The sequence below is a fragment of the Punica granatum genome, chromosome 4, assembly GCF_007655135.1.
Source record: "Punica granatum isolate Tunisia-2019 chromosome 4, ASM765513v2, whole genome shotgun sequence".
Classification (NCBI taxonomy): Eukaryota; Viridiplantae; Streptophyta; class Magnoliopsida; order Myrtales; family Lythraceae; genus Punica; species Punica granatum.
This window is the reverse complement of record NC_045130.1, coordinates 4031821-4103466: the sequence shown is the minus strand read 5'-3', so window position 1 is coordinate 4103466 and position 71646 is coordinate 4031821. Positions and strand designations below refer to the sequence as shown.

General features: G+C 40.3%; 5 protein-coding genes and 1 long non-coding RNA gene across 7 annotated transcripts in view; 1 reads left to right on the top strand and 5 right to left on the bottom strand.

Annotated features, from left to right (window-relative positions):
* LOC116205811 (cytochrome P450 78A7-like) overlaps window positions 1-707 on the top strand; it is a 2215-nt gene extending 1508 nt beyond the window's left edge. Inside the window, exon 3 of the mRNA XM_031538474.1 lies at window positions 1-707. This exon is cut by the window's left edge and continues 37 nt beyond it. Coding sequence (XP_031394334.1) covers window positions 1-587 — 587 coding nt within the window. The 3' untranslated portion in view covers window positions 588-707.
* A 1614-nt stretch (window positions 708-2321) lies between these two features.
* LOC116206444 (laccase-15-like) lies at window positions 2322-5679 on the bottom strand. Its single transcript, XM_031539320.1, has 5 exons — window positions 5493-5679; window positions 5251-5402; window positions 4569-4942; window positions 2874-3818; window positions 2322-2781 (listed from the first exon to the last, which is right to left on the bottom strand). Exons 1-5 carry the CDS (start codon window positions 5583-5585, stop codon window positions 2651-2653), a joined length of 1695 nt encoding a protein of 564 aa, XP_031395180.1. The 5' UTR covers window positions 5586-5679; the 3' UTR covers window positions 2322-2650.
* Window positions 5680-17668: 11989 nt separating this feature from the next.
* LOC116206410 (putative laccase-9) lies at window positions 17669-21706 on the bottom strand. 2 transcript variants are annotated; one of them, XM_031539281.1, is made up of 7 exons: window positions 21544-21706; window positions 21181-21332; window positions 19575-19819; window positions 19352-19477; window positions 18686-19271; window positions 18149-18501; window positions 17669-18026 (listed from the first exon to the last, which is right to left on the bottom strand). In XM_031539281.1, exons 1-7 carry the CDS (start codon window positions 21652-21654, stop codon window positions 17887-17889), a joined length of 1713 nt encoding a protein of 570 aa, XP_031395141.1. In that variant the 5' UTR covers window positions 21655-21706; the 3' UTR covers window positions 17669-17886. The 2 variants fall into 2 exon arrangements, with proteins under 2 accessions (XP_031395141.1, XP_031395142.1); XM_031539282.1 differs by lacking the exon at window positions 21544-21706 and adding an exon at window positions 21431-21448.
* Window positions 21707-29786: 8080 nt separating this feature from the next.
* On the bottom strand, window positions 29787-35477 carry LOC116204024 (laccase-14-like). Its single transcript, XM_031536053.1, has 7 exons — window positions 35276-35477; window positions 34326-34477; window positions 32279-32523; window positions 32049-32174; window positions 30835-31423; window positions 30359-30711; window positions 29787-30225 (listed from the first exon to the last, which is right to left on the bottom strand). The coding sequence occupies exons 1-7, from the start codon at window positions 35378-35380 to the stop codon at window positions 30086-30088; spliced, it is 1710 nt and encodes a 569-aa protein (XP_031391913.1). The 5' UTR covers window positions 35381-35477; the 3' UTR covers window positions 29787-30085.
* A 2031-nt stretch (window positions 35478-37508) lies between these two features.
* Window positions 37509-40196, bottom strand: LOC116206178. Its single transcript, XR_004156644.1, has 2 exons — window positions 40040-40196; window positions 37509-38162 (listed from the first exon to the last, which is right to left on the bottom strand). It is a non-coding gene; the product is annotated as an uncharacterized LOC116206178 (long non-coding RNA).
* A 28135-nt stretch (window positions 40197-68331) lies between these two features.
* LOC116203824 (laccase-14-like) overlaps window positions 68332-71646 on the bottom strand; it is a 4385-nt gene continuing 1070 nt past the window's right edge. The window contains exons 3-7 of the mRNA XM_031535769.1: window positions 71109-71353; window positions 70861-70986; window positions 69900-70488; window positions 69100-69452; window positions 68332-68767 (exon numbers count right to left, since the gene is read on the bottom strand). Coding sequence (XP_031391629.1) covers window positions 68628-68767; window positions 69100-69452; window positions 69900-70488; window positions 70861-70986; window positions 71109-71353 — 1453 coding nt within the window. The 3' untranslated portion in view covers window positions 68332-68627. The remainder of the gene's footprint in view (window positions 68768-69099; window positions 69453-69899; window positions 70489-70860; window positions 70987-71108; window positions 71354-71646) is intronic.

The following is a 71646-nucleotide window of genomic DNA, read 5'->3' as shown; positions in this document are numbered from 1 at the left end:
TAACTGAGTGGATCATGGCAGAGTTGGTTCTGAATCCTTACGTGCAGACTAAACTTAGACAAGAACTTGATTCCGTCGTAGGATCGATGCTTTTCAAGGACGCTGAGGTGGCAAAATTGCCCTATCTTCGAGCTGTGGTGAAGGAGACCCTGCGCATGCACCCGCCTGGGCCCCTCCTATCATGGGCCAGGCTATCCACCTCAGATGTCCAACTCAGCAATGGCATGGTGGTGCCCGCCAACACCACCGCCATGGTCAACATGTGGGCCATAACCCATGACCCTAACTTGTGGGAGGACCCCCTAGTGTTCAGGCCAGAGCGGTTCTTGACCAGCTCGGGTGGGGTAGACATTGATGTGAGGGGTGTTGACCTGAGGCTTGCGCCATTTGGTGCAGGCCGGAGGTCGTGCCCTGGCAAGAACTTGGGGCTTGTAACCGTCAGTCTGTGGGTGGCCAAGCTGGTGCACCACTTCAAGTGGGTGCAGGACGAGGCTCGGCCTGTCGACCTGAGCGAGGTGCTCAAGCTTTCCTGCGAGATGAAGACTCCTCTTGCTGCTATAGCTGTCCCGAGAATTTTAAGTGCATGATCTCATTTACAAGTTGTGAGAGAGTTTTCCAGATCCTATATATTTTTGAATTGCATATGTCTTTCTTAATTATTATATATATTGTGGCTTGTGGGACGTGATCCAAATGAACGTGTCTTATCTCGACAATGTTTGTGAATTTGAAGAATGTGACGTGTAATATGTAAGTCAATAAGATATATGGATAAACTTATTGAATAAAATATTAGTTGTGAACTTGTGATGCGTATGAGGTCTTGAAATATCTATACATAGTATACATCCGATTTCTAGTTGCTTTTTTTCCCTCCCTTAATTATCAAATAATTCAGAAAGATTTGCGTGGAGTCTAAAAGGGAATAATTAATTTCAAAAAAAGAAGAAGAAAAGGAACGAACAACCAACAGATGATAATCAATCTCCAATGCTTGTAATTTCGAGTACTGTATAGTGTGTAGTGTTATTATACTGAACTCCTTGATATTGACACTTTACTTACATGTACTCAGCAAAAAAAAGACACTTAATTAACTTATATGGCACGGCGAGCACATGGCACGGGTGGGCACTGTAGGAGGAGCTCTCGAGACTGTCATCGTACTAGATTATATCATCGTACTTGTCAATCCTTAATTCCTGGAAAAATTACACACCGATCCATGATCCATCCCATAGGGGTCGGCTCCTATACCTTTCTGACATAAGTGCAAGTATACTTGCAAATCAGTCATCCAACTGATTATTTCTTTTCGGGAAATGCAACAAAGCTGTATAATAATAACATCCTGAGATCCATGTCCTCGTAAATTCTGTCACGTTTTGATCAATATATTGTCGGTGCTCGAAATCTCCTTAAAGTTACAACAATAACAGAGCTTCTAATTGCTTCAACCGAGGAACCGACTCTATCGTATAATTGGTCAAATTATAAATAATAATTGCAAATTAAAGTTGACGACTCCTCTTGACCATTATTAAATTGCGCCTAATAGCAATAGCTAGCTAGCTAGGTTCCAACTGCATATGGTGGCATGTCTCTCCTTAATTTGGTGGTGGATGCAGGATTTTGGAATTCCGGTGTCGGCCCGGCTTGGGAAAAGGGTGTTCCAATGACTACATCCGCGGTCTCCCTTTGGGAAAAGGGTGTTCCGATTTGAAGAGGTGCGTTGATCAGGTTCTACGTGTTGTCCAAACCAAAAGTCCACATATTGAAAGAAATACATTATTAATCAAAACAGAGTGTAGTATAGTGATGTACATCCTCTCCTGAAAACAAGAGGTTCGATGTTCGATGTTCGATATCTTTACTTTAAGCTGACACTGGGTTATAGTATGATGCTTTCAGTTTACTTTTCAGGCCATAGAACTACAGAAGTTGATTGATTGATCAACTAAATCAAGATTTGGTCCGTTTGAAAATTCGTTTCTTTTTTTTTTTTCAATGTGCACTATGATGTCCAAAATTTCAATGGGTCTCGGCTAAAAAAGTTCGAGCCAGGTGACCCATTAAGGCCCAATATGAATTTTCTCCTTCTCAAGGCTCAAACTCGAGACCTTTGATCTACTTGAATCAACACACGTCGTAGAAATATGTTTTCATTCAACAAATAATATGTCAAAATTTAATTATGGAAGATCCGAGGACAAACTTGGTATTCCAATTTTGTTTTTCAAGCTTCTAATGGATCAATTTAAGAGAAAATAATGCAATTGATATATATAAGAAACATATAAGTACGTATCGAAATGAACTAATTTTTTAGCATAAAACCAGCTCAAACGGCTAATTTCTTTTATTTACTGCTAAGGTTGAGGGGCCATGCACGTACATGGATACTTCCAACATCAGCTACACTTTATTGATGAAACTAAAATTAATTTGAATTCAACAATTCTTGTCAGAAGAATTATTTGGTCCAAATCAATCAAATTAATCTGGAAAGCAAATTTAATATATGAGCAAAGCTGAGAAATGTTTGTCTTCACAGGTCGCCTCCGGCCGGTATGCAAATTGAACTGGTCATCTGTCATCAAATGGAGATTTATGAACGCATGCAGAGACCGATTCCCGGCCCTCCGCTGTCTTAACAGCGTGGCATATCCGGTGGTGGCGGCAGCAAATGTGTGTTCGGTGGCCCTCCATTCTTCACTATGAAGGCCGTGTCCATTCCCCATGATAGATGCCTCTCGATGTGGCAATGCATGAACCACACTCCTATAAATCAACCGCAGAAAAAAACATTAAATCAGCAATCTTGTATCTAACAATAATAAGATTATGCAAATATATATGCAATTGATGCGCACCTGGATTCTTAGCTCTGAATCTGATTGCACTCCACCCATTTTTGGGGACAGCAATGGTGTTCTGAAGCGGAGGGTCAATGAGGTTAAAGTTGGCAGGATCCTTCTTCGGGTCAAAGTTCCCGAGCCCCCACCCGACCACATAGAAGCTGTATCCGTGGAGGTGCATTGGGTGATCTGTCCCGGCGAGTATGTTTGTTCCCTGAAAGACAAGTTCCACTGTGGAGTTGTACTCCAGAAACTTAACCTCCGTCCCTTTCTTCGGAGTATCCAAGTACGCTGGCAGGTTATCGCCCGTGAAGTTGAAAATGTACTTAGGAAAATCTGGGAGGCGGGCCCCGAATACGCCATTGATCCCTTGGTAGTAAGCTTGGAGAATGTCAATTGATGGGCTCACGAAGCTTATGTTGTTGACGCTCGCAGCGAGTCGGCCACCATTTGAGCCTGCGCATGAATTCTGTGGGCATGGGAAGGAGTTCACTGAAATCGTGTACACAAAGCGATGGGTTATCTTCTTGGGGACATTGACAGGGTACTTTTTGGACGCTAAACTTCTAAGGCTGCCGGTGAAATTGACCGAGGCACTTGTGTCATTATAGTACGGAAGAGCAGGCAAGGGAGGGGGAGATGTCGGAGTGTAGTCTCCGGCATATTCGACCAGAGCTGTGGTGGTCGTGTTATCGTACGCTACACCGACAGCACTGGCATAAACCCTAGATGCCATGTAATAATGGTCGGGCTTCTGGTTGGCTTCTAACAGTACATCGATGGTCTGACCCGGAGATATTGTGATGACATCTCTCGTCAATGGTTTTGTGTAGGCACCGTCTGTCCCGACAACCGTGAGCTTATGTTTCGCGACGGAGAAGAACATGAGCTCCTGCATAGCTGCGTTGACTAATCGTAGCAAGTACGTCTTGCCTTTCTCCACCATTAACTTGAAAGTATCTATAATATATATATATAAAATACTAATTAATAAATTAAGAACAAAGACGTACAAAATTAAAGACAATTATTTAAATCGAAGAGGGTATAGTGTAGCGAAGCATGTTCTGACCTAGTAACCAAGTGGTTCCAGTTTCGATACTCGTAATAGGATTACCCGTGCTTCTTTATTAATTTAATGTGCTGTGCTTTTGATTAACTCAGACAATAATAATTTACATATGTTTCTCGGGGAGTTGTGATCTTAATAGATTGACAGTGACAAATTAACCACTAAGAACAAAGTCTTATCTAACATAGAAAATGGTTTTGACCGTCTTCAATGCAGATGACTATAGTTCCGGTCATTATGTAAAACAGGTATATAAGTCAAGATCGAGAAGATTTCGATTTTCTCCATCGAGGATAATATTAGACTTGATATATCTAGTGTAGACATACCTAGTTAAATTTTTTCTGCAAAATATGAAATTTTATGCTATTTGGGCTACAAATAACTGAATTCATGTATAGGTAGGTAGTTTATATAATTAATCTATTAATTATATCTTCCGAAGTACCAAATAAGGTGGAAACCATTTTCTTAAAAAATGCTATAAATTATTATTATTTTTTGTGTGTTCCATTATATCCAGAAATTCCATGATCATCGACTAATGCAGATTGAGTCCGATCATGCCACTAAATTAATATTTTCTTGAAAATGGGAAGCAAAAGATGTGATTAATAATAATATTACGGGGGGTTGACCTTGTTTTGAGCAAGGATAAAGATCACCAGGTTGGCCATTGATCAGAAAAGCATCGGAAATGTTGGGGTCGCCTCCCGACTGAAGCATGTCATGGTAAACCTCCATGATCGGTTTCTTCCACCATTCTCCTAATATTATTGGAGTTTCCATGTCCGGCTTTTTAAAAGGATAGCTCGATCCTTTCTTAGGATAAATCACTATCGCACCGTGAACGGTGGCTCGTGTCCAGTCACTGTGAGCGTGCCACCAAAGGGTCCCAACCTCCGTGGAGAATATAACCTTCTGGCTGAACTTAGCTCCTGGTTGTATCGGGCATTGGGTGATATATTCTGGTCCATCCGACCAGGGAAACCTCGGTTGTTTCACTCCGTGCCTGCGTAATTGTTCATTGTTACAGAAAATATAATGCAACAAACACCAGAAAAGTCCTATAAATGTACGTATGTTGATTCTAAACGTAATATGATATATGCGCATGAAATTTCCTTGCATGCAAGTAATAATAATAAGAAGTGCATTTCGAGATTGAAAGCTTGTGAACTAGTCATGATAGATGCACATGTGATCTATAATTTTACATCGTGACCCATCCAAATGAGACACACTAACACAACATAGGCATGGCTCAAACATTGATATTTTGTATTCCAACATCAATCAGGTCCTAAATGCGATACTTACCAGTGAATGGTGATGTTATACTTGGCCTTATTGTAAACATCGACGATGATAGTTTCGCCCTGACGCACGTGCAAAGTTGGTCCTGGGAACTGCCCATTTATGGTCATGATGCTCTTGGTGCTGCACAATCTTGTGTATGGCACTTCATCGACCTATAATTATAACAAACCATTTAGCCATGCATATATATACACATATATATCCGTAAGAACTGCTGCATGGCTGTTGAGTTAAGTGCTTACGACAAATGTGTATCGTCGAACTGCTGCATGGCAATGGAGGATGCTTAAGAAGAGTAGTAACGCTGAGGAATATTGGATGATGACAGCCTTCATGTTGAAGGTTTTTTTGAACTATTCTCTCTTGAAACCCTAACACCCAAAAACTTTCTCTGGTTTTCCTCTCGTTTTAGTTTGTATTTCAGAGTATGATTCCATGCATATATATAGAAGATGCCCGGCTGCATAGGTACATGTACGTACATAAACAGACGGTATGGATTTTGTAATATTCTATTATTGGGTAAGAGACCAAGCCAAGATGAATTGTTCATCTGTCAATGCATGCATATAAAGTCAGATATGATCAGAACAACACGCTTTCCATAGTTTGAAATAATCATATATGTTGATCCGGTAACTAACTAATGCAGGTCACTTCTATTACATTTTTTTTCCTTTAATTAACTAATTAACTCTCTTATGTTACACTATATTCTCTGTTAGGGCTGCAGTCATACGAAGTTGTTAGAAATTGGGATATGGTAGGACGAGGAGTATATGAAGAAATGGGAAAGGGGGAAAGGGTGAAAGGGACGTTATCTCTAGGACACACTGGACAAGATAATCAAACCCAGAATCTCACGACGCCGAGAAGGAAAAAGTGTTACTGCATTGAGCCACAAATTCCAATGGAAGGAAAGTGGAATTTTATTTGTTAGAGGTCAGCTCAAACTGTAAGAGAGCTTGACAGTGTCCGTGAGGCTCAATAGCTTGAATAATTAATCTTGTTGAAGAGACGGTATGAAGTTATAATTTCCATGAGTGCGCTAATTAGAGTGCTATTCATGCCGTAACATGTATACTCGTAAATCTTATTATGTTGGAAGCAAGCTGCCGATCGACAGCCAACAACTAATTTATTAGGTACGATTAATCTATGACAATTAATCGTGCTATACAGTTCGATTTATTAAGATTGCAATTAGAGACTTGGTCTTCTTTGGTATCTGAGGTGGTGGGAACAAATTAGGTCTGTTCATGCTCTGATTAGTAAAATTTCTTCACACCTTCCCGGTTTTGCCCACAGAGATTATAAGTAGAAATATCCAATAAATTAATAAACATTATAAGCAAAAAGAAAAAAATTGTTTCCAAACAACCTTAATATTCCTCCCAATGATTAACTGGATTTCATTGGCGAGAAGATAATTAGTGATTAAAGAAAAGTCTAAGTAATTCTATTTTGGGTTAGTTGATGAGAATCAGAGCTGACCAAATCCATCATTTTATTGACTTGGTACCTTGTTGCCAGATAAAAAGTATAATCACATGGCCATATAAGGATAAGTACCGACGAGTTAATACGGGTCTAGATAACTGTAATAAAGGATATCGTGCATATGATTAATTATAGCTGATTATTCTACACCAATGATATTCCTCATGAGTTTTCTAAATATAACAAAAAAGAGTAAAAATTGCAGTGTTGTAATTGTACTAAATGTTTTTTTTTAACCCGAAAAAAATGTATTTTTCATTTCAGTTACAAGGATGATCGGGATCTAATGGGGAGGGCGAGAGACATGTATTTTACGATAGATAATAAATGAGTCTACCCTATTGATGGAAATGATGTGGGACTATTATTCCGTCATTCTTCTCAACAAAGTCGTATTGTCGTGTTGTACAATTCTAATTATCTATATATCATTGGCTAGCATGACGTTGACCTCAAATTGATCCACACGCAACAACTATTGAATATCCCAAATGATTAAGATGAAGTCACATGAATGATCATCACGTTAGTTTATCAACATGAGTTTGAAATAAAAACAAAAATACATATAATATATTAATCCTCTATATAGAACCCAAAACTTAGGATATTATGAGTTTTTCTTCATGGCAGCACTTCTTCATTTTAAAAAATAACTGGGAATTGACAGATATGAGGAAAAAATTTCACAATATTTGCATGTGCACGATAATTGAATATTGCATTCTTCCATTTTATTGTATTTTGTTTCAGTGAAATTGCGAGATGTATCCTAACACTATTGATTAAGATTTATTAAAATTCTACTCAGACCTGAATTTGAATATGATCGCGAGGTACTTCTACGTACTATCCCATATTGCTATTGAAATCTAAGAAAGTATTAGTTTTCGGTAGCCTCCGCTACTTGGTCAAATCTTATATTTCTATTGATGGTGAAAATATTTGAAAAATTTCTTGAAATGAATATTCCCCATTTGTTAGCAATCCCATTGACATTACCGCATGCAAGTGTAAAGCAGTTACTAGTTTCTTCTGGTTTATTTTGTAATTAAACTTATCGGAATTATTAGATTACGCCCGGATTATCTTACGAACAAGCATCAATATTAGAAGAAAAATTATAACACATATACTTACGGTCAATCATATATATATATAAAAAGATCAAGTGGATAAGCGATATAGAAAAAAAGAAGACATCTTCCGTGGGGGGGTTTAATTAATTAACACAAAACAACAGAAATGGATGATGTTCCGATTTTGTCTGTATAAAACCAAAATGGCCAATCATCAATAGTTGGCCAAGAAAAGCGAATCAAACAACAGATAAATATATGTATATTGCGAACGTCAATTCCTATTCGTCTACATACACATATTTTCTGGCTAACGAAGGCTGAATATTCAACATCTTAATCTCTAGATTTGGTCATCTACTTCAGTTTATGGCGTGAAAGCCTGGAATTCTAAGTCCGAATAGTTTGCTTGTGCCTTGTGGGAACCTGTGTGACTTTTTAACAAAAAAAAAGAGAAGAAAGTAAAATAATCACTTGCATATTGCGCGTGAAAATAATATAATTTAATAAGATATTTTAAATAATTTTAAATAAATATTGGTTATATAAATACAAAAATTATGTACCTTTTATTTTTGTAATACTAGTATATTTCCAAACACCTTTAGAATTTATTTTTAGATTATAAAGCATTTCATCTATTAATTTTTTCAATTTAAAACTTATGGTAAATATGTGACTGAAAAAAAAACCTGTGGTAAACAATTAAAAATAAATCATCGATATCTATAAATAAAATAAAATGACAAAAAATACTCTTTAAAGTAGGCTTTCTATAGATAGTAAAAAAGAAGAAGAAGGGATTTTGAATATACAATGGTAAATAAACTCACCTATTTGAAATATGTAAGAACTATTTCTCTTGTAGTTAAAATTAAAATGTTAAACTCCGAAACCATGCAGGATAATACTCGTTATTAGGTCACATGCCCGAGTTATGGCCAAACTGATATGTCTCGTGAGCTTGTAGGATTTTCTCCTAAACCGTAAGGATTAGTTAGGCGAACTCATTATCCTAAAGAAAAAAGGAAGGTTAAAATTAATAAGAAATAGAAAGAGTAAAAAGAAAATTGAGGCATTCCAAAACATTATCTTTATTTGTATAACATATATAATATTTGGGATTTCTCATTCCATAGTCATTAATTATCGCATTTATAATATATACTGACTAATTTATTCTAAATGGTTACAATAGCAAGTTTCGGTATCTTGGTTTGGGATTACTTCGAACGATGACATTGGTTTTAGACGACATCAATATTGTTGAAGAATGTCTTACATTAAGCCTAGAATCTCAAAGACCATATGTGAGAAAAAGGTCGGGCAAAATATTATTTCCTATATTTTCGTAATTTCCTGTAACCTTTAGATCTATTCAAAAGATGAAATGCTATAGGGAAATGTATTAGGACATATTCTCTTTAAGTATTGTACACTCGGCCTAACTATCATCTCATTGATGATGAGGCAAGCTTCTCTCTGCAAGCAAACTAACCTGACCACGAGTTTCACACTCGGACTTTTTAGACACGTGTGAGCATCCCAATTGGCTACCTTGAAACTGAACTAGACTTGGCGTGGTATGAGTTCACACGAGCAAACGAAAGTGTAGCCCGCTCTGGTATCATCTAAAACTTCTACTGTGCCTCTACGCGATTGAGTCCATCTTCAACTCAAAAACTCGAGCTGATAGGTCGTGTAATCCAATTCCTTATAAATTTGTGGCCTACTATATAATTTTTCCGTGGGAGACACAACATCACTCAACAGAGTTGAACATTTAGGAGTCGTTTGGTTTGCCGGTTGTTAAATTAAGGGGAATGTGAAGATTACAAGGAAAATTTAAGTATGAAACCGTTTTACGTGAGTTAAAAGTCGAAAAGTAAGATTGTCGTATTTGGTAAATATATTGAATTACATGGAATGTGGGTGATAATATAATATATTATTTATTTTTATAAAGATAAAATATGGGACTCACTCACGGCCGTAATTCGAGAATATCAAGTATTTCAACCGTAAAAACTTTCCTAACTACACCCGTGAAATCCTAACTTGGGAAAATGATTTTCTAAACACTCCCGTAAAGACTTTACGTCCGAACGACGTAAAATAGGTCGTAATCTTCGAATTTTTCCCTGAAATCCGAAGAATACATCGATCCAAACTTGGCCTAAACATCAATTATGTTTTTTTTTCCGTTAAATAAAAGGTTAGATCGAGTTATTAGCCCGCTGTGCCTGTCCCAACTAAGGGAACCTGATCGCCACGAAATGTTCATTTCGCCATAACTCGCTGAGACTTAGCCCAACTTGGTCATCGCAGCCCCACCAGCACACTAGTAAATTAAGTTCAAGGCCCACTAGATTAAATATTATGGGTCGGCCATCGCCAGTCCATAATACACTCATATAGTGGCGAGCTCTACGTCCTCAGTGAGGTTTGAACTCGTGATGTTCAAGTGCATGCTTAGAGTTTAATCACTAGACCACCATGCTGGTGGTTAAAACATCAATTATGTTAAATCTATATGCCGAATTCATGTTCCACACGTAAATAGGGCTCTTTGTCCCCTTCGATAGGCAAGCAATTGGTTCGCGGGTCACAATAGCGGGTTGAAAGGGGCTTCCAATGTCTTTAGTCCTTGTCACTCGCCGCCGTATATGATCGGGGTTGTAATAATAGAATCTCTAACGATTCTTCTTTTTTTTTTTTTTTAAATTAACGATCTTAATTTAATAGTCAACACATCAACTTTTTTGAAAGTTCATAGGCGTTAGCTTCTCCGAGCTTCATATGTCCTTTCTCTGTGGTCCACTGCCGATATTAAATTCACTTTTGCCATTTGCTTCCTAAAGATTCTATGCGGTGATGATTTGTCACAATGATAAGGTGATATTTTCTATTAAAATACACGATACTTAATTCTAGTCAAATGCGCCTGACCTTAACGGTAAAGTACTATGTATTTGAATAAAATATTGCACATTTGGTAGAAAGTACCAATTTATTATGATGAAAAACTCTTATCGTATAAAAACCCATCGAGAGGGTCCCTGGTTTGGTTTTGCCAACGTCAAATTTAAATTAACAACCTTGGACTTCCAACTTATTCGATGCCCAGTCGGTTGCCTTCTTCCTGGAGAAAAAGGCAAAGCTACTTACATTATAGAGATATTTGACATGCGAACGATCGTTAACTATTGGCCAAAAGAAAGAAAGTGTATTAATTAGTATATCAATTAACCTGTTTTCTTCATAATTAATCAAACCTTAATCCAAAGCTCCGGGATTATTAAAATCTATCCCAGTCATCATGTATGCTCCTGTTAGTGGGGCCCATCGTCCTGGACGTGCCTTCTCGTGTTTCGACTGAAAATTATGAAAAAAAAAATGAATACGAGAATTATTTATTCACTTTGTATGAGTAATAATTAATAATAAATGAAAATATGCGGATCTATTATTGAGTTAGTTTTTCACTTTCAAGCATTTCAACTGATGTTATACAATCAAAATGACTAAGTAATACTCACCGAATATTTGTTCGAAAATTATATTCTATTATCAAATAGGATATAGCAAAGTGTTGCGCGTCTTCACTTGATAACCAGAAATTTCTAGATTTAATATTTATTGTGGAAATACTCGTATTTCTTTATTAGAATATTATGATTTATATTTTATTGTACTATATACATAGAACTATCTTATAAAAAAAAAATCAATTCCTATTCATCCACTGAGAAAAATTATTTCCTACTTCGAGGTGATGGTTTGGTAGCCGTCCATATAGAATCAACATCTCAGTTGGAAACCGTTATACGTATCAGGATTAGGCCAGATGATTAGGAATCAACTTCTAATGTTCTTCAATCATATTAATAACCGGCAACCCGCCTAGCCAATATCCTGGCTTGCAGAGATGCTCCAACTGGATATGATGGGGCTAGTAGATTGAGATGTACGTACGATATCAGTAAAAATTTTCGTATTCGTAAAACTATCTCAAGATAAAAGGGAGGCCTCGGAAAACTTCCAATTCTCTTTCCGTGTGAAATTTTACTGAGAAAAATGTGCCTTGCAATTTCGAGTTTATCGAGAGAAAGCTCAATCGAGATACACGTTGATTTCCGCACTCTGGAATTCTAAGGAGGAAAACTATTCATCACCGGGCCCCTGAATCTGATTTTTCAACAATGAGAGATCACAAGAAGAAAGAAAGAAGGCATATCAAAACTTATGGGGCACCCCACAGTCAATTGTTAGGCAATGTGCAGGCCCCGCCTCTAGAAATGTGCTTTAATGTAAAATCTCATGCACAATTAATTCTCAGAGGACGAGGCAAAGATCAACTCGCAAGCCGGTGCATATATATGAATGCATATTGAAAAAAAATAAAATAATGTGCTAACAAATAATTCCAAATTAACAAATATATTGGCCCCATAAACAAATAAAATTAATGATTACCGGAAAAATTTAATAAAAATAATCAAAGCATATCTGGGCCTTGTGCAAATCTTATCCCGTAGTGGGCCCGGCCTTCCACTCAGAGCCCAAACCAGGGCTGCGAATGAGAAGCCCATAGAACCATCCAGTCCATGTTAATTAAGATACTATGGCGTTATTATTGTTATTATTCATAAAAGATGACCTTCTTAATGTTCTATTATCTGTCAATGTATATATATCTTATTGGACCGATACATGAACTAATCTCTATTAAATTAGTCACAACACATATAATATATATATATTCTCGAAAACTTTTTTATTTGTGAAATTATTATCGTTTGCGGTATCAGGGACGGAGCTACATCAATGCTTAGTCCCCCTAGATTTTCAAATTGTTTAATGTTTGCCCCCAAAGATTATAAATTTTCAAGATCTTACCCCATAATATGAACGTTAAATTATTATTTGCTCATCCGTTGCCAGGCTTCTGACTTGCGTTATAAAATTTATTGCTGCTGCGTAGTCCCAAGTTTAGGGAAGTGTACTGAGAAAAATGTGCCTTGCAATTTCGAGTTTATCGAGAGAAAGCTCAATCGAGATACACGTTGATTTCTGCACTCTGGAATTCTAAGGAGGAAAACTATTCGTCACCGGGCCGCTGAATCTGATTTTTCAGCAATGAGAGATCACAAGAAGAAAGAAAGAAGGCATATCAAAACTTATGGGGCACCCCACAGTCAATTGTTAGGCAATGTGCAGGCCCCGCCTCTAGAAATGTGCTTTAATGTAAAATCTCATGCACAATTAATTCTCAGAGGACGAGGCAAAGATCAACTCGCAACCCGGTGCATATATATGAATGCATATTGAAAAAAAAATGTGCTAACAAATAATTCCAAATTGACATTTGGATTTTGGTATGTAGTTGCTGTCAAACATAATATGGGACTAAAATTTCTTCAGTGATCATTTCATGGAAGTTTCTCTACATTTAAATCGAATGTCATGCTTAAGATGCAAGTGTTCGGCTGGATGTCTCATTCGATGTGAGCCGCTTCTAATTAACTCCGAATTTCGCGAGTGAGAATAGGGAGAGGCCTCCTCAACTCGATAAAGATTTGGTAAAAGCATATGCATAATATTGAGTAATGAGAATTTCAAAAGTTTAAAATTGATATATTGTGAATATATTATCTGTATATATATGTAAATTTTTCAAATTAAACTAGCATCATTAACAGCTATGCTTACGTAAAAGATGCCTTGAGCACCCATGCGCGACCTTTTTCTTGTCACAAGGCACATATATAATACCTTTCAGTGGAAAAATTAATGGCACACCCTTTATATAGGTACCTAAAAGTTTCGGATTCAATTTTTACTTGTAGAAATTCTTATACTTTTTTTTATTTAAAGTTCCATTTTCTTTTATTAGATTCATGTACCTATATTGCCCCATAAACAAATAAAATTAATGATTATCGGAAAATTTTAATAAAAATAATCACAGCATATCTGGGCCTTGTGCAAATCTTATCCTGTAGTGGGCCCGGCCTTCCACTCAGAGCCCAAACCAGGGCTGCGAATGAGAAGCCCATAGAACCATCCAGCCCATGTTAATTAAGATACTATGGCATTATTATTGTTATTATTCATAAAAGATGACCTTCTTAATGTTCTATTATCTGTCAATGTATATATATCTTATTAGACTGATACATGAACTAATCTCTATTAAATTCGTCACAACACATAATATATATATATTCTCGAAAACTTTTTTATTTGTGAAATTATTATCGTTTGCGGTATCAGGGACGGAGCCACATCAATGCTTAATCCCCTGGATTTTCAAATTGTTTAATGTTTGCCCCCAAAGATTATAAATTTTCAAGATCTTACCCCATAATATGAATGTTAAATTATTATTTGCTCATCCGTTGCCAGGCTTCTGATTTGCGTTATGAAATTTATTGCTGCTGCGTAGTCCCAAGTTTAGGGGAAGTGTATTAAGAATACAATACCAGACGACGTTGAGGCTCCTTTGGTACTGTTGAATCGAAGCATTGCTGTACCAATACTATGATCGAAATCGGTGACCATGGCATCTTGACTTGAATACTTCCGAGTAGCCATGTAATACATTCCCTGAGGCTGGTCAATTGCAAAGAGAATGTCCATGGTCTGGCCCGGGATTAGCATTACGTAGGGGGTCACTATGGGCTTGATGTATGCCCCGTCCATTCCTACGACCGTAAGGTTGTGCCGAGCCACGGTAAAGAATATCTCTGCCACTAGTGCAGCGTTGACCGTACGAAGGAGATACGTCTTTCCATCATCGACCAACCAATATTAATAGCATGTTGTCTCTGCAATAGTAGATGGTCTTTAAGTACTTACTGAATATATATACTCCGCAATGTAAATATGTTACATTATCTAATCTAATGATAATGTATTTCTGAAATCTTCTAAGCAAATTTATTTCTCTTCTCATTTTTCTCATTAATTAGATATACGAACCTCCTTTATAATCTAAAAAATAGAGTTTACCATAAAATCGTATTGCCATATATGTGAAACATATATGAGTATTAGGTATACCGTTATCTAAACAAGCAGAGAAATCGCCGAGATGGCCATTTATGGTGAACCCGTTGGAGGGGGGCAGGTCAGAGCCACAATTTCATTTAACTTTCTCTTATACAGGAACCTGCATTTGCATTTTTTATCAATCCAATAATAATAATAATAATAATAATAATAATAATAAGAAAAAAGTAATCGAGATCTTCAATATTTTATAATGGGCGGCATATATATATATATAACATAGAGACAAGTGACTCTCTTATCATATTGTATTTTACCAAAAGAGTGAAGTGCAATGACATACGCCATCTGGTAACTAAGAGGTTTCATGTTCGATACTCATGTGGACTACATGTACTCTTCTATTAGATATTTAAGATTTTTATTTGACTGCACTAGATTCATGAACTTCTCTTATAACCAAAAAAAGAAAATCATATTGTATTTCTATTTCTAAATTCTCCTTCCTCTTTTTTTATATCAAGTAAATAAATTAATATGATGGAACCAACATGGGTTGATTCAAATAAGTCAACGCTTATTCCTCTTAAGTAAGGTCTCGAGTTCGAGTATTGTAGAAAGAGAAAATCTATGCTGTGAGTGCTTTTCTTTTTAGTGGATCCATCCGGCTTGAACTAAATTAATCGTGATCCTTTAGGCTTTCCAAATACTATGGTTCACATCGAAAAAAATTAATCAAATGGAAGGGTAAAATGGCGATAAGAAGGTGTGGATGCCCATTCTAGGAAGTGGAAATAGATAGTATGCAAATGGAAAAAAAAAACCTAAATATAAATATATTTTGTGCCATTTGTGAAATTAATAAAAATGAAAATACTAAGGGTACAGTCACGTTCACAAGAGGCGAAGATGGCTGCAAATTGTATCCTCAATGAAGATTATAGTTAGATGTGATTACCTAACACGACGATCTCCTCACCGTCCGGTGCTGGAAAAGGAAAAGTCCTGCCCTCATTTGGTAAAATAACAACTGCACCGTGCACCGTGGCTCTTGTCCAATCGCAATGCGCTTGCCACCATAGCGTTCCCTCCTCTGCCAAGAAGATAACCTCGTAAGTAAAGTTCGTGCCAGGATTAATCGGACACTGTGTGATGTACTCGGGTCCATCTGACCACAGACCTCTGGGTTGCTTTACTCCGTGCCTGTGCCATTGATTGAATGAGTGTTGCCCTTGCGCGTTACAAATCGTAAATGAAGTGAAACAAGGGGAGAGAAGGGAGGGGAGAGGGAGGGAGGGAGAGAGAGAGAGAGGAACCAGTGAATGGTCACTCCATGGTCTCCTTGATTATGATCTTTCACGAAAATAGTGTCTCATTTGTGACCCTAATGACCGGCCCAGGAAAAGCTGCCATTCACAGTCATGACGGATTCGGTCGTGCATTGTATTGTCACGTTCATTTCCATCAGCTTTCCAGAAGAAATGAAGAAGCAAGGAGATCTTATTTTCTTTATATAATGAAAGATTTTGCAACAACTTATGGATCATCGAAGAAAAGAATTTGAGAGAGCGAGATCAGACTAAGAAATCGAGAGTAAGCTTGAGATCAGTAACTTGCTACAAAATCATAATAGTGGAAATTTTGCCCTGAGCAGGACGAGGATCAGATCCACCTACAAGAAGAAGAATCAATAATGTGACCAAATAGATCACTGTTTTATCCATTCTTCATTCAACTCTCTCTCTCTCTCTCTCTCTCTCTCTCTCTCTCTCTCCATTCCTACATGTACATAATATGTAAGATCTATATGAAGGACTTTCCTTCCTGCATTTCAATTAATGAACACACAACATAATTGTAGGTCCACATCATCCAGTCAACTCTCTCACAATCAAAAGAGCGAAGACATTAACTTATACATAAACGTATACACACACACACACGTATAGGTTTTGCTTTGCTTAGATTGCTAACTAAATTGGTAATTACTAGCTTTGGCTCAGTACTGAGAGACAGGGCTTTGATCAATTTCAGGTTGTCCTTGATGGTCCTAATATGCATACCAATATATTAGGGCCCCGACAACTGATATTCCGAGCGCCATTGATCCTGGCCAGTAGGCGTTCAAGTGTGCTTCAAGGCCCCCATCAGCTTTCTTTCATCAAGAAACGAACTCGGTCACCATTTTTTCTTTTTTCGATAACTGATTTTGATTATCACTTTATTGTGACCTCCTGATATTAAGATAATTTTTCTTTTTCTTTCACATATTTCTTTATTTATCAATTCTTTCCTTATGAAAGGTATTTTATTGGACGTTCATGATTCTTTGGCTAGGTCTAGTCTTGTAATTTTAGCATCATCATTCAGCAACGAGAAGAGAAAATGCATCAGTAGTTGTTTCTATAAGATTATTAATAAAGGATATGCTATATATAGGATAAGATGGGCCCAGTGTTAAATTTTTTTTTTATGTTGAATTATTTAGTTTACAATTTAATTATATAAATATATACAATTTCAACATTTGCCTCGTCCTCATACCCAAGTTTGACGCCTGAACAAGCAAACGTGCTGAGAAAATTCGTGATTTCACTATAAAAAGGAATTCCAAACCATGTAAGAGAATCATTGCGTCGATCTCAAATCGTGTCTAGCTTGTACAGTGGTACTGTACGAAAGTGGAACTGAGCTCAAGGTTAGCTGTTCGTTGCATTGATCCATTGATTCTTTTTCCAATTTTGCTCGATTTTAAGACGTATGGTGGCCCTCTATAACATATAAACACACACACACACACACACACACACACACACACATATATATATTCACTATAACGGTTCGTTGGTTTTCCTCTGAGAACGTCTTTCCATCAAAGAACAGAACGCTGATATAATTTGAAGGAAGCAAAACCAAACTAATAATAAATAATATCCCTAGACAGACCATTATTGACTGTTGGGTGAGAACATATAAATGTGAACAAGATATGTATTTTATTGTTCCTCGTGCCTTTTTCACCAGTTAAGACTATCGAGGGAAACTAGGAGGTTGAACAAGGAGGCATATAACCCGGTCGAGGGCGAATACTGGTTGCATCGGTTGTACCATTCTTCACTATAAGCACGGTGTTCATTCCCCAGCTTGCGTGCCTCTCTAAATGGCAGTGCATAAACCACACTCCTGCATGCATAAAAGAAACAAATGGTTAAGTCAATTGATTATGTTAATACGATCATGGAAAAACACTTCCCTCGTAGATAGGTTTGAGAAATCATTTGATGAACATAAGTAGTAATACGTACCTGGGTTATCTGCAATGAATCTGATAGTAAGCCATCCGTTCTTAGGAACGCCGATGGTGTTCACGAGTGGTGGGTCATCCAGATTGTAAGACAATGGGTCGGTTGTGCTGTTAAAGTTCCCCGACCCGAAGCCTAGGACATAGAAGCTGTAACCGTGAAGGTGCATAGGGTGATTCTCCGCAGCCCCGACATTTGTCCCCTGAAATACGATCTCAACCGCCTCGTTGTAGTCGATCACCCTCACCTTGGTTCCGAGGCTCGGGAATATTGTGTTATTCCCAACATCTCCGGTGAAATTGAAGTAATAGGGTGGCTCGTCCGGAAAATCTTTGGTGAATACATTAGGCAAGGTCCTGCAAGATAATAAAGCTCGTGAGCTGAATTTTGCTTTTCTTTTTGTTTTTTCTTTAATAAACTTCACCTAGCCTATGGGCCGGCCCGGCCTGTGTTAATAAATGGGCCGAATTGGGCATGGATTGTGTCACATAGAGGCATTTAAAGCATGGTGCAAGGAAGGGGCAGGAGATGTAGAAGTACTGATAGTATGCTTCTAATATGTCCGTAGTTGGCGTTTGAAAGCTGATGTTGTTCAAGCTGGCCGCAAGCCTGTTCCCATCCGGCCCAGCACACGAACCGTTGCAATCAATCTGATTCACCGAAACTGTTATGTACATACTCGTGGTGATGTTTAGGGGGACATTGATCGGGTGCTCATTGCTCGCCAAGCTCTGGAGCAGTGCTGTATAGTTCTCTGCCGCGGCTTTGTCGTTGTAAGCGGGAAGCGATGGGAAAGATGGAGAAGAAGGCGGGGTGTAGTTTCCACTGTACTGCACGATGCCAGTTGTGGTGGTGTTGTCGAACGGGGCATTCGTATCGGCGAAAGGGCTCCCAGCCATGTAATAATAGCTAGGAGACTGGTTCGCCGTGAACAGGACGTCCATAGTTTGGCCTGGAGTTATCATAATGTACTCAACGTTTATGGGCTTGAGGTATGCACCGTCCATTCCAACGACTGTAAGGTTGTGCTCGCCAATCCCGAAGAACATCTCCTCATTCATCACGGCATTAACAATTCGGAGGAGATAGGTCTTTCCGGACTCAACCAACAAGCGGTAGGTCGAGTCTGCAAATTATGCGAACCGTAAGGGATAACTAGACTAAAATCTTAAAATTTGTTAGAAGGTAGAATCAATATTGTCATACCACTTGAGCAATTGTATAGATCCCCAGGTTGCCCATTAATGGTAAAGGCATCTGAAATGTTTGGGTCACCTCCCGTGGTAAGGGCCTCATCAATTATCGCCATCACATCTCCAGTAAACCATGATCCTGCATTTCAATTGGCAATCCGTAAGCTCATCATCAGATATATGTTATTGAGTAGGAAGTCATGCGCCGAGAGAGGTTAGCTAAAACCGATAATCACCTAATACTATTACTTCCTCGGCGTCGGGTTGAGCGAAGGGATATGTGGTTCCATTTGCAGGTGATATTACAATTGCTCCGTGGACGGTTGCGCGGGACCAGTCACTATGCGCGTGCCACCAGAGGGTTCCTTCTTCATCGGAGAAAATGATCTCCTGCGTGAAATTGGTGCCAGCAGGGATCGGACACTGCGTAATGTTCTCAGGTCCATCGTACCACGGGTTTCTTGGTTGTTTTACGCCGTGCCTATGGATAAGCAGAGAAATTGTTGTTGATTAATTAATTGAAATTTTAATTGGCTAGCTTCGGATTGCTTTTGCGTCCCGTATAACAACAAATAATCCGTTAACCTCATTGAACTTAATAATATTATTATTCCCGAATGATATAGTTATATATGTAGGAGTTCTATCAATGAAAGCAATATTAACGAACTAAAAAACTCAAACCGTCTAATTTTTTATTATATTGTCGATTAAGTCAATGTTTCTTAATATGGATGCAAGATGGAAACTATTTCAAAAATGTCATGATTTTCAAACCTTACTTTACCCTTAATTTCTATAATAATATGTCATTTGCCCATTTGCAATTTTGTTAAGCTATAAGAAATTAAGTTGAGAAAGAGTCAGAGAGGAAGAGACCAAGGGACACAGACACATTGTCAAATGCACGTAACAATAAAACCATGAATATCAAATTGAAACACGTATTTTTTTTTAAATAAAAAGTTTCATAAACACCCTGTAATTTCGTTATGGAAGATAGGCCCTCACTTTTTAAAATAGAATAATAACAGTTTCTATTTAAGGAGGCTTACATCTCTTATAAGTTTTAAAAATGGACACTGAGTTCTCTTCATAAAAAACATAAATTTTGAAAATTTCCTTGGAGTTTTATGTCCCGTTTGGTTTTACAATTTGTTTTTAACTCTACTTCGCTTAATTTCACTTATCTTCAATTCGATAACACAATTATTATTTTTTTATTTTTCTTCAATTTTTTTAACCATTCAATTCAATATTTAATATTAAATTCTCTTAACTATTCATTACTTTTTCAACAATTTAATAATACAATCAATACTTTCTCCCAACTATTCATTACCTTTTCACTTTTTTTTTCTAATAATTCAATAATACAATTATTACAAACCAATTAAAACTAAAACTCAACTTTAAAACCAAACACAACATTAGCCTTTTAAGTTCCACCAAGTGTGACCGTCAATGAATTGGAGGTGTCATTGTCATATTTATAAAAAGTAGAGGATATCACTGTCTTATAATGAATATACAAGGGGTATATGGGAAATTTAACTTTTCTTTTAATGATTATAAAAGAGATCTATGAATCTAGTACAAGTAAATAAAAGTCTAAATTAAAAGCATAAATAATTTTATCGATAATAATCGAATCTAAAATCTCTTAAATTTCAGACTATAACAGTTATTACGCTCTTTTTCTCTTAAAAGTTAAAACAAATAGGTTTACTTTCAGGAATGATAATAAATAATTATTGCCTCATGCCAATCTTCTTCTTTTTTTTTTTGGGTGAATTCATGCCAATCTATTCATTCATAAAGATTGAGAGACATGAAAGTTACCAGTGAATAGTAACGCCATATTCTCCCTGATTCTGGACATTAACATACACTGTGTCCCCCTTTTGAACACGGATCACCGGCCCCGGGAAGCTGTCGTTAACCGTGAGCATGCTCTTCGTGCTGCACAGCCTCGTAAAATTGCTCTCCTTTAGCTGCAACCCATCAAAAGAACATCAGCATCAATCTTGCTACATTTGTCTCTTAGCTACATATATAATATATGATATGATTCCATAGAGACGGATCATACGAGATGGCTAGCTGCTTATATGCCCGAACTCGACATTTCTTGTGACTCAATATAATACGGGAGGTTTTATATGACTAGTTAGTATTCGAGATATATAGAAGGAGAGAACTTACGATGAAATCGTAGTAATGGACAGCGCCTTGAGCCATCCAAAAGTTAAACCCACATAGGAACAAAAACCCCCCAAGAAGGGTTAGCATCAAATCCATCTTGACTGATCTCATTATGCTTTCTTGCAACTCTTACTTTCTGTCTTTGCTATGGCAATGTTCTGATGTAAACTTTGTTCTATTTATAGATAAGCTGACAGAGCCCTTGAAATTATTATTACTATTATTTATTAAGTGCTGTTATCACTATTATTTTTTTTATAATTGTTATTGTTATTTTCCCCTCATAGGGAGAGAGTCAAATTAAGACACGGACGAGTATACAATTGGTGGAAATTATTGTCCCAAAAAAACACAAGAACGCGGTTAAGTTTGAAATTCTAGTCCACTGGAACCCTAAAACATAATAAAATGTTTGCATTTTTCACCTCATCTCCTAAGCCTTTTATCAAGTGAAATAACTTGTAAGTAAATTAATATATACCTTGGTATATATATGTTGATCGAGTCAGACATCTTAGTCCATTTAATTGTTCCATATTTCGGGATGTACCTTCGATCTTTACCTGTTTTCACATCCATAGATCCTTCCAGTGAAGTTTTTGCACCGAGTGAATCGATATGAATATATTCAAGATCTGAAATAGTAAGTCATTTTTTAATGGGTTAATTTCACGGTATGATACGATATTTTGAAAATTTTCACCACATAACAAATATTGTATTAATTTTACTAAATTGCACAATATTTTGAAATTTTTTTATGCCATAGTATGGCGTCAATTTTCCGTTTATTCTCTCACGGAGAGCTGATGGGATCGGCGTTTTTGGCACACCTTGCACAACTGGACGTTTTGTGGGCCCTAAAACATTTCATAGTATAGTACGAAACTTTAAAAAGTTTCACAATGTAGCACGTATAGTATTAATTTAACCAAATTACACGTTTTATATCATGGGAAGAAGCTAATGGGCCCACAAAAAGTCCAGTTGTGCAAGAGTGGAACCACAACATCGGCCACATCAGCTTTCTGTTACGGAATTGACGGAAAATGAATGTCATGCTATGTCATGAAAAATTTTCAAAATATCGTATAAATTGGTAAAATTAATATAGTATGTATTATGCGGTGAAATTTTTCAAAATATCATGATTTACGGTGAAATTTACCCTTTCTTAATCCATGTTTCCATTAAAATAAAATGACATAATTAACCTCGTCCCATCTTTTAATCCATTTTTCTTTCGGAGTGTATCATAATATCCAAAAGTCTAATGGACCTCGATTAATCTAATTTGAGCCGAATCGATCCATTAAAAGGTAAAATATCTCAATTTTTTTTAATCGGCTTTTCTATAGAACTCTCCGATGACAGCCCTTAATTACATCAATATTCAATACTCGGGAAATACTCAACCCCCTTTTTTGCTTTTCTTTTTTCGAAATAACTTCAGCATTGGAATTGAGTTGTTCTAATTAAGAAAGCTGATGTGAATCCAATCCAAATTAATTAGCTATTGCAAATGCTATTTTCAGCTATAGTTTTTGTTTGCCAGTGTAAAATGTCAGAAAATTTTTAGTAACCCTGCATTACGAAAAAATTTTAGATGATTTTACCTTAAATGACGTGGTGAGGAAAAATTAATTAGAATCTTTTAATGAAAAATAATTATGGTAATTATCTGAGTGATTAGCATTAAGTCCTTAGTTTCATATATTTTGATTGGTGCTTCCTCCATCACGTGGCGATGTAGGATCACCCAATATATTTTGCCATGTATACTGTATATTTACATAGATTAGGAAGTTAGGATTTCTTCCTTTAGTTTAGAATCTCATTGATTACTAGCTATCTTTGTGTAAAAGCTTCGGCTTACATATAAGTTTATTCGAGGATCAATGAAATGAAGCTTGAGAGCTCAATTACTGTCACACAATGATGTGGTGAGAAAGACCAATAAAATCTCTAAAATTAAGAATAATTAGTCAAGTGATTAGTTAATCGTTTTCCCATTTGTTATAATTTGATTATTGCTTTCTCATGTTACATGCATGGCGAGATAAGATCATCGGAAAATTTCTTATAAAATGTATATATGCTTTAGCTAAATGTTACCGTTAATACTTAATGCCTGCAAATGTGCCTGAAACCCACAAGCCATCCATAGTTGATCAGAAATTGATATGTCTTCATTTATGTCTTTCACTTTTCACAATCCAACTTTTGCTCGATCGAAAGGATTGCTGTGCATGGAGAAGGAATCAAACTGGCAGGAACGTAATATTAATGAATGCGCATGTTATGAGGAACGCGTTGAATTTGTATACCCTTAAAGAAAAATTAGGCATTTGGACACGATCGAAATGATTGAAATTTGAAGCGGAAGTTGGGCCCCAGCCAGCTCTAAATCCGAGTAACTATTACGGGTGGATCCTACTCCAGATGAATTAGTACGTAAATGTTTCTTACAAGAGAAACTTTGCTGTCTGGATCCTCGAGGGATTCAATTCCTGAAATTAGCACATAAATTACAAGTCACCTTTGGATTACCGATATGGTAGTGTCGGTATGAAAGCAGCTGCTGGATCAAGAATATGAGATTCTTGACATCTTTCTTCGAACTTGTCCTTTGCTCCGGATCTTCGACTTTTCAGACTTAATGTAAGACATCCCCACAATAATATATGAGCATGGAAGAGACATAGTTCAATGCAATGACAAACATATCTCATCTGCAGAAGTGGATGATCTACGGTGAGAACCAGTCCACTGGGGCGGAAGCTTGAGGACCAGAGAAGGCCGAAAACCGATTGCCAAAAGATCAATAGCAAAATGGATACAGAGCAATGGCCTCATTTTCATCCTAACTTCTTACGGCCGACATATCAATTCATTTTTCACAAGAATTTGTGCAAATATTAAGTTGATTGATCCGATGATTACAGGAGACCAGGTTGGACCTTAGGGGGACGATAGAGTTTTCCTACGTGGGAAAGGAGCGAAAGCCAATGTATACATGTTGATGAAAAAATGAGGGGAAAAAAAACTAAAAAACATGACAGGCAGTGCACATGGTAATTAGCACAATGGAAACTTCGTGCCTGCAATCTTTCCTCTCTTTAAGTGGAAACACTGGACACTCAGAATAGACTGCACACCTCTCGGGCCTTGGACTCTTTGGATTAATTAAAGTATGTGTCCCATTTGATGAATTATTGATGAAACATAATGTCCCACTCTACCTTAATATCCAAGGAAGTTTCGCAATTTCCGCTATTTTACTTTTTTTTTCCTTATAACTCATAAAACTTTCATTAATAGAAAAATGGGTGTAGTGCAGTGGCTAACACTCTCATCTGATAACTTAGAAGTTTCAGGTTCGATTCTCATTAATGGGACTACCCATGCCCATTTATTTAGATTTCATTTTCATTTACTTATTGTACTAGGTCATGGGCCTCCTATTATAACCGAAAAACTTTCATTAATAAGAAGGTCTTACAGAGACCAATAAAAGAGACAACGATCGAGATCATCATCTAATACACCATAATACAAGAAGAGGAAGTAGTTAGAGAGGACACACGGGTCAGAGGATTACAAAGGAATAGATCTTATCCAAGCAACAAAATCAGAGGTTTTACTAACTCCTGATTTAGCAAAATAATCTGAAAAGCCATTCGATTCCATTATTACAGATCACTCATAATTTTGTTAATTTTTCGGTAATAAGAAAGACACATAGGCTTAGTACAAAAGAAAAAAATAAAACTAAATAAAGTGATACATAAGTCCCACTGGTGATAATGAATCCATGACCTCTTGATTTCGAACGACGTGTGGTGCTATTGCACCGACAATCCTTACTTTACTATTACTTTACCCGTTGAGGTACTATGATACAACATACCCATGTAGTTAATGAGAAATTTAAATTGAACTCAACGCTTTTTGTTTTTCTGTTGTGTGCGCCATACTATATAATTTAATTTAGATTCGAACTAAATGAATGGACTAAGGTGTAAAACTCACTCAAAATTGAATTTTCTCAATTCAAATTATTTGAGCCCGAGATTTTATTTTTTCTGGATAAGTGCTGTTCCCATCATTCATATATAATAAAATATTTACAAGGAGCCTGAGACTTTGGAAAGAGGTGTTCGTTTAATCCCCAGAGCAAACCCTTCTTATCGTGGACACTTTAATTATCTTTCACGCGGAATTCCCTTCTTTTTTTTTTTTTTTTGCAAAGATCCGATTACAATACGACAAAATTATGAATAACCGAAACGGGACATTTTTTGCCCCGTACACGTGGATAATTTTTTCTTTTTAAATTTTTATACTCGTGAATGTCGAGAATTCATTCATAGCATGTAAGGCTATTACATGACATGATTATTCAGGTAAAATATTCAAGAAACAAAGATTATAAGATTAGAATAACGGGATCCTCCTAAGCATACTATATAGGAAAATTAAAGGAAATATCTAGCAATATATAACAAATACAATGCAATAGAAATCCGAAGTTCCGATCAAGATCATCTACCGTCACACATGAACCCCGGTAAAAACCAGGGAAGAATGCTTCCGTGGATAAATAATGAGGATGCTTCCGGCCCTTAATTTTCCAAATCCAGGCTTTTCCGTTTAGCTATAAAGTTGACATGTAATTATTGGATATATATATATATATATATATTCAATAAAAATAGAGAAATTATTGAGGATAAGTATACTATGATGAAAAGTTCATTGTCTAGACAGTAACAAGTCCGCAAAAAGTCTTTAATTAAAGGAGACATGACCTTTTTCTTAACGGAATACATATATGTATATGAAAACACGTTCCTGGACAATAATTTCTAAAGCGTGTTGAAGTTAAGAACCACGGTTCTTTTACATGACGGATTTGATTTTAGCCAGATCGCGCTTGTGTTCGGGTCATAACTTGACAGTAAGGTCGGTATTTAATTCGAAAGTCAACGGTTAGAACGTCCGTGCCTTCAGTTAATTAGCATGCTCGATGTAATGGACTTTTCGAACGTGGTAAGTGCTCATAAGCCAATTTTCCTATTGCCACCTTGCGTCTAGAATGCTTAATTATCGGATTAACTGAGGCAGATATTGACCGCGCGAGCCAAGATACAATCAAAAGCAACAAATCCATATATAAGTAAAATATTGAGGGTTGCTTGAAGTGAGAGATTTACGCGAAAGAGGCAGCAATTAAGGAAAGTATAATAATATTGTAATTATTGGTAAAATATTGAGAGGTGCTTGTGGAAAAAAGCTATAAAATATTGAGAGGTCTTTCTAGAAAAAAGCTTATGTAAGAGATGACTGATTAAGAGAGGGATGGTCCTAAAAGCAATGTGAAAGCCTTTTTTTATTTCAAAATTTGATCAATTTAAGATAATAATGTCCTAAATATAATGCGTATGGAGTTTATCTAGCAAGATCAATTCAAACGAAATATCAAGAAGTCAGGCGAAAATCACGCTTTCTTTATATTTTAAGTAAGTTTATGCCTTCTAATGTACATTATTTACTTAGAAATCAGGGGACAAAATTATTTATGAATTAATTAATCAACAGAAAACCATGTTATTATCGTGAAAATCCTTTTGATGAAGAGACGTGATTTATTATTGTTCTGCTGCCTAAAAAAGTTAGATATGATAAGTTATGTCTTGTTTTGAAATGAGGTTAACGCTAACATACTTTGATAGGAAACACAATTAACTTGAGATTCATATTTAAAGTTCTTTCTTTTTCGTTGGATTGAAGTCGTGATTCTTCGAGTGTGGGATGGCGATGTACAAAAGTAAACTGATTGTGTAAATTTTCCATTGGCATTGGTTTTTCTTCTAAGTTGGGAACACACACTATGAGTTCTTGGAACGCACGCAACGAGTTCCATAATTGAGCTAACATAGGCACATTAGGCTGTCCTGGACTTGGCGTGGCGTGAAGTGATTTCCATATGGAAATGCACGGAATCCGCTTTGATACTTTATAGATTGAATTTTCATTGAACTTATAAATTGTTAATATCCACATCCAATCTCGAAAATATTTGAGTTGATAAGATGGTGAGTTTAATTATATATTTAAAAAATTCTATTCAATTTTCGATGTATAAGGTTAACAACTCTTTCTGAAAAACAATATGACATGCAATTCACACTTGGTAGTGGACTAAAAGACGACAATTAACGCATCAAACTATGATTCTGAGACCGAAATATAAATTTGGTACAATAACAATAAACTATTGCTCCATTTCTCACCGGTAAAACTTATTGGACTCCTTTATTTTTCCTTTCTCTCTTACCCCTTAGAGATGGGGTCGGAAAAGTTCCGGTCTACCAATGAAAATTGAACGTGCAAAACCTCTTGATTTTTTTCAGTCCAGTATTGATGAAAAAAGGGGCCGGCCGGTGGAATCACATAATTAAAAAATGAATTATAGCATCCACCGAGCTAAAGAATTATAGCAATATGGTACAAATTAGTCAAGCTGATTCTTAAAGTACCTGTATTACACATTGACATTTACCAAATGCCTGCCTCTTCTCAATTTCCCGTATGGTGCGACATCCACCGAGACCAGCGTTTCACACAACCCACAAGTGCTTTTCGATTTTCCATATAAAGCCCACTATGGAGTTAATTGTATCTGGCTGCTGGAACATGGGATCGCGCGACGCATGACAAGAACGTGCCGTAGCCCCCTAAATCAGGAAGCACGAAACCAGGGGCGTGCGGGAGAAGTCGGTATACAATATTGATAGATTAGGCTGCAGAAGATCATAGAGATGAATTATATATAAGCATATTTGGGACAGACAAAGATCGATGAAGAAAGTTAAAGCCAAATTTATCTATATATAGACACTGTGCAGTACTGCAAAATTCATTTATGTGAAGTACATTTAGAAGCTTGTTGTACTGCATATATAAAATATACGTGTGTGTGTGTATGTTTGTTTCCCCTTAGATCTTTTGGAACTAATTAATGTGTCTATTTCTTAATTAAGTTGCTCAAGTTTCTGTGGCCCAGCTTGGATATAATAACCAATTAATTATATGATAATTCTCACTCTATTTTTCAATTAGGGTGCTCAACAGAATGGGAGTCTAAACGAGCCGAGAAATTCGCAAACGGTTCAGACTCGACTCGATGAAAGCTTGAATTCGGCTTGCTCTTTAAAGTTCGAGCCGAGCTCAATGATATACACTCGTGAAACTCGCAAATCTAAACAAGTTTTTTATTTATATATATATATTCTTATTATATATATATATATCGTGAGTTATTTCGACAATTCGATCTAAGCCCATGCGAGCTCAAGCTCACGAGCCTACACGAGCTCGGGCTCTTGAGCCTTATACGTGTCGAGCTTTATTGGCATGAATAGCCTATACAAGCCAAGCTGAGCATTTGCTAAATACAACGCGCTGAGTCCAAATTTGAAGAGTTAGTCTCGCACGAGCTCACGAATTAATAAACAAGCCGAGCTCGAGCCTAGTATATTCGGGCTCGGCTCGGTTCATTTACACGCCTAACAAAGAGAAGATGGTTCAATACAACAGCACTCATCTTAAATTGTCAAGCAATAAATACCAAATTTACTTGGATCCTCTCTGTAATTTGAAGAAGAAAATATATAATTCTTATGGTTCAGAATAGAGATATTTTGCATTTCCATGTCTCACTGTCCCGAGAATATCGATTCTTAAATAACCTTTCCCTCTTCGCTCAGTTTATGACAATAATTTGCACAAGAGAAATTGAGCTATCTAAGTTGAATGCAAAGTACCAACATGAATTGTTTCAAACGATTCGACGTTTGTTCTCCTTAAATAAGATCTTGGGTTTGAGTTTTGTGAATTAAGAAAATATATGCTATGAGAGCTTTAACCCCTTCGTAGACATATCCGACTCGAACTGAATTAGTTGGGATTAGTGGGCTTTCAAATACCAAAGTTCATATCGAAAAAAAGTTGAATGCGAAGTGATTTTGAGTTAAAAATACTCTTCATTATTTTTTTTTCAGTTATGAGAGGGATTCATGTGATTTAATAATATAAAATATAAATTTTAATTATTAATTAAGGGATATAAATAGTTTTATAACCAGTATTAGACTGAAACCTCTTTTAATTTATTTCCTAGCATTATGCAATACATTTCATTTCACCAAACTGCCAAAACCACTAAAGGAAGCAAGATGTGATAGCCCAAAGTATCCAACATGACACATCACTTTCAATATTCAAACACGGTTTCTTCATAAATAGACCTACACACAAAGCTCATCCCATCAATCATTCAGTCGGGCTTATTATTTGTAAAACTTGGATGTGCATAGCACTTTTTCTTTTTTGCTCGACAGGATGGGCATAGCACTTGCATCAGGGAAAGACCTTTCTTCACATAGATATTTATTTGATACCAATTGATTTGAACAACTAAACAGGATGGATTGGGGGCTTCGACCCCGTAATTCACCCGAAAGACTAAACACTTGTCCTACGACGAGGAACAAGGAGGCATGTAAGATGGGGGCGGGAGCATTTTTGTTGCATTAGTCGGACCGTCTTGGACAATGATAGCCATGTCCATGCCCCAGGTCGCGTGTCTTTCCAAATGACAGTGCATGAACCACACTCCTGGGAAACAAGGAAATTTTTTAATTCGACATTATTGGCTTTATAGATATAATTAGCTAGTCGAGCATGCGGAATTAATCTCTCAAAACAAATAATTAAGGTGGCTTAACCATCGAGAGATAGAGACATTTACCTGGATTATTAGCTACAAATCTGATCACGGCCCAACCATTCTTCGGGAGTCCGACGGTGTTAACCAGCGGCGGGTCAACCAAGTTGTACTGTGAGGGGCTAGTCGCATTGTCAAAGTTCCCATCACCCATACCAATCACATAGTAACTGAATCCATGCAGGTGCATCGGGTGATTCTCGGCAGCCCCGACGTTAGTCCCTTGCCAAATAATTTCCACAGCAGCACCGTACTTAATTACTTTCACCTTTGTCCCTTGTTTTGGGTATAATGTGTTGTCCCCCACATCACCGGTAAAGTTAAAAAGATATGGTGGCACACTGGGAAAAGTCGAGTTATATACACCTGTAATATTGCTGCAAAAGGTATATACATGCACACATACATAAGTCATCAATTATATATATCTGACCTAAATTAGATCTAACAGGAGCAGCTGATGATATAACCCGCTTAATTGACAATAGGTCCGGCATTACCTGTAGTAAGCTTGTAGGATATCAATAGTTGGAGTCACAAAGCTAATGTTGTTCAAGCTGGCAGCCAACGCGTTCCCATCGGGGCCACTGCATGATGCATTCGCGCATTCGATCTGATTCACAGAAACGGTCATGAAGATTCGCTCTGTGATGTTTTTAGGCACATTCACTGGATGTTCTGTGCTAGCCAAGCTCCTCAATAGTTTTGTGAAGTTCCCAACGGCACTCTTATTGTTGTAGACCGGCAGGCTCGGGGATGCTGGGGTAGTTGGCGGGGTGTAATTGCCCTTGTATTGGAAGATCGCTGTCGTTGTGGTGTTATCGAACGGCGCAGTTGTGTCTGCGAAAGGGCTCCCCATCATGTAGTAATGGCTGTTGGTCTGATTAGCCGTAACCAAAACGTCCATTGTCTGGCCGGGGCTGATCATGATGTAATCGACGGATACGGGCTTCAGGTATGATGCATCCTGCGCCACCAGGGTGAGTTTGTGGTTCGCGATGCCGAAGAAGATCTCCTCATTCATCACGGCACTGATTATACGGAGCATGTATGTTTTACCCTTGTTGACCAACATGCGGAACGTCGTCGCTGCGTATATATCGTTGAGAATTAGCATGCCGTTAATTCCTACTCAGCTACGTAACGTTGTTTCACTTAATTGGAAACAACAAAAGGGTTAGATAATTGGAAAAAGTAATTCAATGGAAGAAAAATGCGTGGGTCGTGAATTTTCTAAGGAAAATTGTCTTATGTACCATCAATTAATTATCTCAATTATTTTCCGGGTGACAATTGATTATCTCAATTGGCTCTGAGACAGGTCGCATAGATCGCATTATTATATTTGGCTGTCACCAACCAATAAGTCCTCTGTCACCTCATATACAGTTATAATGCCTTCATGCATATGTAGCTTTGTGTCGTAGTGGTCCAATCGTCAGCATATAAATTATATAACAAAAAAATAGATTTTTCTAACTAAAACTATCTTCAGCCAGTTACGAATTTTCCTTTATTATTAGTCACAAAATACTTATAGAACGTACGTTTCGCTCCCCAGCACCCCTCCATCTGAAGCCTACCTACTAACAGTATAATTAGCCGATTGTATGACTTATTCTGATTTATATTCTCATGGATCATGAGAATCTTATTACCGGAAAATCAGAGTTTTTCAGATGAAAACATACGGAAGAGAATAGGAAAATCTTACTGTTGGAGCAGTCATATAAGTCTCCTGGTTCCCCATTGATGGTGAAAGCATCCGATATATTTGGATCGCCACCGGTTGAAACTGCTTCATCGACAATCGCCATAACATCTCCCTTATACCATTCACCTGTTAATTGGATATGATCATTCGATATCAAAAGGAAAGATGCTGAAATGCAGTGGCTAGCTATACTTTAATGGTGAGGATTAGATCTGGTGACCTAAATATACCTAGGACAATGGTCTGTTCAGCATAAGGAGTTGTAAAAGGGTATCGCTTTCCGGGCAATGGCAAAACGATGATGGCGCCATGCACAGTGGCACGAGTCCAGTCACTATGAGCGTGCCACCAAAGAGTTCCTTCTTCATCACTGAATATGATCTCTTGAGTGAAACTGGTGTTCGCTGGAATGGGGCACTGCGTGATGTTCTCTGGACCATCCGACCAAGGGTTTCTAGGTTGTTTTACTCCGTGCCTGCATCGTAAATCGATCATCAAGAAAGTGCATGTTGTCACGAGGTGTCCCAATCATAAACAACGAATGATCAAACATCATATCAAAAAATTGGCTTAACTTACTTTAATTTTTTCTTGGGTGAGAATAATTTTGTTTTATTGGCGATAACAAAAGAATTTTCTCAGTCAAAAACCTGATATTTAAAAGGCTCCTGCTAACCAACGTGAATTAGTTCAAGCAGTTCGGCTCTTGTTCCGCTTAAACAAGGCCTCAAATTCAAGTCCTTGTAAATATAAAAAAATTCACACTGAGAGAATTTCACCCCTCAGTGAGCCAACTCGATTCGACCGGATTAGTCGGAATAGGATACCAGGGTTTGCCCAAAAAAAAAAAGCTCTTGCTAACGTGAACACGCGGGCCTGCACTGCAAATTATTAGACGATAGAACTCAAATCGCATATAAGCTTTTCTATTTTTCCTTCTATGACCGGGGAGGGATTTTTATTTTTGACTGGCAACACTCGCCCGAGCCGAGCTCTCCTCTCTTTTGTACTCAAGTTTAACTAACACGAAGTGGACTTTCTCTTTCACACTTAGGTAAGGGCGGACAACTGACTACGAGCTGGACTTTCACTTCCAAACTCACACTTTATTTGGACACGGATTCCTCACTCGGACCATGCCGTGGTGTGATTTCTCACACGTGCACGTAACCTTACTCTAATACTGTATCTTAAATTTTCACTAGATTTATACAGATTTGATCTCATTTTCAACCTAAAAACGTAACATGTTAGGTAGTGGAACCAATGCATATATAAGCCCTTTTTATTACACCTTTTATAGCCAGCGTGGATTTTTTTTCTTTTTTTTTGTCACAAGAGAGGTTCATGGATTTAATAACCGATATGGAATGTTTATCTTCGACTCTTGCCAGAGTCCAACCAACTCATGCATCCCCCCCCCCCCCCCCCCCCCCCCCCGCGGCCGTTCCTTCCCGCACTATAAACATGTTATAAGCTATTTTTTCGGTGAGCATTAATTTTTTCCGGTGAGCTAAACATGTCACAAACTTAAATTGACCATATTCGACCTTAGGTCAGTACGAGCAAGCTGCAAGACATCTATGTCAGAGCTATCTTTCCTGGGAATGTGCTCCCACCGGCACGGCCGTCAACGTTTTTCTCAGTTTGAGATATTAAAGTCGCTTTTTTCTACCACGTGAGGGTGGTTGTTTTCGTCAGACCATTACTTGCTCTCTCTGAAAGCGGTCATGTACGGTGAGAAGAAGCATGAGGCATATATCTACTATATTTTTTGTTTGATCCAGCTTTGAAAGTTCAATTAATAATTCATGAAGCTAACGCTTCATAGTGCGTACGATCACAGAATTTTCAAATTCATTCATTGGTTTGAAAATGATACCAGAAAGAGAAAAACTATAGAGACATATCTCAGGAAGGGACTTAGTGCAGAAATAAAGTCGTTGATTCGGCATTAATATCGTTTTCTGGTAGATCCAAAACCTCTTTATTTCATGTTTTCTAATTCTTGAACTAATTATGGCCTTCCTCCTAATGGAAAAAAGAAATAGACATACTTATGCCATAATAACACTCAATTTTCACTTTTCAGTTATAAAGAAGATTTATTGGCCTAATATATGTAATACTCAATTTTCGATGGTTAGTTTTCTCATATACATCTTACATTGGAATTAGATTTCTTAGTTGAAATCCTCCCTAAATAGTTACTAACAATTAGATTATAGAGAGAGAGGCACCGTATAAGTTTGGATGCGGAAAGTGTATTGTAAATACCAGTGAATTGTTAGGCCGTATGTTCCGTGGTTGTGTACCGTGACAAACACGGTGTCTCCCTTGTGCACGCGAATCTCTGGCCCGGGAAAGCTACCATTCACCGTTAGTATGCTCTTCGTACTACATAGTTTTGTAAAGTTGGTCTCTTTCAACTGCAAGACAACAAATACATGAGATTAATCGCTTACACTAAATAAATTATTAAATAAAAGTGAATGTAGCACATGGACATATGTTCTGACCTGATAATTAAGAAATTTTAAATTCGATACTTGCGATGGGATTATCCATGCCACTTTATTAATTACTTAAAATTTAAAGTTCATTATACTAGATCTATGGGTCTTCTTTGTAGCAAAAAAAAAATACTAATTAAGTTTGAGAAATTAAAGCATATTGAGTAAAAGCAATTCCTAATAATATAGGTTCTCATATTAATTAATAACATGGCACTCTCCCCGCCATATTCATTTTGCTACCTTACTCTCTGTTCACTTTCTGTACTCTGTCTTATCCTCAATCTTGGGGGTGAGGGGGAAGAAAAGGAACATAGCTAGAGACATCACCATTTCTACTCGACCGCTCATCTCAGCTAGTGGGTCGAATTTCTTCGGCGCAAAGCGGTTCTGATAAGTGAACTGTTCGAGGCCTGGCGGACCACAGCGGTTCTCAAGCCATCAGGAACCATGGTAGTTGTTCATCAGATCCCTCGTGTTATGCATTGCGAGATCGAAGGGGTCCTAGGAAAGTTTGGTGTCATAGGCTCTCTCTCTCTCTCTCTCTCTCTCTCTCTCTCACTAGAATGCGTGAATCTCATCTCATCGACAGTTTGGTGCCATAGGCTCCGTCGATCAAGTGTAATGGACATCAACTGATCCGACGAATGTACACAGGCGTGGAGAATGCGTAAAGATGCTGCAACGGTATTCAATATAGATATAGACACTTACGATGAAAGTATAGTTATGTACGGCGGCCTGTGCCGAGTAGAGTGACCACCCATGAAAGACCATGAACCCCAGGAGTGCGAACATGAAGCCTCCGTTGGCTCCCATATTTCTTCTCTCTTAAGCTGGAAAAAAGGAATAGTATGTATCGCAATTTTGCTTTAGCCCTGAATTTCCTCTCTTTGGAAATATTGCTTGCAGAGCTCTGCAAATTGACGAGGGATTTATAGGACGAGTATCATCTGAACGACAGATGGTGGCCGCGGACCATTTTCACCACAAAAAAAAAATAGCATAATTAAAAAAAAAAAAAAACACACACACACACACGCACAATAACATCAACAAAATGGTGGACCATGGAGAGTTATAGGACGCTGCTTAGCCTCCTTAGTCTTTACGTGGTATTCCGTCATGTGCTCCACCTGCTGAAAAGAGAAATTCATTAAACAAATATATATATATATAAAGGAGAGAAAATAAAATATGTGTATTGCATAAAAATTGGTTGAATTAATTTTTTTTCCAGAAAATAAATAAAATCCGATCCTTAATTTACTTTTTAATGGATAATGATGTAATAATTTGTGGCTGTATAGATTTATTGGTGTATTATGGTGGTATATAGCTTTCAATGGAATCGGATATTTCATATATAGAAATTTATTCAGTCTGGGACGGAACCGGTCCAGGATAATATAATCGACTATACGGCATACTTTTCAAGCCATGATTTTTTTTTTCACTGATCTAACTCTGGTTAAGATACTTGCATGTACTTGATTGATACCATCACTTTACATCGGTTTATATAGGGAGGCCATGCTTTAATACGTTTAACGTGATTCTAATTGAGATTAAGTACCCAAAGATCGACTATCAGAACCAAAAAATAAGTATAAAAACTAAACATGAGAAACTAACTAAATTAAGTCAAGCCTATGTACGCCGTTACTCGCACTGAACAATGGGGATTTATTTCTCGACTTGTGATAATATGAGAGTTATGCTACGAACTAAACGATCTTAGGATACGGAACGAGAAAAAATAAAACATAGCTGGCCAAAAGAGAAATAGAGAAGAGAATCTAGGGATCGATTCTGAGCCTGACATATTGTGGGTTGTCACTGTACCTACCTGCTCTGTTTCTCTTTCAAGGAGAAAGTTCTGTCTGAAACAAGTATATCACCTAACGGATACACCGTATACCAATTACTAATTTAAATAATTTGGCGTTTATTCTTTGTAAGAAACAACTTAGATTTGAATTTTATGAATAGAAAACATTCATGATTGAAAAAAAAATTATCTATAAAAGGCTGATTTGATTCGAAGCTGGATTAATTGAAGTTCATTGAAATTTTTTATATCAAGTGGTACACATTAAAAATATAATTTTTTTATTAAATTTAATGATATATAATATCATGTGATTTACATGTTTATTAAATTTAATGATATATAATACCCTGTGATTTTTAAATGTTTCTCCCGCCTGAAGAAAGAGATGCATCACATGCATGTATGCATCTGTCGTGAGCTGCCAACAACGGGAGGGTCAACATATGGAGGCCGCTGAATTTCTGATATTAATATTAAGAAAATATTTTATTATAAAGTCACGTGATAGTATAAAATTCAATCAAATAACCTGGCATGTATAATAATAGCAATTGCTAATGGTGCATTTGGTTTTAGAGTTAAGTAGAGTCGAGTTTTGATTTTAATTGGGTTGTAATGATTGTGTCATTGAATTATGAGAAAAAATGTGAAAAAATAATAAATAGTTGAGAAAAGTAATGATTGTACTGGTGAATTATGAAAAAAGTAATGGATAGTTGAAAAAATTTAATATTAAAAATTAAATTGAATTGTTAAAAAAAATTTAAAAAGGAAAAAGTAATAATTGTATTATTGATTTTTATTGTTTAGTGAGTAAAGTTAAAGTTAGAGTTAAATTTTAAAAATATAATTATAAAATCAAATAGAGAATAAATATTTGTCTCTATTCTCACATTTATCAGCTGTTGGTTTAGTTTTATATAATCACGTAACGATATAATACTAGCTATTAATATCAGCCGGGACCATGGAGATATTTTCCTCGGGCATTATGGTGCGTGCTTTCTTCTTCTTTTCTTTCTAAGTCGAAAGGGATAGAAACAAAGGAGAAAACAGATATAAGAGTTCAAAATGCTCATGACATTCTCTCATCAGTGGTGCAGGGCCATAATGAAAGCTAAATAAAATATCAATGGTAACCTCACTATTAATAATCGAATTTCAAATTCCTAAATTATCGTACGAAAATAGGTGTCATTGTATTACATCTTCTTTCTCTATTACGTTAATAATTAAATGATGTGACGGTATAAAAGTAATTAGCCAGAATATGCCACACACTTCTGAAGTGGAGTTGCTATTAGGCCACTTGGCTTATACAATGGAAATTCATCCTGCCGACCTATTCATTGCCTTATCTTTCTTTGAAAAGGACGGTGTCCCGTTGAACTGACACCGAACTTGTCCTCCGACGGACACTTATTGGCCCTATCCACTCTTTAACACTTAATTCACCCATCAATCGAACATGTACGGCGTTCTAGGACTTGGAACAATTGGCATCTACTTGGGGGGTGGATGAAAATTTCCATCCCGACAACGATTAAAAGCTGTAACCGTGTAAATGCGTCGAAGTGATTTTAGGCATCTCGGATGCTGGTCCCTTGCCAGATAACTTCCACGGAAGCAACGTGCTTAACCATTTTCACCTTTGTCCCGAGTCTCGTACGATGTTGCGTTGCTCCTCACGTCTCCTGTAAAGTTGAAGAAGCGGAGGTGGGTTGTCGGTCGAAAAAAGTTTCGTTATATACAAAATTTTCAAGGTGCCTGCGAAAGAAAATTAAATATATGTCACTATATCAATTAATAAATTAATTAATTAATTAAACCGCTGGATTTTTAAGACAACAAACACCCAAAGCAGTAAATAATTTTAATTATGTACTTGGACGAAAGTTACCTTACTATAAGGTTTTGTGTTCGAATCTTGTTAATGGAAAAAATCTATACTCAGAAAGCTTTGTTTACTCTCTCAGTGAGTCGATTCTATTCGAACTGAATTAGTCGGAACTTGTTAAACTTTTAAATATCATGATGTACACTAAAAAAAAAAAAACACCTGTAGTAAGCTTGTAGGATATCAATAGATGGAGTCACGAAACTGATGTTGCTCAAATTGGGGGCTCTTTGTTCCCATAGGGGTCTCCACATATACCTGTATTGATTTTGTAGGCGATTACATCCTTTGTGGTTTTAAAATGCACAACAATTATATACAATTATTCGATACGAGAGATACGTGTCTTTTTTATTTGGGTGTATGTTATCGTATCTGAAATCTTAATAGGCTCCAATTAATCCAATCGAGCCGAATCGAACTATTAAAGAGTAAAACTCTATCGACGTGAAACTTTTATATGCACAAAATTCGAATTCGAGATCTTATTTAAAAAAATAAATATCGAATCATTTGGATCGATCTATATTAATAATATAAAGGCCTGTCGACCGACAATTGAGAGTTCACCTAAACGGTTCGTCTTTTCCCATGTCCATCTTATTATTTTTCCCAATTCATTTTTATTAATGTTATGTTTGATTGGGTGTAATGGGTCTACTATGGATCAATCACGTACCTAATATCAGTCACGTTGTTTGTTTCCGTGAGGCCACTGTAATAGTAATTGCGGACTGAGCTTACGACATGTAATAAATGATGAATGGTCATGCTCCGCTATCACCTAGGTAATAGGATTTCGAAAATCTTTAATAAATACCGAAATTACTAATCTGCCCTTACTCATTCATGAAAATTTCAAATCGTGCCACTTTCCTTGCCGCCTCCTCCGCCGTCTCCACCGGCCGATGTCCAACTCCACCGACGCTGAGCATCATTTCCGGTCGGAACTAAGACCGTGAAACCATATCCAACGTCGATTTGGGCTGATTTAGCCTCAAAGACCGAGTTTTCGGCTGGAACAACTTTTCAACACACGTTGTATGCATATTACAGAAGGAAAAAGAAAAAAAAAATTCGCCACATCTGTTTCTGGTCGATGAACTGGGAGAACCATGATCACAAATCGACACTCCGTCGGTCGAGCTGTGCATTATGCAGAATATGTGGCCGAATACTTTTTTTTTTTTAGTGAACTCTGACATCCGTAAGTTTAATTGGGCTCCGACTAATCCGTTTGATCTGAATCAGTGGCCAAATGCCCTTATATTACCTAATTATAGAAGCATATTTTAAATTCTGCCAATGAAAGTTTTAGATCAAAGATGAAAACCACTACGATGGACGGACCATTTTCCCCCACTATGACCTAATTAAATTAGTTAGAGCACAATCGATTTTGGGATTTAGGTGGGGCACTCTGAAAAATAACGGAGGTCATCCCAGTATAAAAATGATAACAATATCAGTTATCACTTTTCATGAATCTCATGGATGATAATCAAAAGCATATGCTTAATTTCCATTTCGAGCATTATCGCATATGGTTGATGAGTTGGAAACAGCACGTACGACAGTTATCCTATTGTTTGAATTGCAAGAAAGCTATTGACGTGAAGGATTTAAAATTTAAAGAAAATTATTCAATCGTCGGGACAATTCTATATAGCAAGAACAACGTGCTTAATTCTACCGGGTGAGATCGAAATAATTCAAAACCACAAGCGCAGGGGCTTCCTATTTTTACCTGGTGCATGCACCTTCACGCGTTATATTGCTCGAGATGGGCAAAGCTGATCGAGACTCTTCAAGGCACGAGAAAGCAGTGGGATATATGGACCGTCCTCAACGTTATCATGATCAGTGTGCGGGTGATATCAATGATGATGAATGTGTGAATGATATATATATAGTGTCAAGAGAAATCATGAGCAGTACAATTAAGCTTTGAAGTACATGATTGTTCCTAATTTTGAAGTACACACTGTACTATTGCTTATCAAACCACATGAGGTGAAGCACGCGCTACTTTGCATTAGAGCTTAAACTATATGTATATCTATTTATGGGAAAGATTAAAGTATATTAATAATTGCTTTTGTCATCCAAATTAAAAAAAAAAACAAAAAGACTCAGTTCATGTTATTGCACCTGAACTTCATTGATAGGTCCGTCTTATATGATATGAGTCATGTCAATACATTCAATACTTTCAATTTAAGTGTTAGCAAATTTAGTATTCGTGATTAGTATAAATATTATTTTCCTTCTACTTTCAGTTTAAGTGTTTAATACTTTAATTTAAGTATTAATAAAAATACTAAACCCGTAAACTCAATTACTTAAATAATAAATATATCGCTCGAACACTATATCTGGTTAGAAATTCCTTTTTCTCCTACCCCGAATTTCCTATCTCCTATATAATTATTACATGTCCCGTATCAATCTGTAGTGGCGAGTAGCTTCATTTTGGGGGCACATGCGGACTTTATCTATTTCTCCTTCCTTCTTTCATTTTCGTTCCATGCTTATTCTTTTTAGTTTATACATTAGTGTATATATATAAACATAAATTTGATGGTCCCTTAGACATACCTATATTTCTCTGCACTACCTTCATAAGTGAAGTGCCGTCGTTGAGTGAGAATGGAAAATTCAGGAAAATTACAATCCACACCATATGTAATATTGCACTTACACATCATAATGATGACACGTTCCATTTATCGATATGTAATGGTGAGTAGTTTCATTTCTGCGATCGCATAAGTGGCCTTTATCCATTTCCACTTTCTTCTTTTTCTTTTTTAAATATCCCTTTTATTTATTCTTTTATTATATGTATAATGTAATATAATATGAAGATTTTTTTTTCGATTATAAGGGAGGAATATGGCCGAATAGAAGAATAAAAATGATAAAACTAAATAAATGACTCATAAATCATATTGACGAGAATCGAATCCGAGATCTCATGATTCAAGGCGATGACTTATGTAACTGTACTAAACCACATTCCTCAAATAATACGAAATTATGTTAGAGAACTAGGCGTTTTTTCCTTCTTTTTTTTTTTTCCTTTCCCGAAGGACGGCTGGTTGTATCTAATAACTTTATCTTTGAACATCTTCCACTTTTCTTTATTTACATTTCAATTTTTACCTCATTTTGAATAATTTATCAAGGTGGAGCCTTGATAATTCTCCTTTTCAGAAAAAAAAAGAAAGTATAAAAAGAAAAAAAATGTAAAAGAAAAAATATGACCGACTGGAAGCACCCGACTGTAAGGCCCCGTTTGGATTGCCAATTAAAATCACAATGATTTTAACTTTAACTTTAACTTTACACTACACAACAAAATACACTTTTGAAAAGTCAAACTAGTGGGCCCCATATCTTATTCAAACACACAATCTCATTATAAATTGTGCGCACCCGAATTTCGTCTCGTCGGGGCACGCATGCGCGTGCCTAAATGCAACGCGGCTTGGGAGTATCCACCTTCCCGGGGACGCGCAACGGACGCACGTGAGAAGGAGTCGCCACTTGCCATTTTACGACCCGAAGGTCGAGGGCTGGCAAGTTACCCGGGTCTAGGGGTACGGGGTACACCTAATTGCTAAGGCATATGGTCTGTGAAACCCGAGGTTCCGAATTCGGGGGTTCTGTTACATGCGAGCCTATATCTCGCATGCCCTATCGGTACTCTAACTTGTCTAGGCTTGCCATTTTTATTTAATTACCGCTTAATTAAGTTCCGCTCATCTTACGCGTTTTGACACCGTAAATTCGAAGAAACACTCCGACCGTCTGCTCTCCGACCGGGATTTTTACATTAATAAGCATACAACATAAATCCTCACATTGTTCTCTCAAATAAATAAAATACAAATTATAACAATTGGATCCCGGTCGGTTCGCATTTCGGTTATTATCCCACTCATGCTCACCGTGTAGTTTGAAAAGACTGAAATTGAAATTAAAGTGCGCTCTCGGTGTATAAGGGCATTGGGCCCCATGATCGTCGGTTATGGGCGTTGGACCCAATGTGAATCGAGTCCTAAAGGATCGGGCTCGATCCGCAATACAATCAAGTGCAAAAGATGTAACAAGCAAGTTCAAATAAACAATCAATGGGGTTTTATTATCACCAAATTTACGTGGATTAATTGATTATTAACCGAGGAATCTTGGCATACAAATCCTACCCTAAAACAAGTAAAAGGCAAGACGGGAATGGCATGTAGCATTCAGCATCATTTACCGGACCTGACAGACTGTGTGTGTCCGTGATCAAGTCTCGAATGTGTGGGTTGATTTTAAAATGTTATGTGTCGTGACACTTTGATTATGATAGGTTATTATAGAATGTGGATTTTGACACGAGAATCCTCCAGCCTAGTGCCTAGCCCGCTATCCCCATTCTGTTTTCTATTAGGCCGAATATGCGATTAAGTCAAATGTTGGTATCTTAAACCGTTATTCCCGATCTAACTACCCAAGATCATGCATAGATAACAATAAATTGTAAATACGCCTTTTTGCCTTTGTATAGAAAATTTATTTTTGAAAGAGAGAGAATACGCAATGCGGGCCACCTCGGCCTGTGACCGGCGCTGACTGATTCCCTGATTCTTCTAGGGTTATGCGAGAACCCCAAAAAGTCAAAGAAACAGTCAATCTATCCGGAAGTGATCTAAAAAGAACTTCCACACCCCGACTTGAATTACCTAAAATTAGGAGGCCTCGAGTCAAAACATGCAAGTTCTTCCCAGACGTCCATGTCACGTCGGATCACGAGTCTCAGATTTTAGTATGAAATTTGCGAATTTTGAAAAGAAGGCGTCAACACGTATTTGCAATTTATCGACGCGTATTCCCGACTAATTACCAATTCATGCAAAATTATTAAGGTCGAGTGAATTAATTAGTCAAATGAACGTCCCGTTTACCCGATTGGTGAAATCATTAAGTTTAATTAAAATCTGCTGAATGCTTTATTTTATTTTTTTGGGTTTCGAGCCGTCGAAACGATCAATAATAGATCGCTCGATAAACTCTAATTTCCAGTCATCTCGAAAAATTTACATAAGGATCGAACAACATAATGTAGAATAATAAAGACTGATGAAGTAACGGAAAAATGTCTCAAGGACTAAACTGAAACAAATCAAAAAAATTTGGAGAATGATTTTTCTAAATTCTATAAAATTTGGAGAATGTTCGGGAAAGTATAAAATGGGCTAGGGTTTATTTAAAATTATTTTTTTTGAAATTCAGGGCTGGTTTTAAAATGAATAAATGTTGCAGGGACTAAATTGAAACAAATTGAAAAGTTTACTGGAGCGATTTTAAATTCTAAAAAAAAAAAATCAGGGAACGTTCTGGAAAGAATGAAATAGCCCGGGACGCGTTTGAAAAGAATTTTGGAGCTCTGGACTGATTTTTTAAAAGGGATATATGTCACAGGGACTGAATTGAAACAAATGGAAAAACTTTTCTGAGGTGGTTTAAAATCCTGAGAAAATTTGGAGGGTGTGCTAGAAATAAAGAAATAGCCCAGAGTATGTTTGAAATGAATTTTGAAATTTAGGGCTGATTTTAAAAAATAATAAATGCTCCAGGGACTGAATTGAAACAAATGTAAAAGTTTGCTGGAGCAGTATTTGATTCTAAAAAAAAATTATGGACGTGATGGAAATATCGAAAATGTCATGGAACTGGTTTAAAATTGATTTGGGAATTTGGGCAGGATTGAAAAAAAAAGAAAATTCGTTGCAGGACTAGAATGGAACAAATCAGAAAATTAGAATAATCGGATTTGGCATAATTTTGATAATCTATGCAACCAACAAGCAATTATTTCATGTCATCATCATTCAAGCAGGCATGATATTTAATATAAAGCCCTAAACATGCCGCTAAGTTGAGATTTTTACCTAATCCGAGAGTTTGGGGACGTTTCTGTAATATAAGAAAACTGCCTGACGGACGGGTCGGGTCGGATCGGATCGGTCAGCCTATCCGAAGGAGGGAACCGCCCGGAGGGGCGTTGGGCTGGACTGGAGCAACTCGGGCCGAATAAAGGCTTGGGCCGCGAAAGGCGTTGGGCTGTGGATGACGGGCTGGGCTGGCTGGGCTGGACCTGCAATGGGAACGCAATGGGCCGAAGCCCGTCAGTGACAGATTCGTCGGACGATAACACGGGCGGCGCCGAGCGGCTGAGGGCGGCGGTTCTGGCCGTTGGGCGGCGCAACGACGGCGCGAAGAGGAGCGGGTGAGTGTTCTGAGCGCCGCCCTGGGGACGCCGGTTCCGATCTGGGCTTCACCGGTGGCCGGAACGGTCGGAATTGCGGAGATTTCACGGTTTTCCGGCGTGGTTCCAATCGGGCTCCGATTTGCAAAATTCTCCCAATCCGAGAGGAATTTCGCGATTTTTTTCACTGGGTTCCGTTGTGTCCGCGCCGAATTAGGTTTTCCCCCCTTTAATTGCAATTTTCGGTCGAGATTTCAGCCGATTTGGGGAGGAAATCGCGAAATCCGCGATTTCCTATTCTGGGCGGCCGGCCAGATCGCGGGCAGCCGGTTGCCGCTGCCCGGCCTGCCCGGACTGCCCAGAACAATTTTTTTTTTTTGAATTAGGGCCGGCGGGTCACGGGCAGCCGGTCAATGCTGCCCGGCCTTGCCCGGCCCTGCCCGAGACTTTTCTTTCCTTTCCTTTTTTTTTTTTTTAAATATATATATATATATATTATTAATTAATTAATTAATTAATTATTTTTTTATTTTTTATTTTTTTTTAAAAAAAAAAAAGAAAAAAAAAGAGTGATAAATAGAAAAATGACAATTTTACCCCCTTGGAGCCGATGGACCGAAATTGGGTGCTGACAGCTTGCCCCTCTTTGGTTGCGTGCTCGGATAGAGGATGCAGCCAAAGATTATGAGAAGCACCCGGTTTGGTCCCGGCGATCGTCTGGCCATTCTCCTCGTTTGTGCTAACATGTAAGCCTGTTGTAAAATGGTAAAAAACCATAAATTAGTAAATGTAGACGCATACTTGAAAGACATTAAGTGATGACACGAAGTCCAAAAAGTAGTAAATGCGGACACGAAGTCCGGAATGCAATGAATGTGGACACAAAGTCCAAAATGCAATAGATGCGGACGCGAAGTCCAAAATGCAGTGAATGCGGATACGAAGTCCGGAAAGCAGTAAATGATGACACGAAGTCCGGAATGCAATGAATGTGGACACGAAGTCCAAAATGCAATAGACACGGACACGAAGTTCAGAAAGCAGAAAATGAAGACACAAAGTCCGGAATGCAGTAGATACAGACACGAAGTCCGGAATGCAATGAATGTGGACACGAAGTCCAAAATGCAATAGATGCAGACGCGAAGTCCAAAATGCAATGAATGCGGACACGAAGTCCGGAAAGCAATAAATGAGGACCCGAAATCCGGAATGCAGTAGACACGGACACGAAGTCCGAAATGCAATGAATGTGGACACGAAGTCCAAAATGCAGTAAAGATGCGGACGCGAAGTCCAAAATGCAATAAAGATGGACACGGGATCTTGGACACGAAGTCCGAAAAGCAGTAAAGATGGGCACGAAGTCCTGGAGGCGAAGTCTGAAAAGCAGTAAATGTGGACACGAAGTCCTGGACGCGAAGTCCGAAAAGCGATAAAGATGGACACGAAGTCCTGGACGCGAAGTCCGAAAAGCAGTAAAGGCAGACACGAAGTCCTGGACGCGAAGTCCGAAAAGTAGTAAATGTGGACGCGAAGTCCGAAAAGCGATAAAGATGGACACGAAGTCCTGGACGCGAAGTCCGAAAAGCAGTAAAGGTGGACACGAAGTCATGGACGCGAAGTCCGAAAAGCAGTAAATGTGGACACGAAGACCTGGACGCGAAGTCCGAAAAGCGATAAAGATGGACCCGAAGTCCTGGACGCGAAGTCCGAAAAGCAATAAATGTGGACACGAAGTCCTGGACGCGAAGTCCGAAAAGCGATAAAGATAGACACGAAGTCCGAGAAGCGTTAAATATGGACACGAAGTCCTGGACGCGAAGTCCGAAAAGCAGTAAATGTGGACACGAAGTCCAGAATGCAGTAGATGCGGACACAAAGTCCGGAAAGCAATAAATAAGGACACGAAGTCCAAAGAACGGTGAATGCAAGAGTAAGAATCACTGTTACGAGGTAACGTAGGGCTATCTGTTCGGTGTTAAGCCGGTATTGTGCTGAAATAACGCAGGGATAACTGCGCCCTGTCGCTGGTCGTACGCCCATGGGTTTGTCTGGCGGAGTTGACGTGTGCTCCTTTTTGGGTCTTTCACCCGAATAGGGACTGCGGCTTGTCGAACGAGACAGACATACGCCCGCTCGGGGGACACCTCTCGGGATCTGTACACTCAGACCTGTATGCAAGAAAACGATAACCAACGATCGTTGTCAGTCGGGCAAAACTTGCTGAAATTGCGATATGTAAAGAAATCTATGTAATGATATTCCGGGAATTTAGGTTCAGTGACCGTTTAAGGGGTGACCGCGTCCCCGAGTATGACATGTATTTGACTTGAAGGAATGGTCTTTGCAAGACGGGCATGACCCGCAGAGTTTTTGCATGAAGGTAAAAGGAAGGATTTTTAGGAATCCTCTAAATCAAGGGTACGACGATTCGAGCTCATTTCGAGGTATGTCTTGAACCCGTAGAGTCGAAGAGAGTTTGCTTGCGCTGAAAACCGCTAAACCACTACTGTAATAGCTCCACACGAGGTGTCGCAGCTCTTTCGTGGTTGAACCGACAATTTCCCCTAATTTTTGCCCAGGTCGCAAAACGCGCAACGACCTGACGGGGTATTTTATTTTGACTTTTCTCTCATGAATGCTCTCCTTTTGCTACGACTGCCCAAGATAGGGTCCGATCGCACCTCTCGGTTCCTTTAACTTTTGCCTAGACCGCCCTTTATGGGTTTTCAGCCTAGCAAGGATATAACTCATGCTCTCCTTTTGCCACGGCTCCCCTTTGCGGGATTTTAAGTCGTGCCCCTCATTCCCTAATTTTTGCCTAGGCCGCCTCGAGGAGGTTTTCAACCTAGCGGGAAAATTATTCTTTTTCTCTCAGAGATATTCTTATATGGAAGGATAGGATGAACATGGCATAAATGCTGATAATAGAAAAATGTGTTGAAGTAAAACGGGCGCGCAGCCTGAAGAATACGGAAGAAGGCAAGTGTTGGAAGTGTGAGTTGTAGCTGCGGGGACATGCAACGGCTGTAGAACGACGAAGCACCCAATCAGGGATAGTACTTCTTGAGGGCATCGGCGTTGACTGGGAGCGCATTTTCGGTTCCGTCCATGTCGCTTAAAATGATTGCCCCTCCGGAGAAGACTTCCTTGACGACAAAAGGCCCGTCGTACTTGTATGCGAACTTGCCCCGAGAATCAGGTGTAATATGTAAGACTTTCCGCAGAACGAGGTCACCGGGTTTGAACTCGCGGTGGCGGACTCTCGCATTGAAAGCTCGGGCCATTCTCTGTTGGTAGCATTGGCCGTGACAGAGTGCTGTTAGCCGCCTCTCATCAATGAGATTGAGCTGCTCACAACGTTGCTTCGCCCATTCTGCTTCTTCAAGTTCGGTTTCGGCGAGGACCCTCATGGAAGGAATCTCCACTTCGATCGGGAGGACGGCCTCCATCCCGCAGACCAAAGAATACGGGGTTGCCCCGGTTGAAGAGCGGATAGATGTTCGGTACGCCAAGAGCGCGAAAGGAAGCATCTCGTGCCAATCTTTGTAAGTCACCGTCATTTTCTCGATGATCTTCTTAATATTTTTGTTTGCAGCCTCCACTGCACCGTTCATTTGGGGACGGTATGGAGTGGAGTTGCGGTGATGCACTTTGAATCGCTTACAAAGCTCGTCAATGACCCTGTTGTTCAGGTTCTTGGCATTGTCGGTGATGATCGTCTCGGGAACACCGTATCGGGCGATGATGTCACGCTTGAGAAAACGTGCCACGGCATTTGCTGTGACTGAAGCAAGCGTTACGGCCTCGATCCACTTGGTAAAATAGTCTATCGCCACCAAAATGAATTGGTGTCCGTTGGATGCTTTGGGGTTGATAGGACCGATCACGTCGATACCCCATATTGAAAAGGGCCATGGGGCTGCCATCGGGCGCAACTCGTTAGGCGGTGCTTTGATCTGGTCGGCATACACTTGGCACAAGTGGCAATGCTTGACGTGCTTGACGCAATCGACTTCCATGGTGGACCAAAAGTAACCTAAACGCATGAGTTTCTTAGCAAGCATAAGCCCGCTCATGTGGGGTCCGCAGCTCCCTTCGTGTATTTCTCCCATGAGACGTTGTGCCTCGACTTCGTCAACACACCGGAGTAGTGTGGCGTCGAAAGAACGGCGATAGAGAGTTTCTCCACTCAGGAAATAATGTGCTGCGAGTCGCTGAAGTGTTTTTCGATCACGACGGTTAGCGAATGTAGGGTATTGACCGGTTTGCAAGAAATGCTTAATGTCTTCGTACCATGGCTGCTCATCGGTCGCCTCGATTGCGTCGCAGTGAACAGGGCCTTTGGCGATCTCAATCTCGAGTGGTTCAATGAGGTTTTCTTTCGTGATGCTCACCATGGATGCGAGCGTCGCGAGTGCATCTGCAAATTGATTCTTGTGGCGCGGCGTGTACGTGAATGAGACTTTCTCGAAGTTCTCCGCTAACTCCTCAAGATACTCGTGATATGGCACTAATTTCTCGTCCTTCGTCTTCCATTGCCCCAGAGTCTGGAAGATTGTAAGCATAGAATCTCCGAATACTTCCAATTCCTTCACCTTGAAATCGATCGCCGCTTGCAGGCCAAGGATGCATGCCTCGTATTCGGCCACGTTGTTAGTGCAAGGAAAATCGACTTTTGCTGCAATCGGATAATAACGTCCGTCAGGGGATATCAGCACTGCGCCGATACCAGAACCGGTGGAATTCACTGCGCCGTCGAAATACATCTTCCATGCGAATTTGTTCTCCTCATTATCCACCTGGAGAATCCCTTCGTCCGGAAAATTAGAGTTGATTGGCGTATCGTCTTCGATTGGGAACTCCGCTAAGTGATCTGCAATTGCCTGCCCCTTAACCGATGTACGGGGCACATATTCAATGTCGTATTCTGTCAGCTGACATCGCCACTTTGAAATGTTCTTCATGGAAGATGGACTATCGAGCAAGTACTTCAGGGGATCCGCCTTTGACAATAAGCGGATAGTGTGATAGAGCGTGTATTGTCGAAGTCTCTGCATGACCCACACTAGCGCGCAACATATCTTCTCAATCTCCGGGTAGTTAGACTCCCCTTCGGTAAACTTCTTGCTCAAATAATAAATGGCGTGTTCTGTGCGCGTGGACTCGTCTTCTTGCCCTAACATGCATCCTAGGGATTGCCGGCGCACTGTCAAGTAAAGGATCAGCGGACGATCTGATGTCGGCGGAACTAGCACTGGTGGCTGAGCCAAATATGCCTTGATAGTATCGAAGGCCTTCTGACATTCCTCATCCCACTCAATTGTCGCATTTTTACGAAGCAGACGAAAGAGTGGTTGACATTTGTCTGTCAGGTTTGCGATAAATCTTGCAATGTAATTCAGCCGTCCCAAGAAACCTCGTACTTCGCGGGCCGTCGATGGCGGACGTAGCTCCCTGATTGCCTTTACCTTGTCCGGGTCAACCTCAATGCCTCGCTCACTGACCACAAATCCTAACAGTTTCCCTGACTTAGCGTCGAATTTGCACTTCGCCGGGTTGAGTCTGAGCTTGTACCTCTTGAGGCGGTCAAAAAGGCGTTTTAAATTAACCAGGTGGTCCTCTCCTTCTTTGGATTTGGCAATCATGTCGTCAACGTAGACCTCGATTTCTTTGTGCATCATGTCGTGGAATAGCGTGACCATCGCCCTTTGATATGTTGCCCCGGCGTTTTTGAGGCCGAAGGGCATGACTCGGTAACAGAAAGTGCCCCACATTGTGATGAACGTCGTCTTGATCTTGTCCTCTTCGGCCATCCGAATCTGGTTATACCCGGAGAAGCCATCCATGAAGGAAAACAACGTGTGGCGAGCTGTGTTGTCGACTAAGACGTCAATGTGAGGTAGGGGAAAGTTATCTTTGGGGCTGGCTTTGTTGAGATCTCGGTAGTCGACGCAGACTCTAACTCTTCCATCCTTCTTCTCCACGGGCACGATGTTCGCTACCCACTCAGAATAATTGCAAACTTCCAGAAACCCTGCATTGATTTGTTTAATGATCTCCTCTTTGATGCGGAGGAGAAGGCCGGCACGTTGCCGCCGTAAGTGCTGTCGCTTGGGTGGAAACCTCTCTGTATCAAGTGGTAGGAAGTGCTTGACTATCGACGGATCTAAGCCCGGCATGTCGGCGTAGGACCAAGCAAAGACCTCTTGGTAGTCGGTTAAAAATTCTATCATCTTGGCTCGTTGTGTAGGGTCGAGACCCGTCCCGATCTTTAAGATGCGAGGTTCTTCTTCGGTACCCACATTGATCTCCTCTGTCGGCTCTACGGAAGTGAGTTGGCGGTTCTCAAGGCGGCGCAAACTCTCTTCTATCTCGGGCACTCGACCATCCTCGTCGAGTCCTTCCCCGAAGTATATGAGTCGGGACTCTTCAAGGAGTTCCTCGGATGGGTTCGAATCGACGCGTCGAAGACTCAGATTCGAGTGGAGCCTGGCGATTTAAATAAATTGTCTTAGAAAATTTAAAGTGCTGCGAATAAGTGAGAGAGAAAGAAAGAAGACAAGAGAATTCTGAAAAATGCATGTAGGGATTTTATTAATGATGAGGGCGGAATGCCATAACAAGAATCCCTCTTCCGTCGTGTGACTTATGGCTATGCCGACACGCGGGGAATATCAAAACATAGATGGCCTTACACATCGGCGATTACAGCCGAGTAACGCGGGACTGAGGTCCAGTTGTTGAGTTCCTTATTTTCCTGCGCGAGGCGGATGTAAGCCCCTGGAGTTGTCTCCTCGGTGACGGCGCATATGTTTGGCAGGTCAACAGGCTCGTTGTCTGCATCCGAGTGGGGACCGTCAAGAGTACCTCCGACGATGTGTGGAGGCCCAGGAAAGAAGTAGGAGAGCGGCTGAACCGGGATGCCCCTGTTGATCTTCCCATAGCGTGCAGCGAGGCGGTGAAGGTGCTTGCCCCTGCGAGCCTCAATAATCTCGTGACAAGAAGGGCGAAAACCGAGTCCCCTCCTGTTCTTGTACTCTTCGATCTCGATGGGGCGGTTGATCCCCTGCCCATGTGCTCCGAGTCCGGTGCCGGGGATGTAATTGTGGCGCAGCAAAACCTTCCCCACCATGCGGTCAGCGCGGGTTGGACCGACCTCTCCGTAGTCTCGAATGACGGAGATTGTTTCAAATGAATGGAAGGGGAGGTTTTGATCGTCCCCGATACTGATGTAGGGGACAGCTGTCTCCTTGTAAATGGCGTAGTCCTCCTCACCCTTGACCGTGATAAGTCGATCTTCTGCGATGAATTTGATCCTTTGGTGTGGGGACGAAGGAACGGCGCCAGCTGCATGGATCCACGGTCTCCCGAGCAACAAGCTGAAAGCATTCGGAATGTCTAGGACTTGGAACGTAACAGCGAATGAGCAGGGACCCACCTCGATCACCAGGTCGATCTCTCCATTTACTTCCCTTCGCGAGCCATCGAAGGCTCGAACTGCAGTCTTGCTCGGACGGATGCGGTTAAAGTCCACGTTCATCTGCTTCAGCGTGGAAACCGGGCAAACATTGAGTGCCGAGCCATTATCGATCATGACCCGACCGATGATAAAGTTATTGCACTTGCAGACAATGTGTAGTGCCCGCGAATGTGCCCACCCTTCTGAGGGAAGTTCATCATCCGAGAATGAAATGTTATTGGAGAAGATCGAACTGATAGTCTCCTCAATCCGCTCCGGAGCCGTCTCTTTGGGGATCTGCGCTGCTGTCAGGACCCTTAGAAGCGCTTCACGATGTGGCTCTGAACCCAAGAGGAGGGCGAGTAGCGAAATATGGGCCGGAGATTTGGCCATTTGCTCTACCACCTTATACTCGCTCGCCTTAATTATCTTCATGAAGGCCTCAGCTTCTTCTTCGGTCACCTTCTTCTGGGGAATGGACGAGGCTTCCGGGGTGACTTCGGGCATTGCCAGGGCTTTCTCTTTGTTTGCGACCTTCGGATTCTCATAGACTCGACCCGAGCGCGTCACGCCCATGACGCTAAATTGACTCTCGAGGTTCCCAACACTTCCTTCGTAGGTCCACGGGACCCTGCTGTCTTGATATGGCTCACGTGCCGGGATTTCTATCACGAATGGGGCGGGCGTGGCATCAAACCCTACGTACCCTACACCAGCTTCTGCAGGAACATATTCGATCACAAACGGGGCCGGTGCCTCCTGTCCGGTCTCGTACTCTCCCATAGCGCAAACACCGATCATGTTAATGCTGGGTCCCGAGCTCGACCCATGATCGGGAAGAGGATTTGATTGCACGTTTGGGGGTTTGACGGCGTTGAACGTGAGTTGCTTGTCATCAATCAACTGTTGGATCCTCTCCCGTAGTTTCCAACAATTGTCAGTGGTGTGACCGGGTGCGCCCTGATGGTACTCGCAGCGCCGACTCTGATCTTGAATGGTTGGGTCAAAATCAGGGTTAGGTGCTATCGATCGGATCTTGTTACCCGCGAGGAGTTGCCGGTATATGTAGGAGAGCGGAGCCGGCAGAGGCGTGAACTGTTTACGCTGCCGATTTTGCGTTGCGACACCTTGCTGACCTTGTGTGGCTGGGGCCTGTTGTGTTGGCTGAGGAGTTCTCGAAGCCGGAGGCCTGTATTGCGGGGCCTGAGGAGGAGCAGAAGCATGATTATGGGCGTATTGCTGCGGGACCGGCAATGGAAAGGAAGCCGGTGGGGCGGAATAGTAAACTTGCTGCGCTGGGGGTTGTGGTTGATAATGTATCGAAGGTGGAGCATATGCTTGAGCGGCTGGTGGTGCGGGCGTGTAGCTTATAGAATATTGCTGGGGGGTCTGGCGCCCTGAGTTGACAGCATTGACGGACGTGTCTTTCCCTCTCCTGCTTCCCGCTGTCCCAGTGGCGGCCCTCTTCGAGGACTCTCCTTCCTTTTTCTCGACCGGACCTTCTATCTTGCCGAGCTTGATGCCGATGTCGAGCTTCTTTCCGGCGTCGATAAGGTTAGAGAATGAAGACGTGTGGGCCAACAAGTGCAAGTAGTATGCCCCTTTAAGAGTGGAGTGGAATAATTGGATCTGTTGTGCCTCACTGATCGGAGGGACGTGCTTCGCCGCTCTAGCTCGCCACTTCACTGCATAGGCCTCGAAGCCCTGGTCCTCGGTCATCTCCATCGTGCTGAGCTCCAGCAGAGTCGGGGGCGTCTCCGCACAGTACCTGTACTGGTCGATGAATTTGTTTGAGAGGTCTGCCCACGTGGGGATATCTGCAGCTTTCAGTGACATGTACCAATCCAGAGCCGCTCCTGCCAAACTATCCTGGAATGTATGGATGACAAACTCTTCGTAGTCCCAGTACTGCAGCATTTTTCCCCGGTAGTGACGGAGATGGTGACGAGGGTCGGTCGTGCCGTAGTACCTCTGGAATTCAGGCACCTTAATCTTTGGGGGTAGCTGCATGCTTGGGAAAAGACTCCAATCGCCGTCGCCGGCATCGAGGCGGGAGCCGCCTGATTGTAGGGCTCGGATATTCTCTTCCAACTTCTTCAATCTCTGCTCCTGTTCAGTCTCCGTTTCCGGGAGAAAATTTGTGGGTGGAGCTCTAGGGGCCGCGTGGTTCGGCGTGCCCGGTTCAGAGTAGGCTATATTTAGGGGAGGTGGAGCTTGGTAAGAAAGGCCGATATGGGGTTGTGGAGCTTGGTACGGGGGAGGTTCGGCAGTGTGAGCAGGAGCCTGGGCAGTTGTAGGCAGGAATATGATCGGCGGTGGGACAGCGGAAGTCGGAGCTGGGACCGACGCAGAGACCGGAACCGGGACTGATGTGGAGATCGGTGGAGGTACTAGCATAGGCGGTTCCAACGTTGTCGCTGAAGCCGGTGGTGCTGGAAGATTGTTAACCGGATGGGCTGCCGGCACATTCACTATCGTTAGGGCAGACGTATCTCCATTATCGGGGATCAAGGTCGGCTGGGCCCATGGGCTTGGATCGACCGCTGGCCCGTACCCAGGAGGTGGGGTGAAGCTCGAAGAAGCACGATTTGGGCCTTTGAGTAGGGCCATGAGCTCGGCCATATTGGTGGCCATGGTGGCAGCCAGTTGATTGACCGTGCTCTCAAGTACTGCAATACGTGCACGATCATCAGCTGCGGAAGATGGCTGTCCTCCTGAATATGCCGGGTGTGGGCCCGAAGATACAGGTGGCGGAAGATGAGTCGAGGAAGCTCCCCGATGTGCTGGTGGCACGCCTATAGGAGACACGTGTGGTGGTGGCGCATGCATAGTCGGCGCTTGAGAATGAATTGGAGTGATAGGCGTATCTTCCTCAAAGACAGCTAATTGATTTTCTTCTGCCATTCTTTGCTGGAAACGAGTAGGATATCGATGAGGTGCCGCCAGTTGTTAACACCTAGATTCCATAAGTGCGTGAGTAAAGATTCTCTTTAAAAAGAATAAAAGAGGTGATGCATGAAATGCATGAAATTTGAAAACTAATGCTGCCATTTGTATTGACTCCGAACGATCCAAAAATACAATGCAAATTTTTAAAAGAAATAGTCCTAAATCGATCTTTCACCACGCCCGGGAACCAAGTAATCATCGCTGTGGAAAGCCCTAGTTCGAGGGTCTAGCGGGGGTGTCTATCCTAGGGTGTATATGGACCCCCGCGGGCCCTTTTCCTAGACCTCTCCAAAGCGGCGTTTACTCGTGTCAATTCCTGATCGCACCTCTGTAGCTCGGCACGGGTTTGGGCGAGTTCTCTCTGTAGTTGGCGCTGATCAACAAGCTGCTCATCCTTCTCTGCGACTTCTCGACGAAGATGATCTCTTTCAGCTCTGAGATGAGTGAGTTCGGTTTGGATGGACATATTTGGAGTGGGAATTGCGCCGGGTGACCTGCCATCTTCGACTCGCGGAGAGTTGACGAGATCCTCGTGTGCTGTTGGACCCCATCGGTAGAAGCGAATGATGTATTCTTCTGTAGCCTGGAAATCCCGCTCATCAAGGGTCGGATGCTCGGGGAAGTATGGACGCTCGGTAATCACAGTTCGCCACGCATCCAGGACCTGTTCAATGTTACTTTGGCGATCTGCGGGTGTCTGATCCTCCCGCCAAGTATATTCAAATCTAGTTCGCGCCGTATCCTCGGGAACCGTCTGTAAGCCACCGAGCTGCCTCACTACTCGCGCCTGTGCGCACCCGAATTTCATCTCGTCGGGGCACGCATGCGCGTGCCTAAATGCAACGCGGCTTAGGAGTATCCACCTTCCCGGGGACGCGCGACGGACGCACGTGAGAAGGAGTCGCCACTTGCCATTTTACGACCCGAAGGTCGAGGGCCGGCAAGTTACCCGGGTCTAGGGGTACGGGGTACACCTAATTGCTAAGGCATATGGTCTGCGAAACCCGAGGTTCCGAATTCGGAGGTTCTGTTACATGCGAGCCTATATCTCGCATGCCCTATCGGTACTCTAGCTTGTCTAGGCTTGCCATTTTATTTAATTACCGCTTAATTAAGTTCCGCTCATCTTACGCGTTTTGACACCGTAAATTCGAAGAAACACTCCGACCGTCTGCTCTCCGACCGGGATTCTTACATTAATAAAACATACAACATAAATCCTCACATTGTTCTCTCAAATAAATAAAATACAAATTATAACAATTGGATCCCGGTCGGTTCGCATTTCGGTAATTATTCCACTCGTGCTCGCCGTGTAGTTTGAAAAGACTGAAATTGAAATTAAAGTATGCTCTCGGTGTATAAGGGCATTGGGCCCCATGATCGTCGGTCATGGGCGTTGGACCCAATGTGAATCGAGTCCTAAAGGATCGGGCTCGATCCGCAATACAATCAAGTGCAAAAGATGTAACAAGCAGGTTCAAATAAACAATCAATGGGGTTTTATTATCACCAAATTTACGTGGATTAATTGATTATTAACCAAGGAATCTTGGCATACAAATCCTACCCTAAAACAAGTAAAAAGCAAGACGGAAATGGCATGTAGCATTCAGCATCATTTACCGGACCTGACAGACTGTGTGTGTCCGTGATCAAGTCTCGAATGTGTGGGTTGATTTTAAAATGTTATGTATCGTGACACTTTGATTATGATAGGTTATTATAGAATGTGGATTTTTGACACGAGAATCCTACAGCCTAGTGCCTAGCCCGCTATCCCCATTCTGTTTTCTATTAGGCCGAGTATGCGAATAAGTCAAATGTTGGTATCTTAAACCGTTATTCCCGATCTAACTACCCAAGATCATGCATAGATAACAATAAATTGTAAATACGCCTTTTTGCCTTTGTATAGAAAATTTATTTTTGAAAAGAGAAAGACTACGCAATGCGGGCCACCTCGGCCTGTGACCGGCGCTAACTGATTCCCTGATTCTTCTAGGGTTATACGAGAACCCCAAAAAGTCAAAGAAACGGTCAATCTATCCGGAAGTGATCTAAAAAGAACTTCCACACCCCGACTTGAGTTACCTAAAATTAGGAGGCCTCGAGTCAAAACATGCAAGTTCTTCCCAGACGTCCATGTCACATCGGATCACGAGTCTCAGATTTTAGTATGAAATTTGCGAATTTTGAAAAGAAGGCGTCAACACGTATTTGCAATTTATCGATGCGTATTTCCGATTAATTACCAATTCATGCAAAATTATTAAGGTCGAGTGAATTAATTAGTCAAATGAACGTCCCGTTTACCCGATTGGTGAAATCATTAAGTTTAATTAAAATCTGCTGAATGCTTTATTTTATTTTTTTGGATTTCGAGCCGTCGAAACGATCAATAATAGATCGCCTGATAAACTCTAATTTCCAGTTATCTCGAAAAATTTGCAATAAGATCGAACAACATAACGTAGAATAATAAGGACTAATAAAGCAACAGAAAAAAAAAATTTTTCAAGGACTAAACTGAAACAAATCAAAACAATTTGGAGAATGATTTTTTTCTAAATTCTATAAAATTTGGAGAATGTCCGGGAAAGTATAAAATGGACTAGGGTTATTTGAAATTAATTGTTTTTGAAATTCAGGGCTTTTTTTTTTAAAAAAAATGAATAAATGTTGCAGGGACTAAATTGAAACAAATTGAAAAGTTTATCGGAGCGATTTTAAATTCTAAAAAATTCGGAGGATGTGCTAGAAATAATAAAATAGCCCAGAGTATGTTTGAAATGAATTTTTAAATTTAGGGCTGATTTTAAAAAATAATAAATACTCCAGGGAATGAATTGAAACAAATGTTAAAGTTTTCTGGAGCAGTATTTGATTCTGAAAAAAATTAGGGATGTGATGGAAATATCGAAAATTCCATGGAACTGGTTTAAAATTGATTTGGGAATTTGGGCAGGATTGAAAAAAATGAAAATTCGTTGCAGGACTAGAATGGAACAAATCAGAAAATTAGAATAATCGGATTCGGTATAATTTTGATAATCTATGCAAACAACAAGCAATTATTTCATGTCATCATCATTCAAGTAAGCATGATATTTAATATAAAGCCCTAAACATGCCGCTAAATTGAGATTTTTACCTAACCCAAAAGTTTGGGGGCGTTTCTGTAATATGCGAAAATTGTCGGACGGACGGGTCGGGTCGGGTCGGATCGGTCAGCCTATCCGAAGGAGGAAACCGCCCGGAGAGATCTTGGGCTGGACTGGATTTAGGATCGGGCTGGGCTGGATTTAGGATCGGGCTGGGCTTGGGCCGCGGAAAGCTTTAGGCCGCGGCTGACGGGCTGACGGGCTGGACCTGCAACAAGGAAATAGTGGGCCAAAGCCCGTCAGTGAGGAGCTCCGAAGGAAGGTGGTGCTGGCGGCGCCGATCGGCCGCGAGCGGCAGTTCCGGCTGTTGGACGCCGCGACGACGACGCGAAAAGGATCGGGTGAGGGGTCTGAGCACCGCCTGGGTCGCGCCGGCTCCGATCTGGGCTTCGCTGATGGCTGGGATGGTCGGAATCAAGGCAATTTCACCGTTTCCCGGCGTTATTCCGATCGGGCAACGATTTGCAAAATTTCCCCAATCCGAGAGGAATTTTACGATTTCTTTCTGTGGGTTCCTTTGTGTCCGCGCCGAATTAGGTTTTCCCCCCTTTAATTGTAATTTTCGGTCGAGATTTCAGCCGATTTGGGGAGGAAATCGCGAAATCCGCGATTTCCTATTCTGGGCGGCCGGCCAGATCGCGGGCAGCCAGTTGCCGCTGCCCGGCCTACCCGGACTGCCCAGAACAAATTATTTTTTTTTTTTTTTTTTTTGAATTAGGGCCGGCGGGTCACGGGCAGCCGGTCAATGCTGCCCGGCCTTGCCCGGCCCTGCCCGAGACTTTTCTTTCCTTTCCTTTTTTTTTTTTTTTAAAAATATATATATATATATTATTATTAATTAATTAATTAATTAATTAATTTTTATTATTTTTTTTTTATTTTATTTTTTTTTTTAAAAAAAGAGTGATAAATAGAAAAATGACAATTTTACCCCCTTGGAGCCGATGGACCGAAATTGGGTGCTGACAGCGCCGGAAAATAAGTGGTGGACCCCGCATGACTCATGAGTGGGACTCCATAAAAATCAGGACACCTAAGGGCCATGGGTCCGGGTGGCATCCACGCGGCACGCCACTTGAAGCCCCTAGGTGCTATTTCACGAAAAATTTTGATCCATTCAGAGACCTTGCGTTCTTCCACACGCAGGAGGGGTAGTAATCGAGAAATAATTGACTCCGAACCATTAAAATACATAATCGAGCGCAACAGACGCAGAGGGTTTGCGTGACTCTGAAGCCAAATTTGTAAAAGTATAGGGGATCCTCTTATCCTTCGGTCGCATGTTCTCAAGACGCGGTCGAGGGACCGGATGGTCTCAGCCACGAGGGCTACCTCATAACCACGCCCTCCGACCACTTGGAGGACAACACTGGCCAAGGCAGCATCGATGAGACTATGCGAGCGAGGGAATAAGAGGGTTCCAAAGATTAGCAATAGAACAGCATGACATAAATCCTTTCGAAGAAAATCCCCCTGGATCCTATGCGCTCGTGACTTAATAAAAAATAGGAGTTTCTCGATTGCAATCTCCGTGCTTCCGGAGTATGCGAGTTCAGCATTCAAACGAGTCGTGGGAACCCCGAGTAGGCGTGAAACTAGGGTTGGTCGGGTGGTGTGGAAGTTGGGCTCTACGATGCCGTGGACAACTGCGGTTCGACCGATGAGTGTCCGGTACTCCTCAATGGTTGGCGTGAGCTCGGTACCCTGTATGTCGAAGACGGCACGACTTGGATTCCAGAATGCGATGGCGGCTTCGAGGAAATTCCAATCAACTTGCCGAGTAGCCAGCAAAGGGATATCCCCTATGAACGCAGAGATGTAACGGCGGTCGACTGGGCGTAATGCTCCCCATATACGAGTAATCTCCTCGAGCGGTGGTGTGACTCTGTCGAGGCGCGGGCAGGAGACCGAGCGTGACATCCCTTACCAAGATGAAAGGAAGATCGATTTAAGACTAGTCAATACAAATGACACCCTAATTTTGAAATTGGATGATGCATGTATGCATAAAATAAAAAATGCCCACGGCTTAATGAATATTATACATCGCACATCTCTCTCAAGAACAGAGAAAAAAAAAATTCAAATTGGCGCGCAGGCCGACTCAAGGACTATTGTTGAAGCCGGGTTGGAGGATGGCGTGGAGCTCCTGCAGAATGCATGGTTTTGGCACTACAGGGACCGTGCTACGTAAGGATGTGGGCCCCCGATTCAAGGGTGTCAATTCCTTGAAATCGAGCGGGGATCTTTGGGGGCCTAATCGACGGTCCAACCGTGCGACGTACCCTTACTCAGAACCCCTATCTAACCTGTGTTTCTTAAAATCGGTCGTGGGACGCGACCCGTAGGTACCTAGAAGCTAGTATGATTATGCAATGCGTGTGCGGGAAATAAAAAATGCATAAAGTAGATAAGCGAAAAATTACAGAAAGCGATAAATAAACAAGCAAACAAAGCAAGCGGAAACGAGCCCGAACCCTCTAAGTAGTCCCCAGTGGAGTCGCCAAACTGTGCGCACCCGAATTTCGTCTCGTCGGAGCACGCATGCGCGTGCCTAAATGCAACGCGGCTTGGGAGTATCCACCTTCCCGGGGACGCGCAACGGACGCACGTGAGAAGGAGTCGTCACTTGCCATTTTACGACCCGAAGGTCGAGGGCTGGCAAGTTACCCGGGTCTAGGGGTACGGGGTACACCTAATTGCTAAGGCATATGGTCTGTGAAACCCGAGGTTCCGAATTCGGGGGTTCTGTTACATGCGAGCCTATATCTCGCATGCCCTATCGGTACTCTAACTTGTCTAGGCTTGCCATTTTTATTTAATTACCGCTTAATTAAGTTCCGCTCATCTTACGCGTTTTGACACCGTAAATTCGAAGAAACACTCCGACCGTCTGCTCTCCGACCGGGATTTTTACATTAATAAGCATACAACATAAATCCTCACATTGTTCTCTCAAATAAATAAAATACAAATTATAACAATTGGATCCCGGTCGGTTCGCATTTCGGTTATTATCCCACTCATGCTCACCGTGTAGTTTGAAAAGACTGAAATTGAAATTAAAGTGCGCTCTCGGTGTATAAGGGCATTGGGCCCCATGATCGTCGGTTATGGGCGTTGGACCCAATGTGAATCGAGTCCTAAAGGATCGGGCTCGATCCGCAATACAATCAAGTGCAAAAGATGTAACAAGCAAGTTCAAATAAACAATCAATGGGGTTTTATTATCACCAAATTTACGTGGATTAATTGATTATTAACCGAGGAATCTTGGCATACAAATCCTACCCTAAAACAAGTAAAAGGCAAGACGGGAATGGCATGTAGCATTCAGCATCATTTACCGGACCTGACAGACTGTGTGTGTCCGTGATCAAGTCTCGAATGTGTGGGTTGATTTTAAAATGTTATGTGTCGTGACACTTTGATTATGATAGGTTATTATAGAATGTGGATTTTGACACGAGAATCCTACAGTCTAGTGCCTAGCCCGCTATCCCCATTCTGTTTTCTATTAGGCCGAATATGCGATTAAGTCAAATGTTGGTATCTTAAACCGTTATTCCCGATCTAACTACCCAAGATCATGCATAGATAACAATAAATTGTAAATACGCCTTTTTGCCTTTGTATAGAAAATTTATTTTTGAAAGAGAGAGAATACGCAATGCGGGCCACCTCGGCCTGTGACCGGCGCTGACTGATTCCCTGATTCTTCTAGGGTTATGCGAGAACCCCAAAAAGTCAAAGAAACAGTCAATCTATCCGGAAGTGATCTAAAAAGAACTTCCACACCCCGACTTGAATTACCTAAAATTAGGAGGCCTCGAGTCAAAACATGCAAGTTCTTCCCAGACGTCCATGTCACGTCGGATCACGAGTCTCAGATTTTAGTATGAAATTTGCGAATTTTGAAAAGAAGGCGTCAACACGTATTTGCAATTTATCGACGCGTATTCCCGACTAATTACCAATTCATGCAAAATTATTAAGGTCGAGTGAATTAATTAGTCAAATGAACGTCCCGTTTACCCGATTGGTGAAATCATTAAGTTTAATTAAAATCTGCTGAATGCTTTATTTTATTTTTTTGGGTTTCGAGCCGTCGAAACGATCAATAATAGATCGCTCGATAAACTCTAATTTCCAGTCATCTCGAAAAATTTACATAAGGATCGAACAACATAATGTAGAATAATAAAGACTGATGAAGTAACGGAAAAATGTCTCAAGGACTAAACTGAAACAAATCAAAAAAATTTGGAGAATGATTTTTCTAAATTCTATAAAATTTGAAGAATGTTCGGGAAAGTATAAAATGGGCTAGGGTTTATTTAAAATTATTTTTTTTGAAATTCAGGGCTGGTTTTAAAATGAATAAATGTTGCAGGGACTAAATTGAAACAAATTGAAAAGTTTACTGGAGCGATTTTAAATTCTAAAAAAAAAAATCAGGGAACGTTCTGGAAAGAATGAAATAGCCCGGGACGCTTTTGAAAAGAATTTTGGAGCTCTGGACTGATTTTTTAAAAGGGATATATGTCACAGGGACTGAATTGAAACAAATGGAAAAACTTTTCTGAGGTGGTTTAAAATCCTGAGAAAATTTGGAGGGTGTGCTAGAAATAAAGAAATAGCCCAGAGTATGTTTGAAATGAATTTTGAAATTTAGGGCTGATTTTAAAAAATAATAAATGCTCCAGGGACTGAATTGAAACAAATGTAAAAGTTTGCTGGAGCAGTATTTGATTCTAAAAAAAAATTATGGACGTGATGGAAATATCGAAAATGTCATGGAACTGGTTTAAAATTGATTTGGGAATTTGGGCAGGATTGAAAAAAAAAGAAAATTCGTTGCAGGACTAGAATGGAACAAATCAGAAAATTAGAATAATCGGATTTGGCATAATTTTGATAATCTATGCAACCAACAAGCAATTATTTCATGTCATCATCATTCAAGCAGGCATGATATTTAATATAAAGCCCTAAACATGCCGCTAAGTTGAGATTTTTACCTAATCCGAGAGTTTGGGGACGTTTCTGTAATATAAGAAAACTGCCTGACGGACGGGTCGGGTCGGATCGGATCGGTCAGCCTATCCGAAGGAGGGAACCGCCCGGAGGGGCGTTGGGCTGGACTGGAGCAACTCGGGCCGAATAAAGGCTTGGGCCGCGAAAGGCGTTGGGCTGTGGATGACGGGCTGGGCTGGCTGGGCTGGACCTGCAATGGGAACGCAATGGGCCGAAGCCCGTTAGTGACAGATTCGTCGGACGATAACACGGGCGGCGCCGAGCGGCTGAGGGCGGCGGTTCTGGCCGTTGGGCGCCGCAACGACGGCGCGAAGAGGAGCGGGTGAGTGTTCTGAGCGCCGCCCTGGGGACGCCGGTTCCGATCTGGGCTTCACCGGTGGCCGGAACGGTCGGAATTGCGGAGATTTCACGGTTTTCCGGCGCGGTTCCAATCGGGCTCCGATTTGCAAAATTCTCCCAATCCGAGAGGAATTTCGCGATTTTTTTCACTGGGTTCCGTTGTGTCCGCGCCGAATTAGGTTTTCCCCCCTTTAATTGCAATTTTCGGTCGAGATTTCAGCCGATTTGGGGAGGAAATCGCGAAATCCGCGATTTCCTATTCTGGGCGGCCGGCCAGATCGCGGGCAGCCGGTTGCCGCTGCCCGGCCTGCCCGGACTGCCCAGAACAATTTTTTTTTTTTTTGAATTAGGGCCGGCGGGTCACGGGCAGCCGGTCAATGCTGCCCGGCCTTGCCCGGCCCTGCCCGAGACTTTTCTTTCCTTTCCTTTTTTTTTTTTTAAAAAAAAATTATATATATATATTATTAATTAATTAATTATTTAATTATTTTTTATTTTTTATTTTTTTTAAAAAAAAAAAAAAAAAAAAAGAGTGATAAATAGAAAAATGACAATTTTACCCCCTTGGAGCCGATGGACCGAAATTGGGTGCTGACATAAATAATTATCAAATTGGAGATGAAATAGGTCGCAGAAATTACCTATAATGTCGATGTGGAAGTTGGAAGTGAGCTCGGACACTTCTTAAGAAGAGAAAGAACTGGTAGGGGCCCGGCTAAGTTCCTATCGTGCTCTCAGATGCACTGCCAACACGAAGCTTCAGAGGTAAGTGTAGCGGCTTCACCCGCTCGCAGAGGACAAGCAATGTGGGGTAGAACGGATTCGATTCGCAAACCTGTTCTGTAATGAGATGTCGAGCAGAGGAGGAAGAAGGAGGGGGGCCGGCGTTGTGTCGCAGGGGAAGAAGAATGGGGGTTCTCATTTTGCCAAGGCTCCTAAAAGTCAAGGGGAGAGAAGGAAGGGTGGCCCACAATGGTAAGAAATTTTTTTTGTTTTTTTCCTTAATTAAAATCAAAGTTAAAATTTCGTGACTTTAATTCTAAATTCAAACGGCCCCTTAAGTTTATATCGCTGCCCGAATATGCTTTGACTTATCTGCATAAAAAATAAATCGATTGATAATAAATGACAAAATTGACAATTTGATCCTAAGAGATACACCTTACTGCAAATTGATCCCTGAAATACATTATGTGTACTAATTAATCTAAACATTTCAAATGTTAAAATCAATTGGTCCTTCCATTCGAATGAGTGGCAGGTCGCTGACGGGAAGTGGCTCTCATGGCCGTTAGTTACCGCTGTGAGTCCGTGAACATCACTGTCCAGTAGCTTCCTTCCTTCATCCCTTTCCATTTCCCTGTTTTGAACAGAAAACCACACACCCTGAGCCACAAAATCAACCCGATTTTAATCTCCGATATACTTCAATTGCATCTCAGCCCCAACCCTAACCCTAACTTTCGACCCAACCTTGAGGACCCACCAAGCTTCCCCCGCATTTTCCTCCTCATCCTCATCGCTCTCATTCTCCCCGCCATCAATTCTACAATTTTTGACGAAATCATAAGAGGTGAGCTTCTCGGAGGTGTGTCCCCCGATGTGGAGGTAGAGCTTCACCGGGTTCTTGACATGGGGGTTCTGGGTCTGAGGGGTCGCGTATTTGAGCTTCGGGGCCCGGAGCTTCGCCTCCACCTCGTCAACCGAAGACGGCGTCTTGGGGGTTCGTTCGGCGGAGCTCTGTCCATTGGCGTCCTGGTAGTCCTCGGATTCCGCTTCCGATCTGGCTGGCGTGGCTTCGGATTCCGAGTCCGACAGCTCATCTTCACGGCTCTGCGATAATCCCATTGATTTGGTGAGCGGAAGAAGCAAATGGAGATGGAGAGCGGGACGTTTTCGAATTCGATAAAGGAAGGAAGCTACTGGACAGGGAGGTTCACAGACTCACAGTGGCAATTAACGGCCATGAAAGCCACTTTCCGGTCCGGGACCTGCCACTTATTCGAACATAATGACCAATTGGTTGTGACGTTTGAAACGTTCGGACTAATTAGTACACACAATATATTTCAAGGACCAATTTGCAGTAAGGTGTATCTTTCAAAGATCAAATTGTCAATAATAAATTTTTATCTCAAAGAAAAGGAACGAGAGATTATTCAATCACAGAAGAAGATAGACAATATGACAGGAAAACGCGTACATCGTATGACCCACATAATTAATGTAAGCTGCAACCTTTAACGAAATAAGACTATTAGACAACGCAATACGGATATCAAGATGTTGAAACGCGTTGTGGGATTTATTTTGTTTGAAATGGAAAATGGTAGTTTGTCATTCAATGCTTCGTTATAATATCATCTCCAAGCAAAAGAAAACGAAATTACATAGTGTCATTATCATTCGAGCCTCGCTCAATAAGTTGTGACCCCCACTCAACAGAGCTAGTCGATGTAGATATTATTTTTGGATTCTTATGATCATTTATATTTCGTTTATTTATCACAAGGCTTCATTTTATCTCAGTGCAGTTGAAGATGTGACAATTATAAACATGCCCAATACGCAAATATGCACATATGTAAAATTTGCACCGACTCTATAAATAATTGAACTCATATCTCATTCAAAGATTTCAAGTTGATAGGATAATAAACCCAATCTTCTTCCAATACGGGGCAACTAATTCTCACCGGTATATAATATATATATATATATATATATCAGCCAACCTTATTTAATTAGAGCTGTGAATGTCGGTCAACTCATTTTCAAAATTATATACGATTCTTCAAAAAAAATGATTTAGCATTTATTATCTTTAAATAAGGTATTAAATTTAAGTTTTATGAACGGAAAAATAATGATTGAGTGAGATTTACTATTTAATGGCCGATCCAGTTCTAAATTAAATTAAATAGAGCTCATTAGAATTCCGAATATAAGAGGTAGATCCGGAAAAAAAAAAGGCATACATTTGGTTTTTAGCTTCGGTGTCATTGACCAAATCCGATCAGATTCGAAGAAGAACGTGCAATGATAGTTCATCTTCATTATTTAATTTCTTTTATTAATTTTCATTGTTTTATTTCTAGGATATGAGTGTGTGTGTATATATCTTTGTATAGAATAGAAGCCATATGTCTAAGTCTGCCTGTCTCTATGTGTACCCTAGGATCGATCAAGGATTAGATGTGATGAGTCTTTTCATGATTAATTAATATACCAATAATATCGACATTAAGGATCTGATCAATGTCCCCAGTTATCTTAACCAATCAAAATGACCACTGTGTGTGTATGTATGTGTGTGTGTGTATATATATTCTCGGTATGAGATCGCTTTCTTTCCTATCACTGGTGGTTTTTTCTACGGGCATGACCTAGTTTTCACACAATATTAAATAAAGATCGAACAGAGCTCAATCACATCCATATGTGTCTTTGTATCTTCACTGTATTCCTTAATCTGAAAACAAAAGATTTTATCGCTCGATGTATATTACCTTTAATTCCTTCGGACAATGATTGAATAAATTAATCAGGAGTGAGAAAAGGAATTCGAAAGGACAACGGCATCTTCCACTTTCCATGATTCTCGCGGGCATAAAGCAGAAGTGCATGGTAATAATTCATTGGTGAGATTTTTACCTTTTCTTTTTTGCTTGGTAACCCAGAAAGTAAAAGGAAGAAAATGGCTCGAAACGCGGTAACTTTTCCTGCGGTAGGGATACTGCATTGTGTTTGAAAACACTCGAGAATGAGGATATAGTGTATTAACGCACACTCTAGTTTGATGATCAAAATATTTGAATTTGATTATCCTGGTGGGAACACCCGTCTTCTTTTATTAATTATTAAAAATTTTATTTTGTTATTAGATCATAAACCCCTTTCGTAATCGAAAACAGATTTCAAGGGGTCTGACGAGGTCAAGATGAGCCCACAAGCCTGGATAAAAGCAAGAAAAATAAAATAAATAATGATGATGATGGTTAAACTAGGGGTAGTGGTGGCAGGCGAAGCAGTCCCTACCACCACTCTTATGATCTTTATTCAGAGCACATATTGGATGGGTTGCTCATTAAAATGCTTGTAAGTTGAAAATGTGACTCACCGTTCAGAGGCCGATTTAGGACACGGGAATCAATGGATGTAGTAACTCATGCCTAAATGTAATGGCACAAAATAAGCGAAATTAGAGGTGAAACAATAGAACTTCATATGTAATAGACAAAATGAAAATATGAGATTTGAGATTGAGAAGAATTTTTAGGTCTCGATGAGTCCATGTGCCTTCTCCTCTCTACGCATGTTGCTCTTTCAAAGAAAAAGTCTTGTATGTAACGAATATACCATATAATGAATATATCACATAATATTTGTCATAAGATAATAATTGTTTGATACATCAACACATAGTTACAAATTCTGTTACAGAATGAAAATTTTTTATTGAGTCTTTAACGTGATATATCTCTTATCTCCACGAAGAAAGAGATGCGTGCATCACATGCATGTATGCATCTGCCGTAAGCTCCCAATAACGAGAGGGTCAACATACATACAGAGGCTGCTAAATTTCAAATATTGGGAACAGCGGGCACCATGAAGATATTTTTCCTCTGGCATATTGTAAGTACTCTCCTCTTTTCTTTTTGAATTAAAATGGAAAAAAAAATACATATATATATATATGTGTGTGTGTGTGTGTGTATATATACGCGTGCTCAAAATGCTCTCCATATTGTCCCCAGAATAAATGCTCTTGAATCAGTCCTGATGATGAAGCCAAAGCAATATAATATATACACACACACTGCTGGAGGAATTGGAAAATTTAATTCACGCAGCAATATATTCATTGTACTAAAATAAATAATGTGATGGTACAGAAACAATTAACCAGAACTTGCCACTTTCCTCTTCGCTCCTACGCCACTTAATTAGCTTATCCCTACAATCGAAATTCATCTTGTCAACCTTTCGGTGACTTATCTTTTGCGAAATGGTATATGTCCCATTGCAATGAGACCGCACTTTTCCACCGACGGATACTTATTTGACAATATTCACTCTAAACACTTAATTAACCGATCAATTGAACGGGTTCATCGTTCTAGGACATGGAACAAGGTGGCATGTACTTGGGGGGCCGGCGAATTTTCTGATCTTTGGTGTGACCATTTTGAACAATGAGGACGGTGTCCATGCCCCAGCTCGCGTGCCTCTCTAGATGACAGTGCATAAACCATACTCCTGAGGAAACAAAATTAAGAAATTATTAGATATGACAATTTAATTGGAAATGAAAATAACAGTCTAGCATAACCAACGTGGATTAATTCAAGCAGTTCGGTGTTTGTTCCAATTAAGTAAAGTCTTGAGTTCTAGTCCTTATGAATACAGAAAATCCACGATGATAGAGTTTTATCCCTTAGTGGGCCGACTCGGCTCGACTAGATTAATCTCGGAACTCAATTGGGCTTCCGAATATCATGATTCACACCGATAAAATAACAGTCTAGCATGCACGTGGATATTTAATCATGATGACAAGGCAACGGATGATGGGATTTGAAGAGACTCACCGGGATTATCTGCAACGAATCTTATCACGGTCCATCCATTCTTTGGGAGTCCGATGGTGTTAACCAGCGGTGGATCAACTAAGTTATATTTGGAGGGGCTAGTCTTATTATCGAAGTTCCCATCACCCATACCGACCACGTAGAAGCTGTAACCGTGCAGATGCATCGGGTGATTCTCGGCAGCCCCGACGTTGGTCCCTTGCCAAATAATTTCCACGGCAGAACCGTACTTAATCATGTTCACCTTTGTCCCTAGGCTCGGGTACACCGTGTTGTTCCCCACATCTCCCGTAAAGTTGAAGAAGTAAGGGGGCTTGTCGGGAAAAGTATTGTTATATACGTTTTCAATGTGCCTGCAAAAGAAAATTAATTATATCACCATATCATTCAACCTAAAACAAAAATTAAATCCACCTCTAAACATCGGCATCAGATGGCAAAGTTCTACATGGATATATGGAATGAGGACCCTTCCCTGAATTATCTTGGTCCATGTGTGACGGCACAGAATTTTGATCGGAATTTTCGGATAGCTGCTACTTTGTAATTTCATCTCAAATCTCCCGTGTAATTTGCCTAAACGGATCCGATTATCTCCAATCTTGTAATTTTCTTTTTCATGAGCATTTTACCTTATGTATTCTTGTCATGTACTTATTACATGTTATGAATGTATCCTCGAGGTTCAATAGCAAGAAAAAAAAATAAAAGAAAAATTATATCAGCGTATCATCATTTAGTTAAATTAATTAACACCCTGCAGTAAATAATTTTAATTACATATTTACAACGAAAATTACCTGTAGTAAGCTTGTAGGATATCAATAGATGGAGTCACGAAGCTGATGTTTGTCAAACTGGCGGATAATCTATTCCCGTCGGGGCCACTGCATGACGCGTTTGCGCATTCGATCTGATTCACGGAAACAGTCATGAAGATACGCTTTGTGATGTTAAGGGGCACGCACACGGGGTGTTTCTTGCTCGCCAGGCTCCGCAGTAGTGCCGTGAAGTTCCCGGCCGCACTCTTATTGTTGTAGACGGGAAGGCTAGGGACGTAAGGGGAGGACGGAGGGGTGTACTTGCCCCGGTACTGGAAGATCGCCGTTGTCAAGGTGTTATCAAACGGGGCATTCGTGTCCGCGAAAGGGCTTCCCATCATGTAGTAGTGGCTCCGGGGTTTATTCGCTTTGACTAGAATGTCCATAGTTTGTCCCGGCGTGATCATGATGTACTCAACATTTATAGGCTTCAAGTAGGCGCCATCCGTCCCCACGACCCTGAGGGTGTGGTTCGCAATGCCGAAGAAGATCTCCTCGTTCATCACAGCATTGATTACACGGAGCAGGTAGGTCTTGCCATAGTCGACCAGCATGCGGAACGTGGTTGCTGTATTGTGTCAAATATTAGCTAGTGCCACCACAGTCTGGTTAATTACCCAAAGGAATTTGGTTGAACAGATCCGTATTGATTTTGCTGGCGAATACAAACCGTCGTATTTAGATTATTATTATTATTTATAGTCTTTGGTTATCAAATGCACAAACTATTATTTATAAATTGAGCAAAGAAAAACGAATAAAATGCCTACAGAAGCTTCGATAACCTCTTTCTTTTTTTTATTAATGAAATTGAAAAGCACGTTTCGAGATATATGTCTTTTGACCTGCTACAGTTCACATAATCATTTGTCTCTTCCTATGTCCGTTTTGTTTTTTTAAAATCGAAAAATTTACAGAAAAAGGAAAGGGAAAATCTTACTGTTGGAGCAGTCATATAAGTCTCCCGGTTGGCCGTTGATGGTGAAAGCGTCCGATAGATTGGGATCACCTCCAGTTGCGATTGCTTCTTCGATAATCGCCATGACATCTCCCTTGTACCATTCACCTGTTAATCCACGCAATATAAGATTTATTGATCTGATTATTGAAATTAAAGCATATGTGGGAAAGCCATCCATCGGTTGATCTTTTGACGGTGAAGAATAGATTAGATTCGGTGATGTATACCTAATACAAGTGTTTGCTCGGCAGCAGGTTTCGGATATGGGTATGTATCTCCTGGCTTTGGAAAAATGATGATGGCGCCATGCACGGTGGCGCGAGTCCAGTCACTGTGAGCGTGCCACCAGAGCGTCCCTTCTTCATCGCTAAATATGATCTCCTGAGTGAAACTGGTGTTCGGTGGGATCGGACATTGAGTGATATTTTCCGGACCATCCGACCAGGGATTTCTAGGTTGTTTCACTCCGTGCCTGTATATTCCAAATTTAGTTATTTGCGGGTCTCACCATCGCGCCATGAGAAGAATGAGAAGACGATTCCTTTCCTTTTTTTGTGTTTTTTTTTTTGGGAGGGGGAGTAACAATCTAATTTATATCATTTTATTTTTATGTTGTAACATATGTTCCGCCTGTAAGCGATGAACATCACCCCGCTTTTTGTTTGTTCCCCCCAAAAAAAGAAAAAAAAAGATGGGCAAAGCCTCCACTATTAAAGCAACTTGATTATTATTTGGAATTTTATGGTCTAAACGGTCAGATAATCT

Excerpts from the sequence above, each read along its gene's own strand:
- LOC116206444 (XM_031539320.1), bottom strand. The coding sequence starts at position 5,585 with ATGAAGGCTGTCATCATCCAATATTCCTCAGCGTTACTACTCTTCTTA. Across the intron at positions 3,819-4,568 it reads TTATCCTTGCTCAAAACAAG|ATACTTTCAAGTTAATGGTG; the intron begins GTCAACCCCCCG and ends TATATATTATAG. Across the intron at positions 2,782-2,873 it reads ATTCAGAGCTAAGAATCCAG|GAGTGTGGTTCATGCATTGC; the intron begins GTGCGCATCAAT and ends GTTGATTTATAG.
- LOC116204024 (XM_031536053.1), bottom strand. The coding sequence starts at position 35,380 with ATGGGAGCCAACGGAGGCTTCATGTTCGCACTCCTGGGGTTCATGGTC. Across the intron at positions 31,424-32,048 it reads CTTATATGACTGCTCCAACA|CGACGACGTTCCGCATGTTG; the intron begins GTAAGATTTTCC and ends ATATATACGCAG. Across the intron at positions 30,226-30,358 it reads ATTTGTAGCTAATAATCCAG|GAGTGTGGTTCATGCACTGT; the intron begins GTAAATGTCTCT and ends CTTGTTTCCCAG.
- LOC116206410 (XM_031539281.1), bottom strand. The coding sequence starts at position 21,654 with ATGAGATCAGTCAAGATGGATTTGATGCTAACCCTTCTTGGGGGGTTT. Across the intron at positions 19,820-21,180 it reads TATGGCGTTACTATTCACTG|GCACGGCGTAAAACAACCAA; the intron begins GTAACTTTCATG and ends GCTTATCCATAG. Across the intron at positions 19,478-19,574 it reads CGAGGAAGTAATAGTATTAG|GATCATGGTTTACTGGAGAT; the intron begins GTGATTATCGGT and ends ATTGAAATGCAG.